The sequence below is a fragment of the Coptis chinensis genome, chromosome 1 (assembly GCF_015680905.1).
Source record: "Coptis chinensis isolate HL-2020 chromosome 1, ASM1568090v1, whole genome shotgun sequence".
In the NCBI taxonomy this organism is placed as follows: Eukaryota; Viridiplantae; Streptophyta; class Magnoliopsida; order Ranunculales; family Ranunculaceae; genus Coptis; species Coptis chinensis.
In genome coordinates, this window is record NC_141456.1 from 86,733,413 (window position 1) to 86,795,533 (window position 62,121).

The 62,121-nt window shown below is 39.2% G+C and overlaps 2 protein-coding genes and 2 long non-coding RNA genes across 5 annotated transcripts; 3 read left to right on the top strand and 1 right to left on the bottom strand.

Annotated features, from left to right (window-relative positions):
* The first annotated feature begins 1,637 nt into the window (after positions 1–1,637).
* On the top strand, positions 1,638–3,183 carry LOC147525636 (protein MODIFYING WALL LIGNIN-1-like). Its single transcript, XM_086557079.1, has 3 exons — positions 1,638–1,894; positions 1,989–2,188; positions 2,443–3,183. Exons 1-3 carry the CDS (start codon positions 1,790–1,792, stop codon positions 2,642–2,644), a joined length of 507 nt encoding a protein of 168 aa, XP_086413205.1. The 5' UTR covers positions 1,638–1,789; the 3' UTR covers positions 2,645–3,183.
* A 2,199-nt stretch (positions 3,184–5,382) lies between these two features.
* On the bottom strand, positions 5,383–7,495 carry LOC147525637 (uncharacterized). Its single transcript, XM_086557086.1, has one exon. It carries the CDS (start codon positions 7,398–7,400, stop codon positions 5,745–5,747), a length of 1,656 nt encoding a protein of 551 aa, XP_086413212.1. The 5' UTR covers positions 7,401–7,495; the 3' UTR covers positions 5,383–5,744.
* Positions 7,496–22,374: 14,879 nt separating this feature from the next.
* Positions 22,375–57,321, top strand: LOC147525638 (uncharacterized). Of its 2 annotated transcripts, XR_015192887.1 has the most exons (4): positions 22,375–22,511; positions 56,946–57,031; positions 57,113–57,150; positions 57,258–57,321. It is a non-coding gene; the product is annotated as an uncharacterized LOC147525638 (long non-coding RNA). The 2 variants fall into 2 exon arrangements; XR_015192885.1 differs by lacking the exon at positions 57,258–57,321 and having other exon boundaries at positions 57,113–57,229.
* A 587-nt stretch (positions 57,322–57,908) lies between these two features.
* LOC147525639 (uncharacterized) lies at positions 57,909–59,104 on the top strand. Its single transcript, XR_015192892.1, has 2 exons — positions 57,909–57,980; positions 58,911–59,104. It is a non-coding gene; the product is annotated as an uncharacterized LOC147525639 (long non-coding RNA).
* The last annotated feature ends 3,017 nt before the right edge of the window (positions 59,105–62,121 follow it).

Here is a 62,121-nt window from a genome sequence, read left to right on the forward strand (position 1 = left end):
TTGCTTATGAGCTGTTTTTCTTTAGAGATTCTACCTTTTTGATTGTATGTTGGATTTTGAGTTAATAAGTTGAGACGTTCTCGTTTATCTTTATTTCAGTGTGACGTTCTTCGACATATCAAGATGATTGTAATTTGGAGATTATTCATTTTGGATTTATGTAAGTATTCTTATTTCAATATTTGTTTTTTGCTGTAATTAAATGCATGTTTTTCATAAAGGTATGATCTCGGTTCACGCCTCGGGATTTATAGGATTTGGATGACATGGAAATAGAATAAATATATATTTGTTGTTGATTCAGATTCTACGAAAAATCAGGGTGTGACAAACATTCTCAATGTTGCAAATATTGTATCAAGTCATACCCGGCAGTTTTGTCCACTTATTGCAAGCATCTCTTCTTGTGCCGAACCAATAAAATCACCCTTGCTGAGGCATGGTAACCCACGGTCCACCATCAAGTGCGCCGTGTTTATTATCCCATTCATACGAAATCGCGCATGCAGCAAGATAACCCTTCACGTACAAGCTAACAGAACGAATCTACGTTTTACTTTTCATCTCCAGATCATAGGCCATGAAAGTCAACCTCAAAGCTCCACTTACTCACCGAACCAAATTTACAACACAAAAATCTCCTCATTTTCGTTCTTATTGGAACCGTTATAGCCATTATCTTCTTCACATTCCTAACAATTAGCACTTAATACCCAACTCATATTTTCCATCTTAAAAATACCAAATGAGCTCATCAAGTCGACTACAATGGGATCAGAACTCAGTGAATTTGGGTGCCAATGGGTGTGAAAAGTAAAGGGAAGAAGTGTTTTCTTGGAAGTCACGTAGTTGATTGGTTAATTGCGCAAGGGGATAGTGTGACTGCTGTCGATAATTTCCTTACTAGAAGGAAAACAAATGTTATGGTATGCATCATTTGGGGAATCTAAGATTTGAACGTAATAGACATGATGTTGTTGAACCTTTGTTTTTGGAAGTTGATTAGACCTATCATCTAATTAGGGGTGATGAAATCTGGCGAAATGGATAATTAACTTTCGAAAGCGGTAAAACTAAACTGTCTATTAAAATTTGTTCTCTAGCAGTAACAGTCATCCGCCCATCATATAGACCACCAAAGATAGATCGTAACACTAAAGACATACGAATACCATACACTTGAGGTTGACGACGCTACTTCCGATCATTGATTAGACAGCAATAATGCACGTCATCTAGCATTTTCAGGCCTCTCTCCTGCATTAACTCCAAACTCGTTGTAGACATCAATATACATAAGTAAATCGTGAATTTTTCAGCATAAAGAATCCAATCAAATTCTAGCACCATGAGACTTTCTTTCAATGATGCACTTTTGAAGAAAAGCCAATGGAAAACTAAGAGTGCGAGTGGGTAACTTTTTTGTTGAGCCTAACTACAATCCATATTGGACGTGAAAGCCACTTTTAATAGTTTTGGCACTTTACTTCGTTGTTTAATAAATATATATGTATTTCTCTAGCATCCACCTTTGTAGTAGTTGACCTGTTCCTTTCCACTGGTGTCAAGATGATCCCCAGCTACACTCCTCCCTTTCCTCTAAATCATCCAAATATTTCCTTTCAAGCAATGGAAAACTTAGTTAGAAAGTTTCAATACCCTCAAGCAAAGAAACGCCAAGGACAGATCAACGTCTCTTTCCTTCCCTTCAGTAAATTTGAAGCATCAACCTCTGTTTATTCCACTTGAAGGTCCTATTCAACCACTGCATAATTTAACGAAAACTAAAATGGAGAAACACCCGCTAAGGATGGTGTTACTATGTTTTCTCATCCTGTGCCTTGGCCTGATCGCGTCTTCGGCATGTATTGCCTCCGAACTCAAGAGACCAAAGGTAAGGTTGGTCTTCATGGTGCGTCATAGCATAGCCTATTTAGAATTTACTTCATAACTAACCAAGAAACGATATATATCCCTGATATTTGCAGGATAAGGATGTAAAATTTGATGGAAAACTATGTCATCTGCCTCAGAACCCCGCATTTATATTGGGAGTCTGCGCTTGTGTCTGTCTTTTAACTGCTCAGATCATTGGAAACACAGTGATTGCCATGCCATTTTGCTCTAGAGGAAACAAAATCTTTGATTGGAAACAAAGGGTACCTAGATGTCTTCTGCTTCTATCTTGGTAGGTTACTAATCCATTTTCAAGTGCATAAAATTAACACCGCTACCCGTCAAAAGATCACATTGGTCACTATGAAACTGCCACAAAGTCACCTAACAAGTGAAACTTCTTAAACAGGGCATAACCCCATACTAATGACAGTCTCATACTTCTTTAGTCATTTCTCTACAGTCTACACGTTACTTCTGCAATAATATAAGTATATTATACAACAACGAAATCATGTGAAACCTAAACTAATTCAATTTTGATAGGATCAGCTTTGGCACTGCAGCTACATTATTAAGTGTGGCTACAAGTATGAACCAAATGCAACCTTATGGCAAAGGATGGTTGGATGGAGAATGCTACATAGTGAGAGATGGTGTTTACATTGTTGCTGCTGCTTTAATTTTCACCACAGTGATGTTCATACTGGGATCAATCATGGCTACCAGAACAAGGATTTCCAAATAACATAATGTAGAGGAGACAAAGGCTGTGCAGCTTACTCTTAACAAAAGAAGAGGTACAGGGATTAAGGGAGTTGGAACAGGAAAGAAAAAGCAGGTCAGAAACTCACTCAACATACTTTTCCATATTTTTGTCTGGACTCACCTTCAGCAAGGTATTAGAGGAATTGTTATGCAGTCTGTAATCGATCTCCAAGAGCCGCCCTTTTGCTCACAAGAAAAGAAAAAAGAAAAGCAGAAAGTATTGTGCAGTACACTTGAGTAAAAAAAAGGATGCACAAACCGGGACTAACCTGCAAAGTTATAGAAGAATAATTGGATGGTGACATTCGATATGTTCTTCCAGACCACGGTCAGCTAGCAGCGCAAAATTCTCAGTTTACTAACATCCTTCATATCAAACCAATGAAGAAAACTGACTATTTTTCGCTTTTATGAATATATCTGAACAAAGGGAGTTTTTGAGAGGAAGGGGGAGATGGCTGCACCTTTTTTATCAGGATGGTGGACCTTCATATATATATAACTGATGACTTATTGGCACTATTTTTGTTACCTATTGCAGTTACAACCAAATTAAGATTTTAGAAAAAGTTTTAAAACCTAATGTAAATCCTTAAGTGTTTTGGCCTTTAAGCTACAAAACAACATAAATGAGAATAAGCATCTATTCAAATCATATCCTTGTCTCTGTAAGGTAAAAATACCATCTCTTACATTTACGGCACCCTACCATGTTCTCTGCATTTAGCGCAAATCTTCTTCTGCTACAGTGTGTAATTCAATGACACTTTATACCAGTGTTCTAAGAGACGCTAAGTGGTAGTCGGACGATGGGAGACCACCTAGCACCTACGGCTTCTAGACGGGCTAGGCGGGTTTATTTGTTTATTTATTTATTTTTTATATAAAAATATATACATGTAGGTATAGTGTAATAGTTTAAATGTGGATATATATGAAAAATGAAAAATGAAACTTTACAGACTTCTTAAATGCATGTTAGTGAAATGTGAATAAAGCATGTCTCATGATTCAAACAAATAGGAATAAGAGTTTCCAAACCAAACACGTTTCATAATTGACATAGATAAAAAGATGGAAATATCAAATATTCCACTATTTCTCTAACTCTTCTTGTCCATATCTCTCCAAATTGGGCTTGTAACTTAAATTTTTAAGTCTGCCTTTTGTTTTGGACAGACCTCTTAAATGAAAAAATAAAAATAAAAATAAAAAATGAGCAAGTCCAGCCCCACCGAGGCTGATTAATCAGCCCGCCTGGGCCTGTCTAATCAGACCACCGATTTGCTCACCAATTATAGGCCTAAAGAGTTTGGCTAGGCACGCCAAGCACCTAGAAGGCCGCCTAAGCCGTTTTTTAGAAAATTGCTTTGTACTCTTCTTTTACCATCCCCTAATCTTTGCCTCTGTAAAATTTGTACGGTTGTACCTATATGCAGAGAACACGGTTGTACCTATTTTAGAAGACGTCTTGGATTCAGTGTTCTCTAAATAGCTCAGAATTAAATCTTGGCCAAGTTGTGATTGAGACAAACAAAGTTATGCTCTGTATAATAGAAAATTACAAAATTATAACTTTACTTCTTAATTAACTAATGGGGATGGTTATATGAACTCCACCTTATAGTCTAGGAAACACGGATACGGACACGCGACACGGATACGACACGACACGGATACGCGGACACATCATTTTTCAAAAATATAGGACACGGATACGTCACGGACACGTTTGAATAAAATATATATAAATATTATATAATTGAGCATTTTTCACCAAATTCAAATTAAAATGACAATTCTACTTCATAAAATGACCAATTCAAACACATTAAGCAACAACTTACATGTACAAGTATATAACACTGCAAGCAACTTACATGTATAAGGTTTTAAAAGGAAGTTCCCTTTTTTCGCAGATTAAAATTAGTTAGTCAGGTACCACTTAATCACTTCATCTTTCTTCTCTTGCGTCTCTTCTTATCTTGGATTTTATTTCACTTGTTTTTTTTTTGAAGTTCCAAATTTTTTTTGTGAGATTACTATTCTGGCGTGTCCCCCACATGTCGGAAATTAAAAAAAATAATTATAAAATCGGATACTCCAAATCGCATATCCGATACGTATCAGACGCGTATCGGGGCGTATCCGTGGCGGACACGTATCGGACACCAATACTTCACCCTTACAGACGTATCGGTGCTTCATAGCTTATAGTGACTCCAAAGTTACTCCACTCTTAAAAGTAGACTAACAAGATGGATTGAGGGCTAATTTTTTGTGGAGATATACATCACATGATGAAGAACACCCTCACAAAAAATCAGCTCAATTGAATATACTTAACCTTGTTAAACATTGTACCGATATTAAAAAAATATGGGCTGTTGGATAAATTTATAACATTATAAACGGTTTTTTATGAGGTTGTACATCTTCAAATGAATTTATTTTTTGTGAGGATGATCTCTATTGTGTGGAGAACATCTCCACAAAAATCAGCTCCTAATTCATTGTATTTAGTGGTGGAGTCACTTTGGAGTCAATTTAAGAAGAGTTCATATAACCATCCCTTTAACTAATATAAAGCACTTGGCGTAATTGCTAAACAGAAAATTACAGCACAACTACTTTAAGAACTTTAAAGTTGGATATAGGAGATCATGGCAAGTAAATATCAAAACCTCGAATTTCAGAGAAATAAGATGTCTGTGTTCAGAAACAAAAGAATCCGCGTCTTTCATCTAATCATTCTCAGAAGGTAGGCTGAACAATGTACATATACTAAATAATGCTAAATACAAAAATTATAAAGACAGCAAGAGGCACAAAGAAGAATATATCATGGCATAACTGTTTAAGCCACGAAGAAAAAGTCATCTGATCATTAGTAGCTATTTTCTTAGTTCAACCGTAGCATTTTCGCTTTTCTTTTCTTCTCTTTACAGGAAAAAGTGTGGTTGTGTCAAAATATAGACAAAAAGGAAATCCACAAGTGCCCCAAACCAAAAAGTAACAAAAGAGGTCAATACCTATTCACTGGACAAGCTTCAAATGTTAACGCGTGCGTGCGATCCTGCTCATTTGTCCATGTTGGTAACTGGCCAGTCAAAAAACTTGCAACCTTGTAGTGAGGGTGGCAAATATGTCTGCGACAATGAAGAAGAAGGGTGGTGGGGAGGATAAATGTAGCCCTTCCCATAGTCAAAGTCCTTCATTAGCTTTGTTGGTGCATTCCTCAGATGAAGAGGCACGCCCTCGTTCTGTCCGATGGATTCCTTCACTGCCTTCTGTGCTGCTTGGAGAGCCTCGTACACAGCAATGGACTTGGGAGCTAACGCCAAGTACACAACGCATTGAGCTAAATTCACATTGCACTCTGGCATACCCAAAAAATGGCAAGCCTGATAGCAAGCCACAGCTTGACAGAGTGCGTTTGGATCACCCAATCCTACATCTTCACTAGCAAACCTAACAAGCCTTCGAGCAATGTAAAGGGGGTGCTCCCCTCCTTCCAACATTCTCGCCAGCCAGTAAATAGAAGCATTAGCATCACTTCCTCGCAATGATTTGTGGAGTGCACTAATGAGGTTATAGTGCTCTTCTCCAGCTCGATCGTAGGCAAGATGTTTACATTGGAGAGCTTCCTTAGCATCATCAAGTGTGACAACAGCGGCCAATGAACCAACCCCATTTTCCCCACTTCCCAAACCGTTAAAAGGCACAAGACTACTATTATCAAAAGTTACATCTTCAGTCTGAAAAGATACCAAAGTTCCTTTATCCTTGGAACTCAATTCACGAGCTGCAGCAGTAGTTGCAGCAATCTCCAAAGCATTTAAAGCTACTCTAGCATCCCCGTCAGAATTCAACGACAAAAAATCAAAAACATCGTCCTCCACCACCACACCAAACATCCCAACACTCTTCCTCAATCCTTTCTCCCCGTCATCAACCGCTCGCCTAAGCAACCTCCCAATAATTTCAGGCTCCAAAGAGTTAAGTTTAAGCACTCTACAGCGCGATAATAACGGAGTAATCAAATGAAACGATGGGTTCTCAGTAGTTGCACCAATAAACACAATAGTCCCATCTTCAATAACAGGTAAAAAAGAATCTTGTTGGGACTTATTAAACCTATGAACTTCATCAACAAATAAAACAGTCTGTCTATTGTTATTTATTTTCTTTTTTGCTTCTTCAACTACGTCTCTAACATCCTTAACACCAGCAGTTACAGCAGATAAAGATACAAATTTATACGTGGATGAACTGACAATAGCTTTTGCAATGGAAGTCTTACCAGTACCAGGTGGACCCCAGAGAACAATTGAAGGCAGTCTATTACAATCTAAAGACGATCGAAGAATGGCATTCTTACCCAAAATGTGGTCTTGTCCTATTATTTCATCGGCGTTTCTAGGACGCATTCTCTCCGATAACGGCTCATGATGAGGAGGGTTTTGTTGTACTTTGGTGCGTTTGGGGTTTGGGAAAAGGTCTAGTTTTAGTTCTGGGTTTGTGTTGATTGTAGGAGAGAGGGGTTTTCGTTGGGTTTGTGGGGAGAAGAAACGGTTTAGTTTGGGTTGGAAAGATGAGTTTGGGTTTGGAGAGTTGGGTTTTTGATCAAGAATCCATTCGGTGGCTTTGATGGTTGAGTTCCCACCTGTAGCAGCTAATGCTTGTGTTGCTAGTTCTTGAGAGAAACCCATGCTCATTAATTGCTCCAGTTCCATTTCTTTTTCTCATGCAGCAGTCAGTCAGTAGAGGGTTTAGAATAAGTGACAGTGAGATGTGGAGACGTGGAGTTCCAGTTTCTGTGAACTGCTATATACTGACGCTCTTGATATTATTACACCACTAAAATCTGGTTGGGTGCCTCTAAAGTTTTTGCGCTGTTTTTTTTTCTTTTTCAATAAAGAGTTTCTAGGGAGAGGGTTTGGAGCCGTTCGAGTGACCCGAGGCAACTTCTCCCAACACCTATTCCAAAGTACCGATATATATTTCGATAACCAAGTCATATACCGGGATTGTTTTTTGTTTGGGCTTTACCTGTGTTTTGGCCTTTTGGGGTTTTGTTTTAATTTTGCATACTATTTACTTGGTTTGGTCTATAAATTTGTGAAAGCCAACGTCCATTTCTACAACTGAAGCCCATAGTGAATAGAAGCCCATTATTATAAATCAGTAATTGGTCTTAAAAAGTTAAAATTTAAAAGTGCGTTAATTTTGAAGCCCAATTTGTTATCAATTGTGGCGTCCTGAATGTAGTTGGTTAGATACAAAAGCCCAAATCCTAGTTTTTGTTGATAATTGCAAAAGCCTTTTGGTCTCATTGTTTATTTTTTAAAAGCCCAATTTATTTCTAGAACACACTACGTGTCTTTTATGTTGACACTTCACACATGTTATGATAAGCTCAATTGACTTGATGAAATGTTTTCTTATTGCTTCATTTTGTGTAATTCTATGATTGAGATCGGTTAGTTCCACATATTAGCATAATATATTGTTGATTTCAATCTGTTTCCAGCTGATTTTTCCAAATTTCTAAACCGAAAGATATAACACTTCATCAATGATATCAACGTTAAGACAAACTTATTTACTATGAAGTCGTTTAAGATTTATTCCAGTTAAGTAATCAATTACATTAGTTATTCTTTGTTATATTTTCTATTATTGAATTGTTGTATATATTTTGTTTTTAAAATATTGCTTTTCGTATTTTTCTTTTACAGTAGCCAAATATTATTTGATTTAATCGGATTGTATAATTTTCTTAAACAGATGACTCAATTCGACACACTGATCCAATTGTTTGTTATCTGTTAAATAGTTTTTTATGTCAGCCATATTCATGACCACTGAGATCACATGTAAGAGGAGCCCAAGAGGACAACACTTAGAGGAAAAAAGGAAAGGAGAGAGGAGTGGGCCTTGTATGGTATTGGGCCTAATGGATGGGCCCAAGATCATAGGATCTAAGGACTTTGACCTAAAGAGAGGCGGCGATAGGGAAGAAAAGGGAAAAAAGAGGGGAGAGAAAGAGGAGGAGAACTAGGGCACAACTTGATCCTCCGAGAAGGGCTCAGGGGTACGTAGGCAACCCAAATGGGTCTAGCTAATGAGTTCAAATGGTGAGTATGTCTCATCTTCGAGAAGAGACCGAGGTGTGGAGACATAGAAGGTTAAAGGGTATGAATTGGGTTCATACAATGGTGCCGTCTGTGGAGAGTGAACAAGATAAAAAGTTGATGTTCTCTGCCATTTCGTGCTGGTAAAGGAAAAGAGCCCAAACCTCTTATTTCCAATAATGTGCCAATTTACTCCTTCCATGGCTTTCTCTTCTAGATCTAGTTTCAAATACCTTCACCATATCACTATTTACTCGTCACTTAAAATGGAGAAAACCCATTTCGATTTTGTCTCAAAAAAACAAGAGAGAAAAACTCATTTCTCAAATCGACAGTGGATTTCTATCAAACGAGGTCGGTTTTGAATGGGTTAAGGTTTTTGGTGGAGGATAGAAGGATTGTTTAGTCTGGTGATTTGCCTGTTTTTTCTCTTCTCGATGATGATATGGATCGCGAGTTGCAAAGGCAGGAGGCTGAAATGGATCATTTTTATTAAAGTTCAGGGTGAACAGTTGAGGCAATAAATCCTCTTATATTCGACATTCTTTTATCAGAGACACTCGATTTGGTGTCGAGGAAGGTACCAAACTTCGTGGTCGGGTGCTCGCTTTTTGCCTCGCATTCGCTTACTCGCTGGATTCGGTCGCGGTTCGGCTTCGTTACCGAGTCTCACATTTGGACTCCTTTTGTTTTAGTGATGAAAGTGCTTGTATGAGAACATCAGCTGATCGAGCATCTAAATCCAAAGCGTAACCAGGCCGAGTATATCACTGATTCTTCAATTGTTATATTTGGAGAATAAGTATCAATAGCGTTTGACGAAATGCATGGGAGAAGCTGAATTGTATAAAGGAGACAGCCAACCATTGTGTCTATATTCTCGTAACTGCTCTCAATCAATTGTAGGATGATGGTACAGGTTATAAATGTTGGATGCAAAGAAAATGGCCAAAACTAGTGGTTTTATTTGTCTTTTGTCTCACAAATTTGCTCGTGTTAAGGTATGTGCTTACAAGAAAATTTTGGCTGTGTTGATTAAGTGCAAAAAGTTGATTGATATAGGCAAAGTAACCATGATTTCAACCAACAATGAACACCTTGTTTTGATTAATGCTTATTTATCTGCTCATCAAGAAAAAGTAAGCTTTTGATCATTACAATCTTTTTATCTGAGTAGATTTTTAGCTAAGCGATATGATGTCCTATTAGTTGGTCTATGACATGTAAAACTACTATACAGCAAAATGGATATTCATAAATGTGATTATGTTTTTTTACATAAACAAGTTTCCATCATAAATGTGATTATGTTTTTTTACCTAAATGGGTTTCTAGTCGTGTCTTCATACAACTGTGATTGCTAAACTAGTACTGAGAACAAATCATATATCAAGGGATCATGTAAATTCATTATATGAAATGCTTGTGCTCATATCTTCAAGGAATGAAACATATACATGCATGATGTCCGAACTCAACTTGGGGGCAAATTGAGCTGCCCCCAACATCTCCAAGGCAGCGGGGGGGATGAGCCCTTCGCGGACGATGAGGTCCGAATTCAACTTGGGGGCAAACTGAGCTGCCCCCAATATCTCCAAGGCAGTGGGGGTGGGGATGATCCCTTCGCGGATGATGATGTAAGAGTTCAACTTGGGGGCAAACTAAGCTGCCCCCAACATCTCCAAGGCAGCAGGGGGATGAGCCCTTCGCGGGCCCTCGTATCTTAATAAAAATCAAACATGGAGCAGACTGAGCTGTTCCCGAATGTGCAATACGGAAGAGAGCGGAGGAGCTCGAGAAGACCCTTGGCGGATATGTCGCGGAGCTATCCGAATGAGTGCAGGGGGGGATGAGCCCTCCACGGACCCTCGTGTCTGTATCAAATAGGGGGCAAGCTGAGCTGTTCCCGGATGTGCATTACAGAGGAGAGCGGAGGGGTTTGAGAAGACCTAAAATCAATTTGGATGGTATGACCAAGTGTTTGAGTAGAGTGGTGGCTGCATAGGTGATGGGTTGTTTATTTCGGTTTATTAATCATCCCATTTCATATTCTAAAGGTGTGGCATGTACAGGAGTTTATAGATCATTGTTTATGGCTTTTATAGCTAGGGTTTTAGTTTGTACATGGCTATTGTTAAATTTTATTCTTGGCATTGAATACGCATGGGACCTAGTATATTTTGAGTTTGGTAGCCTCGTGTATTAGTATGATATGGAAGAACTACTTATGGCTTGATCCCTGAAAGGGAAACGGCTGTGCCGGGTGGCTTCCCTACGTAGATACCCACCCCGTAGAGTTCTATGTTTATGATGGTTGATTGTTGTTTTACTTCCCAACTATATGTATATGTTAGAGTGTGCTTGGTGTGATATGGGGGATATATTTAATATTGGACCTTTACGTATGTCATTTGGTTACAAATAGGCAGATGCGGGAATTGCACTAAGAGTGAGTTGTATTGTAAGTTAAATATTTATTGCTAGGGGTGTCATTATTCCAAGTTATATTTGCATCCACCCGGTTGCCATATTAGAGATATATTTATTTGTTTAGTTCGCTTACTTGATATTAGTTCGGTACTCTAGTGATCTGGCATTCATCAATCCTTTGTTGATGGGTGTATTTGGAACATGTAGGGTTAGGCGGTTTGGTTGAGGTTGTTCTGGTAACGTGGAGATGTACGTATGCTAGTTGCATTATATAAGTCTATATTAGGGTTTTTGGAGGGTTGTTTGTATATTTATAATTTTGACTTATTCGAGGATTGGTTATTTAACTTAACTGGCATTGGTCGAGATGGTTAAGTAGCTAGTTCTACGAATAAGTATATCTTTAATAGTTGAGTTTACAACTGAGATATGAGGTTTTATATGTGGTTTGGCTGTATCCTTATTAAATTTTCAGGTTATGACAGGTTATTATGTTTATGAAATGTTGGAAATACAGAGGAGACGCTGCCGAAATGTTTCCAGAAAGGTCACATCTTAAGTATATTTGTTTGAGTTTTGAGGCGCTACAGGTCAAGGTATTCTCAGGTATGCTGTCTTCATCGACAGACCCGAGAGGGGGCATATGTGTTAGCCATATTCATGACCACTGAGATCACATGTAGGAGGAGCCCAAAAGGACAACACTTAGAGAAAAAAGGAAAGGAGAGAGGGGTGGGCCTTGTATGGTATTGGGCCCAATGGATGGTCCCAAGATCATAGGATCCAAGGACTTTGACCTAAAGAGAGGAGGTAGTAGGGAAGAAAAGGGAAAAAAGAGGGGGAGAGAAAGGGGAGGAGAACTACGAAACAACTTGATCCTTCGAGAAGGGCTTGGGGGTACGTAGGCAACCCAAATGTGTCTAGCTGATGAGTTCAAATGGTGAGTATGTCTCATCTTCGAGAAGAGACTGAGGTGTGGAGACATAGAAGGCCGGTTAAAGTGTATGAATTGGGTTCATACATTTTTGTTAATGATTTTTCCTTTTTTTATGTTCTTTAGTGGTATCTTTCCATTTGATGTTAGTCTTTGTCACTGTTCTATTTGTGTCTTTGTTATGTGATGCTAATGGTGACTCTTTTTTTCTCCGCAATTGCTTTTGAAAGTTTTATTTTGTCTGTGGTCATTGCTCTCTCACTTAATTACTCGGCCTAAAATGAGGTATACTTTACGCTTTGAATTAAGTTATGGTCTAACCTTTCGATTTTCCGAAGTCGCATTTTTTTTTGCTTGGCTATATTTTTGCAGTTTTGATTTGATTTTCTGTTTCTGTTTCTTTGTTATTTTTTTAGAGGACTCACTGTTGTATAATATCTTGGGTTGGGCTACGTGAAAGATTGAGAGCATCTTGCGTCATGTCTATAATATGCTCTGTTATATTTTTGTTGGAGATATTCTCGTTGAATATTCCATTGGCTTGGATGCATGAAGAAATTGAACCTAGGCTTAAAGGAGGTAGTAATGACTCTATGGTATCCTAATAACCTAGCTATTATGTCTATTTTTTAATCCAAAGTGCATTTTTCCATTCTTAGATGATTATTTATGAGCCAGTTGGAAGTATTGATAAGAATGAGCTTTCTTCAAATGTTGACATCACATTTTAAGGGAAAGAAGGCGCTCAAATTTACGATAAGTTTTGCATTTTTTTTGGAGATATTATTTGTTTACATTGGCTTGGGTTGCATGAAGAAATTGTACCTAGGTTTGTTAATGGAAATAAGGTAATAATGAACCTTGACTTTTAATATGACAAATGTAACATAGATAGTTAGTGCGTCTATGTACTTTATCAGTTATCATTCAAAATCAAGGCAATAAGTAGTCATATAGTTACTAATCGAAGGTTCTAAAACTTCTAAACGAATGAAAATGCATGAACATTCCTCATAAAACTTGGCACAATTTATAATCCAATGGTAACTCCTAAAAAAACTGATAATTCCATGTAACTCTATTATATTCATCATCACTAATGTTGATTAGGTCAGAATCTTCACCAGTTATCACGTCCATTTGTTTGCCTTCATCATCACTTATGTTGATTGTTTCAACATGAGCAATTGATGTTCGCAATTCTCTATTTTCTGTTTCAACATTAGCAAGTGTTGTTCGCAATTCCCTATTTTCTTGTCCAATGTGCATGATATTAACATGTAGGCCTTGATTTATTTCATGAAATTGTTCATTGGCTTCTTCAAGTTGTTTGATTTCCTTTGTAGCTTCTTCATGAATCTGATGTGGATGATTGATTTCGCTCCTTGCTTATTTAAGTTCTATGAAGTTGAAATCTTTGACTTCGAATTTGTACCATTCATGTAGTGACGTGAGAGGGGCTTGTGCAGCTTCATTTTCGGCTTTATTTTGTGTTTCTTGAAGAGTTCCATAGGATGTTTGTAGGGTTGAATCTTCATCTTCATCATATTCGTCACATTCTTCTTTTAATATTCCTTTAAGAATATGAACATCTATTGTTACAGTGGATCCAAATTTGTCACCCTTCACTTTTGTTGTGTCAATTGGTGGTTTATAAATATTTATTTCCATGAGGATTTGATTCAATATTGCTTTCCTTGAAATATGAAAGATTGTATTGTGATCCATATTGCTACATACAAAATTTAAGAAAATTAGTATGTTATCTTATGAATTAAGATGATAAATCATGCTCACGTAATTGTTTGTAGGTTTAATGATGATTGATACCAATCTATGTGATAGTGGTGTAGTTCAATTCAAATAAGTGATATTATATTTTAAAATTCATATTTTTATTTGACAGATGAACAAAAATTTCAGAGTACTAAATATATGCATGTGATAAATAGATTTAGAACAGAGCAATAATCATGAATTCATAGAATAATAAATTTATATGTAACTTTGAAAGTGCATTAGTAGTGTACCTTGGTGTTGAAGATGGGAGATGTAAGTATGTAGGTTGTTTGTGTTACTGATTGATTCTCTAGTATTTATAAGTTAAACTCTTTTGTTTATTTAGAATCTTGTTACTTTGAGTGTTTTATACGGTATAAAGTTATTGTTTTAGTGTGTTTCTTTATTGGTTATATATCTATAGAATAAATTTATCCAAATCATAAGTCTGCAGTGTTTGTTATTTAGAAACATTCTACTTATAGCGTTTTATTTTTTTGGGCGTGTGTTATTGATTGTGATTTTTTTTTTTTGGTTTATCCAAATAATAAATTTAGGTGGTTGGGTCTAAACCATATAATTGCTACTTATCCTTTCGTACTTCTGCCCAATGATGTAATATTTGATTAGGCTATTTATTAATTGTTATTAGAAAAACTATGAGTCTCGAGTTTTACTGCTATTACTGGTGTTTTGGTTGTAAGAGCTATTACGGCTACTAAACCACATGCATTTTTTTTTATGTGTGACTTTAAGTGTTTGTTGTTGTTGTTGGTTTTTGAGGATTTGTGAAAAAAAAACACGTGTTTATATGTTTAACGTAGAAAAAACATTGGAGTTGGAAGTTACCAAAACAAACATTAAAGTTTAGGTGATCCAACAATCATCTTAGGTGCTGATTTGCCTTATTCATAGATTTTGTTCCCCCAATTCTTACTCTTAAGCATTAGGTTGTAAGGAACAACCCATCCATTGTCGATTTCAATAGGGTTTTTATCACCTACCATGGCAGTTTGCTTGTTGTTGCTCTTTGATATCCAACAAAACTTTTTTCATCAAATGCTGTCTCACTAGAAAACTCCTTTAGATACTGTCCAAGTCAGCATACACAATTTAAAAAGCTAATGTACAAAATCTCAAACACAGTAATAAATTGTAGCCTAACTTATTATCCATTCAAAATGAATGCCTAATTTTGTTCATCATGTATGAACAACACACACACAGTAATAAATTGTAGCATAACTTATTATCCAACCAAAATGAATTCCTAACATAACTTATGATCCAATGATAACTAATTCCTAATTTTGTCCACTCAGTTATTAAGTTATGCTCCTTCTTTGAGTAGAAACTATCTTCATTCCAAGTGGTTGTCCTGTTGAAAAATAATATAGAAAAAGTAAATAGATTTCCATTTGTTTTATTTTGAAAGATTAAATTTATAGAAAGTAATAAATTGTTACCTTGAGATCTAAAGTCTTGTAGACTTTTTTGGATAAGGGGGTTCCTTCTGGAGGTTCTGTCATATATTTTTTTCGGTTTTCTATTGTTAGTTTTTCGATAGTAGCTACCTCTAAGTTTGTTTCCTGCATTAATAGAGAAATGGTCCAACTGTGTTAGAAATTTTTATAGTTATTTTTTTAATTAATTGACGTTAGATATGCTGCTTAGTACCTTATCTGTAAGATCTATTGTATTTGACTTGATATCACTATTTTTTTTTTGGTGTTGAAATTTCCATAGATTCCTGCTTTGATACCTGCAGTTGTGTCGAAAACGAAAATTGTTATGTAATAATCATATGTATAAATTATGAATTGACATTTAATGTAGATACATACCTCTTCATCATTGCTCACATGACATGCATACAAAAGAACAAATGTTTTCATGTTATAATTGTTGTTGTTATTGGATTCTTTCATTCGAAAATCGAATTCTTTTCCAACAATGCTTTTCAATATCTTCTTAACAACTTCCTTTCCATTTTTCTAAAATAATTCAAAAAAGAAATGATTAGTGGTTTTCTTAAAGAATTGTAATATATTGTTTTAATTAAAGATGTTTTTACCTGTTTTTCAATTTTATAGAGTTCATCCTCCAAATGTTTGATCATGAATTTTCCTATATTTCCAAATGCAATTGTGGTTGTGTAACTTTCATCATCTGTGATCTCGAGTTTTAATTTGTACATTTTTTTCAAAAGCGAAAGAAAATATTAGCATTTAATTGATCAGAATATATATGTTTTATAATTTTCATACATAATCATACCTTCTAGAATGTTTTGGATATTTTTCACATCTATCACACCAAAGCCTATAGTTGATTTCTTCAAGCTTACTAACGCAATTTTCGCAAGCTTTATAATACCATGGCAATATGTCATCATTTAAAATTTTAGAAACCTTTGCTCTGCACAGGAACAACTTTTCCTGTTTATGAAAAATCAAAATAAATTATATTAACAATATTGTATGATAAAAATTATTTAGCGAAGGATGATAAGTAGTTGTTGTTACCTTTACAGGGTTATCTTGATTTATGATGTCAGTTAAGCTCTGTATCTCGTCCCCTGTTTTTATTTGTTCTAAATCGTTTCCTTCTTCTTCCTGTGCTTCTTCTTTTATTTGTTGCGCTCTGCATGTTTGGAAATTGTTATTACTTTTAGAAAAAGAAAATCAAATAAATTGTATACAATTAATATGAAATTTTGTTATCTTTCCATGATTGATTCAACTTCAGGTATTTGCAAGTTTATATATATTTTTGTTCCAAATGTTGATTGGAGAAAATATCTTGCGATTTTGGTAAAGTTAACCATCATGAATGCAAGAAAATAATATTTTGAAAACAAAGAAGAAGATGATTACCTTTCCAGTTTTGTACTGAAGTTGATGTTACTATTAGCACATAATTTTTGTCCGGTGAATAAATGAAGTCAGTTGGAATCTGAACCATTGTACTACCCTACAATGTGATTCTAAGTATAGTGTTTCTGCATTGAATAGTATGAAGAGTAAGAATCTGTGTAAATAAAAATAAAATTGAACTTCTAAAACATAATATATATAATATATTTGTTATACGTTGTGTCTGCCATGATTATATCTCGTCTTTTCCTTGTATTGCCTCCTCTTATGGTTGATGTTTCAACTGCTTTGACCTTCAGTAGTAGTCCTACGACATCTGCAGTGTATATAAAGTTATTTTCGTAGTTGTTTTGGTTAAAAAAAATCTATAGGATTAATGTAATGTATTACTTGTAAGGATCATGTTTTCTTTGTTTGAGTCAATATCATCTAAAGAAGTGAATGAAAATAGGTTTTGAGGAATCTGCACATCGTGATTGGTGACAACTTTGATTATAGTAGTGTCATTCAACTCGAGTTTTTAATTGTGTGGTGCAACACGGTATTTAGGTGAATTGTCATCAATGTCAAAATTTTCAATATGTAATATTGTATCTGGTTGCATACGCTTTTCAAACGTCTTTGTTAATTTCATCCCATATTTAGCTTGAATTTTGTTGCCCTGTATAATACATACAATATCAATTTTTTTATGAACAACAATTAAATAATAAATAGTCAATCTTGTACTAATTAAACACAAACCTATTTGTCCATATGAAGTACTTCTCTGTGTTTGATAGCTAGGTTTTTAGGATAAAGATCATCCCACTTTCGCACGACCCTAACTTTTAATTTCCAAGTAGTTTTTGAATGGCTGATGGTGTTCAACATATGGTACTGAATTGCCATGTTTGTAACCTTATCAAAAATTGTATAAAAGATTAGAATATTGTAGTGAAGGTATAAATAATTTATTCTCTACAGATTTACATAACCATTGCATATGTTGTTGAATCAATAAGCTTTTTTGTCTAAAAAATATATAAAATATATGAATTGAATATTACCTTGATGGAGGCCAAGATGTTGTATTGAGTTGAGATTTTTGTTTTCTTTGCTCGATTATGAGATTAATAGATATATTAATAACTATGGAAAACATATAGAATTAGAAGCTTAGATAAATTTTTTGTTCAGGTTTTTGTTTATGTCGGGCAAAAGTTAACTCGACACTCCCGATGTGATGGTGCTTCCGAAAGCTCGAAAGAGATAGGGATTGGGGTTTTTGAGGAAGAGAGACTGCACCTGTGTTCTGGCTGCCTATGTACCCAGTGAGGAATCTGGGATCAAGTCTCTTAAGACGTAGTTCAGGAGGCTGTAAAAGCCTCCGTATATATAGCAATTTTCTGCCTTGGCTGACAAGAAAGTGATTCTCAGAGATTGCCTTCCTTGATGAATCCTAGTATGATCCTATCTAAAATAGGATCATTCCCCGAGATTTCATTCTATCCTTGTGCAAGATCTTATCGGATTGCACTAGGATTTCTCACTTCCGCGGATTTGGTTACTGGATCAAAATCATCCGAACGGATTGGATCCATGAACTTGGGCCACCCGGATGGGCCCTGGACCTATTGTGAGCTTTGACAGATTAGAAGACCGGATGATCCAAAAGTGTTTATTTGGATAGCCACTGGACTGGTCTGCCACTGGTCCCACACCCAGTCCATGGTCCGCGTACACTTTGGATAGGAAATATAATGTAGGGTACACACATTGTTTTGGAGGCTGCAGAAGCCTCCGTATATATAGCAATCTCCTGCCTTTGCGGCCAAGAAAGTGATTCTCGGAGATTGCCTTCCTTCATCAATCCTAGTATGATCCTACTTTTCAAATAGGATTATTAGTCCCCAAGATTTCATTCTATCCCTGTGCAAGATCTTCTTGGATTGCATTAGGATCTCTTGCTTCTGCGGATCGTATTAGTGGATCCGAGTGATCAGGACAGATTGGGTCTATGAACTTGGGCAGTCTGGATGGGCAACTGGATTCGAGTGATTAGCACAGATTGGGTCCATGAACTTGGGCAGTCTGGATGGGCCCTGGACGGGTCCATGAACTTGGGCAGTCCGGATGGGCCCTGGACCTGTTGTAAACTTTGATAGATTAAAGAACTAGATGATCCACAACATTTTTAATAGCTACCAGGCTGGTCCGCTACTGGGCCCATACCTGTTCCCTGGTCCGAATACATTTTGGATTGGAAATATGATGTAGGGTACATACATTGCCCCCTCTTCAACAGATGAGCAAACGAAGATGAAGATGATTTGTTGAAGAATTAAAGTATCGAAAAAACCAAAATGAATTAAGAAAGAACGTGTAATGGAGATAGGAGAAAAAGTTTGGAAAGCTTGAACAATTTAATGGGTAAAATGAGTGGCCAAGCCAAGAAAGAGGCTAACCCAGCAAGCAAACTGCTGACCCGGGAAGAAAAAATGGTGACCTGGCTTGAATATGGAGGAAATTCGTCAGACCCAGATATAAGTAAGCCTGAATCGGCCTGCCAATTGTTGGAACCGGCATGTATACCGACTGAACCGGTTGGGAAACGCTAGACCCGGTAAGAAAAACGCCTGGACAAGCTTGAAAATGCCTGAACCGACTGGAAAAAGAATGAATTGGCTGAAAAAAATGCCTAAACCGGTTGGAAACCGCCTGAACCGGTTTGGAGAATGCCTGAACCGGCCTTTGCCGGTGTCGGTGCAGGTGCAGGTGCCAGTTGCATAGGGTCAGCATAATGATTAATTACTAGCATTAGACCTTATTTTTGGATGGGCCGTTGGATGGGCCTAAGAATTGTTTTTTGTTTGGATCAAGAGTTTCTGTTTTTCTAAGCAGATGCTGGATCTTTAGATGGTGAGAAGCAGCACCTCATTAGATGGTACCTGAATGATGTGTGCAGCAGTGCCTTATTAAATGGTGAGAAGCTCAAGCTCTAGCAGGCATTCCCCAAACAGTCTTGCGCTAGTAAAGGAATTCGAAACTTGCAAGGGATGTCTCGCATTTTATACACATTTGCTCCTATATCCAGTTGGTATACCTTTTCTTCACCTGACGCAGAAGACGAGGAAGAACCAGATACCCCTAGAAATGATTGAGGGAAAGGAGTGTAGGTGGAAGAAACACCACCCCATACTGTTCCTGCTTTAGGATAATCTGCCACTAATTCTAGTGAGTGATTCTGGGGTTTGTGTATCATTTCATTAATTAGCTTGTTTGACATCGGGAGAGATAATAATTCTGTTGATAAGTAGGGTGACATCGCAAGTGGGGGTTGGAATTTACTGGATTTCTCTGTAGCCATAAAGGGTGGGACACATCGTGTTACATAATCAACAACTAGAGGCAACCCGAGTACGAGGAATTTATCCCTTGTACGTTTAAAGGTAAAATGATCCTTTAAATGAATTGAAATGAAAATCATGTATGGTTGTCAAATAACCGAATTTACCATTCACTACACCATAATAGGATATTTGCAACACGCACCTTTTTTGCTTTGCAACGGTTATTTACCGTTAGTAAATTGCCAACGCTATATAAGCGTTAGCAATGTTGTAAAGCGTTACTTTATTTTGTTGAATTTCTAGAATTAATTGCTAACGCTTGAAAATCGTTTGAGAAACGTTACAAATCCAAAAAACCAAAACAACATCGAAATTTCGAAAAGAGGGAAACAGAAAAGAAATCGCGAAACCTCTCTTTCTCTCTCACAGCAGCCGCTAGGTTAGGGTTTTCTTATCCTTGTTCCTCTTTCTCTCCTTTAACCCCTCCTCTTCCCCGAACAATCACTTCCTACCTTCTTCTTCCTTTTCAAATTCCCAACAAATGGATTGTGTTGAAACCAATCCATCCCGCTTCTTAAAAAAAAAAAAAAATCTTGACAGAGCTCCGAAGCTAATAATAATAAATCAATCTCGAGCTTTGAACTGCAGCCTTGTTTTAGTTCTTTGGTATGTGCCTCTTTTCTCTCTCTCTCATCTAACAACATTTTTGCTGTTGACTTGTTGTTGTTATGGATTAGATCGTTCTATTCCAGCCATCAAATTGTCTCACGATAGACGGGCGCCTTGGTTCGGAAGTGAGGTAGGAGCTGCTCCACTCCATGCATTATTATTTATTTTTCTTTGACATTTCATGTCTCTTGTACTAAAGGAAACAACCCTATTGAGACAGGCCACACGAGATGAAAAAAAATCGCAAAAGCTATCCCTTCCTAGAAACATGGGTTCTGAGTTTTCATGTATGATAAAAGAGGCCAAAGTCCTTGGCATGGCATTGGGTATCCCGTGTTTAGATAGGTAATCCTTACTTGCACTTCCCTAGTTCTATTTTTCAACAAAGAAGCACTTAATAAAGAGAATGACATTTATTATGAAAAATTATAGTGATATACATCATCTTTTGTGGTGATGTTCTTTAATTGTATGGGCACAATGTAATTTGTTCATTTGGAGTTGAAATGAGTGTTAAACTGGTTTCAAAATCTAAAAAGAAACTTGGTGTGAACAAACGTGGATTAGGAAGTGTATCGAGCATTTGAAATTTTGAATATGTAAAGCCATTACACGGAGACATTTTTGTTAGTTGCTTTGAAGTCCGTAATGATTGCTTTGTTTTGTTTTCAACTTTGGGGGAGAACTTTACGAAGCTTCATCATCCAATAATCGTTGGAGATATATTAAGCCCATCTTATTATCTTTCCTTTTCATTTCATTCGTTTTCCTCACTTTCTTCGTTTGGGATCGACAGTCTCTCATCGAGAGAACACGAGGTAACACTTTATTCTTCTTCTTCCTTCTTCCTTATTATTATTATATTTTTAACTAATTAATTAATTAACATGATTATTGATTGGCAGGCGCGTGAGATGACCAAATTATCTCAAGACTTGCTTCGATTAGCGAATCATTTGCAAGAATTTAAATCTGGTTCGGTGAAACTATGATTCACTTAATGTTGTTAAGGATGATCCAATTGACGCTTCAACGGAGAGGGAAAGTCAAAGAAGCTATGCTTCATGTATGGACTTGTTATGAAAACTATGCTTGGGGCGGGATGAACTTCGTGTTTGTTTTTGTTTATTTCCGCCACTTAGACTACTTTTTCATCACATCTTCTAACACGTTCAATCTTCTTGTTTGCAGCCGCAGACGAAGAATGTTGTTAATAGCTTTGGTGGCCTTGGAGCAACTTTGATGGACTCTCTTGATACACTATACATTATGGGGTTAGATGAGCAGTTCCAAAGGGCTAGAGAGTGAGTTCCACCTTTCTATTTTAGAGCTCAAAATTAGCAAGGGAATGATCTCATCTTGTTTATCTTTATTTTATGTTTCGCAGGTGGGTAACAAACTCATTGGATTTCAACAAAAATTATGACGCTAGCGTATTCGAGACAACCATAAGGTTGCATTATAAGGTTTAATCTTATTTTTATTTTACTACTCTCTCCTGTCATGGAGAACCCCTGAGATGGATTGTGGATTGAGTGAGAGAATAGATATCTTCATTTGTATTTCTCTATGTATTTTGCTTATCTATCTGAAACTTGCTCATCAAATTTTAGGGTTGTAGGGTGGCCTTCTTAGTACATATGATCTCTCTCACAACATGGTGACGTCGAACTTTCCGCTCTTGGAATGGGTAACTTTTCTCTTCCCTATGATAGATTGTATAAGTCTATGTGTTTTGCAAATGTACGTGATGAACACCTCATTGATAATACAAAGTTGTATTACTTATGAATTGGTTGAGGCTAACTTTGGCAATTTAAGCTCTTTCTTCATGAGGGTGTGTTTGGTTTAGGTTTCTTCAAAGAGGTTTTTTTCGTTGATAATTTGTAGACCGTTGTGTAATTGGGATGGGCTATCTATTAAGATGATTGCATGAGCTTGAGTGGGACCAGTAGTTTCTCTCTACTTTTTCCTTAAAACTTTGTAATCTATGTAATCCTTATCTACGTATATTAATGATGTACAATAAATTTTTACCAATAAAAAAGGCCTTCTATTGTTTTAGAAGTCACATGCTAGTCACACGAGTTCTGAAAAGGACTAGGAGCATAACAATGGATTAATACCTGAATATAACAAAATAAATATTGCCAAAAGTAAACTACTGGTGTTCCCTGAAATAAACTGATTAGTGGATCTATCTTGATGTGCTTGCATCTGTGTGCCTATATGCATAAGGCTGGCTGTCGAGGTACTCTTTGAAATTTAAGGGCAGGTATACATTTAGGCACATTTTGTCATGCATAATTTTCTAGAAAGGTGATTGGGTTTTTCCTGGTGATTGGCCCATTTGATAAAAACACAAATTTACAAACGTTTATCGGCTTTCAGTTACTTATTTTTTAAGTCCGAGGTCCACAATCCAAAGTCCGAGGTCCACAGTCCAAGTCCAAAGTCCAAAGTCCAACGTCCGTATAGTCGTACGTTTTAGTCAAGTTACCTTACTCACGTGGGATTGGTAGGATAGGTCGAGTAAGGGATCGTCCAAACCTTAGGGCTCGGATGGGTTCACAACTGGAATTACAACTTTAAGTGAGTAGGATTTTAGGTTTCTTTTTAGTTGGTTTTAATTAAATTAACGGTAATGTAAATTACTACGGTGATTAAATATAGGTAAACAAAATGTAGAGAAACAGGGAGAGAGTTAATCATGCTCATGCAAGAATCATTTTTCAACAGTTTTATTACCAAATCACTACATCTCTAGTTCGCCTCGCTTTTCGAGACGACGCCGAAATATTGATCCCTAGTGCATGCCCACATCTCTAGGTCGCATTTCACTAGCATAAGGAGTTTTAATAATACCGCATCTCTCGGTATCTTATCTCCGCCTCCGCACAAGTTCACATCACCGGGCCGAATTGGAGAGTCATCGACACCGCAGAGTCGCGAATATTTTTAGTCGCTACGAAGACCGTTTCGAGCATCGGCACTCTAACTTTGTACGCCTCGATCATTTTGGGACCGGATGTTAATTCTATGCCTAATTCCTAAGTAGTGATTCTAGAATATTAACGAGTCAATCCGGATTTTCACACGAAGCGAGATAACCACTCCCCGAGGGGGAATTAGCTCATCATCATAGCAAGAATAATAAAAAACTTGATGTATACATTAAGTAAATAAATGCAGGACAGAAATTAAACAAGAAAAAAGAAATGACATTATTAAGGGTAAAATAACTTCTCATTATTAAGGCTGGAAATAAAAATGGCGGAAGGTAAGATCAAAGAAAAACTAAACGTAGCTAAAGCATTAATATCTTTGAAGACCTCATAATGAAGGCGACCCCTTCATATATATAGCTGATACAAGAGTGACCCGTGAATATTTAAGGTTTTGTTTTTATGCTAATTGAATGGTTCGAAACCAAACTTTGTTTTCAACCGTTTTAAGTTTTGTCCTTTTGCCATTTTAAGGTTTTGTTTTAGCTTATGTTAATTCAAACCACCGGTTTGAATTGTAATGCGATAATCTTCTCTCTTGCCCAGGTGGTATCAATTTGAAACCATCATTTGCCACCTGCCTATGCTGACTCATCATGCCTTCGGGCCCTTGAGTGTGTCCACTTAGTGTGTCCATGGGCGGCGCCGAAATTGGCGTTTTACTACTTTGTCCTTCCTCAAGTTAGAAGTTCGCCGCCGGTCGCTATGGCAGCTTCACTAGCCAACGTCGGCACCTAGATTTATCCGATTTGAGCTTCGGAAGTTTCCTGCCTCTTTGTATGTGGGCCCGTCTTGTCCTGGTTCTGTTCTTTTGGAAACTTCGGCTCTAGTCAGGCTTTGTTGGGCTTTACGGGGATTGAGCGGGAATTCCAATATTCCCGTATTCTTGTACTTGGCAGCTTCACTAGCCAACGTCGGCACCTAGATTTATCCGATTTGAGCATCGGAAGTTTCCTGCTTCTTTATATGTGGGCCCGTTCTGCACTGGTTCTGTTCTTTTGGGAACTTCGGCTCTAGTCAGGCTTTGTTGGGTTTCACGGGGATTGAGTGTGAATTCCCAATATTTCCGTATTCTTGTACTTGGCAGCTTCACTAGCCAACGTCGGCACCTAGATTTATCCGATTTGAGCATCGGAAATTTGCTGCTTCTTCATATGTGGGCCCGTTCCGCACTGGTTCTGTTCTTTTGGAAACTTCGGCTTCACGGGGTCGAGTGGGAAACTCCAAATGTTCCCGTATTTCTGTACTTTGATGCATGTTTTATCACTATCTTCATTTTAATTGCGAAACCTGCAAAAGTACGAAAATATAATTATTACATGATTATTAAACACATAATCGACCAAAATGCTATGTCCCTCGGGGTTTAATATTACAGTTTTAGGTGCTTATCACACCACCCCAAACAAAGACTTTGCTTGTCCCTCAAGCAAAGAAGAGACATTAAAAGCGATAAGTGATCAAAAATGTGTTATCCTAAGCTAAATCTCATTTCAGAGAGTGCGGTTGCATTGACCGTATGCAACAAGGCCTTGAACCACTAGGAATTCCCTAGTGGGCGAGTTATAGCCTCGTGAGAGTTTTCCAGAAAGATACTCACAAACTTCATTTATACTACAACGACTTCAAGAAACAAAGGCTTGTTTCCTTAATTAATCTCGGTATCTAGTCATCTCTAGCGCGGGGAAACAAGGATTTTATTCTTTCGAAATTCAAGTTAATATACATACAATAATCGAAACATCTACGTATGAGCATGCATGCAGTGATCTAATAATGAAATGTACGAGTAGGGCCGTTTCTGGATCCTTTGGATAGCGTCCTTAAGTAGGTTCTCACAGGTATGTGTCGAAACACAATTTCTCTCTTATTTTTCCACTCAAGCTTTGCTATCTCCAGTGTGCAGTGGGCACACGTTTCCTCACATACTCAGTGACAGTCAGAGGAGCCGAGGTCGAGAAGTCACAACTAGTACTTATTATCACACTATCCTATTCCTAATTGAGCTAGAGGTCTTTATTAGGTGTTATGGGGCTTAGGTGGTAGTGTAAAAGAAACTGGAATGGAAAATTCAAAAAATGATAAGTATGAGAGAATAAGGTCTTCGAGATATTTATACTAGAGAAATCCTTTTTTCTTTCTTGCTTCTAATATGGTTTCCACACTTGGATTTTTCAAGCTTTTGTATTCCCTTTTGATTTGATCTTTGGGGGGAATTCTAACCTTGATATTTCTTTTGATTTTTTGGAAACATATTTCTATTTTCTTTTTCTTTTTTCTTCCGCACGTAACTCCGATTTTGATTTGTGACAAGGTTTTTCTCTTCATTTTTCGCACTTCATCCTATTTCTCATACTCATCATCTAGGTAGGCTTATTTAATTGTGGTTACTAGATGGGTAATGATTTTTTTTTTTTGAAGTAGAAAGGATTAATGAAAGGTCCGGGGCTTAATTACTAAGCGGTAAAATTTTTTTTTTACAAAAGCGAATTTTTGGCTATATCGATCCAAAGAAGGCCTAAATTCTCGCCTAGGATTTGGGTAGTGATCAAGTAAGTAGGCGTGTGAACTTCTCTATTCGAAGAACTACTCCTCCTCTGTGTCATTACTCATATATCATACATTTTGAGGCTTTTGGTTAGATTCTTACAGATATGGAAACTTACTTGTCTAACCGTGGGTCCCGAAACTTAATCTTTGTGTACATTTAATGATAGTCGATGCATGAATGCTCATGAAAAGATGTAAAACTATTGCATAATATTAAATTAAGTTTCTAAGAACAAGTCCTAATTTTGATGCTAGGGTGAGATTTCTAAATATTTTTCATCATAGAAGGAGAAACGAGAATTTGTCACTAAATCGTTTATTTAGACATTAAGTAACTATGTACAACTATGCATGCCTAGTTTTTGCAAAAGGTTCTCACCACCCCAAAACAAATGGGACACTTGTGGTCCTCAAAGTGTTAAGAGGAAGAAAGAGTATACCCGAGAGGCTTTTGAGCAAAAATAAAGTGACATCTTCCACGAAATTTATTGTAACACACTATATATTATACATCATAAAAGTAGAAGCACATCTTGTTAGGTCACTTATTTATTTCACATCAAAACATAAAACAAATATGTACAAGCATCAACTCACATTGCCCCAACCTTGAACTGGGGATAGTCCTTCCTTTGCCTCGTCCCTAGAAATGCCATTCCTTCAAGATCCCGCCAATCTATCATAGCTTTCCAGACTTCACTCCACTTCCTTTTCTTTGCATTGTCTAGATGAGCTATCATTTTTTCATCATTAGGGAAAGAACGAACTTTCTTAAGATACCTTGCAGGGCGTGTCCATGTCCGAAATCGCAAGGAACGAATTATCTTGTTTGTTGGACACATAGAGTCGACCTTTACCCAGTCCTGAAAGGTGGCTGCAAACTCAGGGAAGTATGTCCTCACTATCCTGCATGTTGTAACTGGCAGGGTGATGTAATCTTGCCGAAAAGACCGAGCCTTCTTAAGATTCTCAATTACTAGTTCTGTAATGTCGAAGGTGGTACGTTGCTGGGCCAATGCATGGAATGTCTTACACGCTTCCTTTGATGCCGTGGAAAAATGCCAATCTCCCATGATGTTCAGAAGAATAAATAGCATGGCAGTTCCCACATTCATGGTCATACTGGCTAGTGGAATAGTGTATTCTGGCCATCGGCCAGCTTCGGCACGTTCTTTGACGTGGGCAAGGCCATCGCCATAGCGGGCAGCAAAATCTTCCCTAGAGTAGTCATTAAGGTCATTCTCTATCATGTATTGGATGGGGAGATCCGGGCTGAAGAGGAGGAAGGTCTAGAGCCATAGCCACCGCTGGCTCATAAAAGCGCGGTCGGGTGTTACCAATACGTAGTGTAAACCCATTCAACGGAAACCCCGGACACCGGTAGATCTTCCATGTTATTATAAAAGTAAGCTGCCAAACCTGGGGAGTATGTCTGCTCCGGGTGTAGAATGAGAGAGTTCCATCCAACTTGAGTGATGTAGTCTCTGAAAAGATGTCCATATGCCGGAGAATTTAGTAAGGAATGGAAAGATTGTTCTGGAATCATCTTTGGAGCTTCCATTCTGTGAAAAAAATGTGACCTGTTTAGACAAGGATAAACAAATATTAGAGCATGATGAAAATAATTAAGTAGAAACAAATTACCATACGAAAATTAAAAACTAAAAAGAAAATGATAAATAATATAAAATTGCAAAATTTAAATGGTTTTATTGGCCCAAGTAACGGCGAGGATCCTTATGTGGGAGGAATCCGTTTATAAGATTCTCTATGCCGTCAATCCGTGCAACAGCCTGTTGCAACATTTTGCTTTCTCAATCGGTAAATCTCGCGGGTTCTCCATTATTAGAGTGTGATTTGCCAAGAATTGGTTGTGGTCATGCAAGAATTGTGCTTGTTCCTCTTCTTTTATTGTCCGCAGTCCCCGAAATTCAAGAAGGCTGGTGATAATAATGTTCTGACGTTTGAATAATGTCATCAGTCCTTGTTGAATTAAGCGAAGCCCTTCCATGGGATTAAATACGTTGCATAAGGCATTTTCAGTAAAGATGTTGTCGGTGGAACAATCTTCGTTGGTTCCTACACCGACATGGTTTTTTGCAACGTCGGGGTTCCAGAATCCGTTCCTACATACTGAGTGAATGGTAAGAATGTTCGCTGTTCGAAGAGGTGTATGAGGAGAAGTACTAGAAAAACCCCAATGTATCATGATAAGTGTCACAATGGTTGGTAAAGGGGCTGCCTTTTTCCGCACGCGTGCGATCGCATTCCAGAGAAATTTTATAATGCAAAAATCATTGCAGTTAGTCTGCAACACCCAGAGTAAATGGAGGAGTGGTTTGGTTATTTCGGAAGTCTTAGATGTGCCTAGGACATTATGAGCTACCCATTGGATCACAGATAATTGGTTCTTTTGTAAAGATCTCTGATAAACAATACGGTTTTTCCGGTTGTATTCGCCGTGAAGGATAGTTGCAAACATCAGATGCCGGATATTATCGAAAGGTGAATCCTGAAGGTGAACTCCTTGGTTTGTAATAGGAATTTGAAGTACCTCAGAGATGATTTCCATAGTCAATTCATGCTCGCATCCGTTAGCACGGACAAAGAATTGTCCGTTTTGGAAATAACCGCTTTTATAGAATAACAAGACCAATTCTCTGGAATAAAATGTTTGCTTATGGTGTAACAGAGGGTACCATCCTCGACGTAATATTTCAGTGTCAAAAAAAGGATGAAAAAGACCATTTTGAAAATTTTTCATAAAATTTTGCTCAGGCACGAAACTTCGAGTGAGGGCCATTAAAGATGGAGTGGTGAAAAATTATTTTGGAAAAAGGGAAGTTAAATATTTTGAGGTGTCTATCCTTGGTATAAATAGCCACCCATCCGAAAATGTAAAAGATACGTTTCGAGGTGTCACAGGGTAGTTATACCACGTGTATCTTCTAAGATATGCGCAAAAGTGGATGAAGTGTGGATGAGAAGAATGGGGCATGTGACAAGGAGTGCCCCTTTGTTTTTTTTTTTTTTTTTTTTTTTTTTTTTTTTTTTTTTTTTAAGTAGAAGGACAAGGAAAATGTAGATATACTATCACAATAGGATGTAAGAACGTACAATGGTATGGAAACACAACATAATGATACGATGACTTAACTACAAACCTAAATATTAGATAGAATAATATGCCACATTAACAACATGACTATAACAAAACAACCTAGCATGAAAACTTGAGTAGCATATTCAAGCTGCTGCTGCTCAAACTTTTCTAGTGCATCCATGAATCTTGAACTTGGAGTGATCTAAAAACGTTTTTTAGAATAAGAAGTGTAGAGGGAAGAATAAGAAATGAGTGAATATGGAGGAAGAGGTGAACTTATTTATAGAAAGAAAATTGCCGTTTTCTGACCGTTTTTTAGTTGTGGTTCATGACCGTTTTTTTTTTTTTGATGCGTTTTCATTATCGGTTTCTGAACGTGTTAGTGACGTTAAAATTTGTTGTTTAAGTATGACATATGAAATATATATATATATATATATATATATATATATATATATATATATATATATATATATATATATATATATATATATATATAATTTATTATTAGCAATATATGTTCCTACCTATATACTATAATATTAGGTATAGCTAATATAAAACTATCATCTACTATTAAGCTAGAAAGTGAAAAACACGTAAATAAAATGTCCGATATAATATTATACAAGACCGGAAAAAAAATAAATCTAGCTAATTGATGATCCTCGGTCTTGTCAGGCGAGAATCCTCGAGGGCCGCAGAAGAAGAACCGGGGAGTCCCGCGACGCCGTGCGATCTGAGCTCCGTGGAGGCTAACTGCTCCCCGGATATCACCAAGAGTATCCATCACCGAGAGCTGGAAATCGATGCCGCTCGCCATGAACATTCACTGAAACCGGTTACGCGAGTAAGCATATCTTCCTGAAATGCGCCATGGAGGCTCTCATTTCCTGGCTGGAATTCACCCATGCTGTCTGTCATCGACTCGTGGCGAGTGGTCATATCGGTCCTTAACTCGCCCAAGGTACGTCTCATCGATACCTGGCGAGTGTACATGTCTCTCAGACCACTGTTCACTGCACGTAGGGCCTCTATGGGTTGGGTGATCTTACTCATGGCAGTCTCATCAAAGTATGGTGGGTGAGAGGATCCTACGCTAGCGTGCTCGGCAGCCCTAGGTGCTGTGGGTTCCCAAGGATCTTGTATGCATTTCTTAAAGACTAGCATATTCTCATATTGTGGTATAGGGAGTAGTGGGGTGGCAGACAGAAATCCCAGATTAATCATGACTTGCGTTACTAGAACGGCAAGGGGGGCTGACCTAAGAGTGGCATGTGTGATAATATCAAAAAGAAAGGTAACGATGCAGAAGTTACCCTTTCGCTCCTGAAGGATCCAGAGAAGGTGGAGGAAGGTCTTGTTGATGTCGGAAGGCTTCGAGGTGCCAATGACGTTCAGTCCCAGCCATTGAGTCACTGCTAGCTGGTTACGTCGCACCGAGCGCTGATACGCGCATTTCCCGTCGATGTTGTACTCTCCCTCGATAAGCGTGTCGAGCATTAGGTCGTAAGTCCGTGGGTACACCTGGACCGCTGAAGTCGATCCGTGGTCGACCCGATGGAATGCCCGTGATCCCGAGAGCAACACCGTGTGACTTCGTGGCGCGACACCCTCGACGGTGATCCAAAAATGGTCGCCATTAAAGCTTCCATTGTCGTAGAATTTCATCACCAAATCCTTAGAATAAAGCCCTCCATTGGCATATAACAAACTCTCCCATCCTCTAGAGTGAATTTCGTGATCAAAGAATGGAGCAAACATCCCGTTTTCAAACAAATTTCCAAAAATTTTTTTCCACACAAATCCGTCTGTTTCCAGCCATTGCTGATCTAAGAGGGAGGATGGCTATGGATTATTGATGAGGGGGAGAATTGGGATGATCTGACGGAAGGAAATTTTGATCGGAGCTGTGAGGGTCTCGCGCGAGACCTGGTTTTAGTGTGGGCCTGTCTCGTGCGAGACTGATTCGAGAGGGGGCAAGATCCGGTTTTTTAGGAAGACGAAACGTGGATTTGTGACGCGTGTGATCGGGTATTTTGGGTTTAAATGGACCGAGAAATCGATATTTGGGCTGGGCCAAAAATTTTCTCGAAGCCCAAATCAAGCCTAAAGCCTGATTTAAACCTAAAAATCTAAATGCGTACCCACGACTCGTTTGGACTCCGAATTGGACGAATGAGATATCGAAACGATCGGCAACGAAAAAAATTCTATCCAATTATATGAGTCATTCTTGAAAGCCACAATTTTTTTTTTTTTTTTTTTTTTTTTTTTTTTTTTAAGAAGGAAAGTGTAAGGGTTTTATTTACATACAAGGGAGATATACATGAAAAACACTGGATGTCTAGGGGAGTCACTATCTTAAATCATAGACAACTGTCATGTCGGCTCTGGAGCGAACCCAATCCAACCCGGATCGGGCTTCACCTCTATGTATTATGGGGTTAGGGGCGGGATCGGTACCATCCCGACCGACCCGTCTTGCCACACGGTCTAATAAAATTGCCCTTTTTACATACGGCTATCCTCAAACCGCCCCAAGGTACTCAAAGTAACCAATTCTAGGGTTGGTCTGGTGGAATCCATTGCCCGTTTGTGTTCTAAGTATGCAACATCCGAGGTTTGACACGAATCCCCTTTGTGCAAAACTTAATGCAAAGGAAAAGGTAACAAAATAAACATATGTACAAGGTGAGTCTTTTAACGCCGATCCTCAAGACGAATCGAAGTCTTTTAACGCCGATTCTCAAGACGAATCCCATCCCGCTGGGAGAAACGGCGCCGCGACGAAGATTATCCCCGCGCGGTGGTGTTAGACAAAAGTATACCTTAAACGGCTAGTATCGGATAGGAAGTCCGGGCCTAGATGTAAGGGTGTTTGGCAATGCATACACCAGCCCATCCTTCAGCGCCGTCGTTTACGAGCAAAAAAGAACTACGACCATTTCCTATTCGCGGATGAGTGAGACTTACACCAAATAATTAGCTGAAGTTCATAAGTAGAAAAGGGAAGAGAAGGAAGGAGTTGAAATTTTAGGTACCCATCGTTTACGAAAAGCACGCTTGCTCGTGTTACGTATACATTTATAATTCGCTCAGTAAAGAGTTTTCGGGACTAAGGTTCCGCGCTTGCAACCACACACTTCAAAGAACTTTGGAGATCATAAGATAGAAGATGGCCCGCTACCAAAATGGCGCACCCTTTATAGAAACAAGATCGAAAGTATGCCAAACGAAACATCTAGTCGATTAAACAGGATTCAAGAAGAGTCCGCTCAACATCCGGTGAGCGTAATTGTGGTAATGTTTTAGGCGTTGTCCATTGACTTGAAATTATTGTTATCTTTTGGATTAAGCAAAGAGATTGCCCCATAATGTTTCACACAATTGACACAATGAAAGGACCCGCACCATCGTGTTTTCAATTTACCGGAAAGATGTGTAACTGGAGTTGTACTAAAGAAAACTTTTGGCCAATTTTAAAATCCTTACGCAAAATGTGCTTGTCGCACTCTTTTTCATATTAGCCTTGTAGGATTTCGAGATCATAAGCATCACTCCGAATCTCCTCCAAATTTCATTTAATTGCGGTTTTAAACTTCACCGCCTCGATGATATTGTAATTGAGGCTTTTGATGGCCCAAAAGGCACGATGCTCAAGTTCAACCGGCAGATGACAAGGTTTCCCAAAACAATGCGGTAAGGAGACATCCCTATAGGTGTCTTAAATGTTGTTCGGTATGCCCACAAGGCATCCGATAAGCCGGAGAGACCATCCTTTCTTGATGGGTTGACAGTTTTTCCGTAATAGACTTTATCTCTCCGCATGGAGACTTCCACTTGGCCACTCGTTTGTGGGTGGTATGGAGTAGCAACCTTGTGAGTAACTCCATATTTCTTCATTAAAACCCAAAAATTTTGTTACAAAATGTGTACCCCCATCATCGATGATAGCTTTGGGAACACCAAAACGAGAAAATGTTTTCTTTACAAATCTCACGACAGTCTTATGGTCATTCGAGCGACATCGCGAAAGTGCCTCAATCCATTTGGACACATAGTCTACAAATACTAAAATGTATAGAAAACCTTGAGAAATAGGGAAGGGTCCCATAAAATCAATGCCCCAAACATCAAAAAATTTCCACAATCAATATAGGATTTAGGGGCATCATATTTCGCTTGGTAATTCGACCTAAGTGTTGACAACGAATGCAAGCTACGCAATGTTCGTGGTGCATCGCGAAAAAGGGTAGGCCAGTAAAAAACCACATTGTAACACCTTGGCAAATGAGTTTTCTTTCCACTCAAATGACCTCCAAAGATTGTTCATGGCAAAGGATAATACGTCGGTGTGTTCCCACGGAATGCAAATGACGAATTAGTTGGTCGAACAATACTTAAAGAGGTAGGGTTCATCCCGAAATAATATTTTACAATGGATAAGAACTTTTATGATCGGGACGTGACCAAAAGGAGGGGACTTCCTCAAGAATCCAGGTAGTTAACGATATCCGCATTACCATGGAGATGAGAAAATAGAGTACAAGTTCGTCTTTGTGAAGGAGTCACCGATAGCTTCAAATCACTATCGATGTCACCAACCGGTCTTGATAAATGGTCGGCTACGACATTTTCGGGTCCTTTCTTGTCTTTGAATTCCGTGGTGAATTCTTGTAAGAGAAGGATCCAGCGTAACAATCGTTGTTTTAAGGCCTTTTTCGCGAAAGTAAGTACCGAATCATGGCATGGTCATATATATACTATGGTCGATGTTCCAACTAGGTAGGGGCTAAACTTATCCAAAGCATAGACAACAGCTAGGAACTCTTTCTCGGTTGTGGTATAATTACGCTGAGTGTCGTTAAGAGTTTTACTAAGCGTAATAAATGACAACGGGGTTTGTCGTCGCGTCGCTATTGCCTAGCACGGCACCAATAGCAAAGTCGCTTAGCGCCACACATCGATTCAATGGTTGAGACCAATCGGGGGTGAATAATAGGAGCGTAGTCGAGCGTTTTAGTGTATCAAAAGCTTGTTTGCAATTGAAATTGAAGTCGAATATCGCATCCTTAAGCAGGAGATTGGTTGGTCGGGTCGAGCAACTTTAGAGAAATCCCGAATGAATCTCCCAGAAAACCCAGTGGCCTAAAAGGCACGGATATCCCGAAACGCGGCGGGAAGGGTAGCGCAAAGAAATTTTAACAATTTTAGCTTTATCAACCTCTATCCCGCCTTTTGAAACAATATGACCTAGAACAAGTCCTTTGGTAACCATGAAATGACACTTCTCCCAATTGAGTACCAGATTTTTTCTCCTCGCAACGCTAAGACTTTGGAAAGGTTGGATAAATAGTCGTTAAAGGAATTTCCGTAAATGGAAAAGTCGCCCATGAAGACTTCCATATAACGCTCCACCATATCACTAAAAATGTGAAGCATGCAGCGTTGGAAAGTGCCCGGGCATTACAAAGACCAAAAGGCATTCGTCTCAGAAGCAAAGGTTCCAAAGGGACACGCGAAAGTTGTCTTTTCTTGATCGGGCGGGATCGATGACAATTTGGAAGTATCCGAATAGCCATCAAGAAAACAAGAGTAAGCATGACCGCTAAAACGTTCTAGCATCCGGGTCAATGAATGGGAGAGGAAAATGATCTTTACGGGTTCGGCATTAAGTTTCGCGATAGTCAATGCAAATTCTCCATTTCAAAGGAATGCGAGTGGAGATGCATTCACCATTTTCATTTTGCACAACTTGAATGCCGGACTTTTGGGAACAACGTGGGATGGGACTAACCCACCACTATCCGGAGATAGGGTATATGATACCCGCGATCAAGTAAACGTAGAACTTCCTCTCTCACTACTTCCTTCATAGCGGGATTAAGGCGGCGCTTGTGGTTCTCGTGATGTCTTTGTGCCGCCATCAAGATGTATACGATCGTGCATATGCTAGGGTCTATTCCCTTGATATCATCTAAGGACCATCCGATAGCGGAGCGGTGTTCACGAATGACATGAATCAAACGCGGTCTCTTCGCCTCAGTGGTCAAGTGAGCGAAATTATTATAGGGTGACTACCATCGAATCGAGATGTACGCGACTTTCAAATCGGGGGTAGAGGTTTTAAATCGAGTTGGAGGATTGGGGATCAAGGATTCGTGAGGGATCATCTCTTCAATGGAAAAGAGCGAATCCGTCCTTCTAAATTAGTTTGCACCAAGCATTAGGGTCAAATAGTGGTACCCGACTCTAATAATGCATGGACATCCCTTATGTAATGAAGTCATCGCCAAACTCCGGATTATCAAAAGAAAGAAATTGGTGTATCTCGCCCTGGGAAAAGAGTTTGCGAAATAATCATGCTCCGCACTATCAACCAAGCTAATCTAATCTCGCCTCCATTATAGGATCGGAAACTGTTTCATTAATTTGAACACGCTGAGTTCGGCTGAAAGGTTCCCGAAAGACAATGTCATTGAACCGTCCCGACAATTTATAAGAGCGTTGGCAGTTGCAAGGAAAGGACGTCCCAAGATGATAGGGATGGAGTCACAGGCTACTTCAGTATCTAGAATAACAAAATCAACCGGATAGTAAAAATCTTGACCTTTACTATAACGCTCTCTACTATGCCTTTTGGGTACTTGATGGAGCCGATCCGCGAGTTGCAGAGTCATATTGGTAGGTTTCAATTCATGAAGACCTAACCGCTTAAATAAGTAGTAGGGGAAGTAGGTTAACACCGCACCTAGGTCTAAAAGCGCCAATAGCGGTATACTTGTCGCCCAACGCATGGTACAGGGTTAATTCGACTGGTCTTTGTACTTTTACCACACCATTGGTAGTGGTAATCGAGGGAAACCGCCGCTGAGGAACGCTTTGTTGAGGTACATTTCGTACGCCGTTTGGTGGTGCACATGTCCTTCAAAAACTTGGCATGCTTGGGGCAAATGCTTTAGCGATCTAGGAAAGGTAAGTTTATGGTCAAATTTTTGAAGGTTTCACCGGATCTCATCAAAATGTTCGGCATGTTTGTTCTTTACCAAACGGGCGCAGGAACGGAGCTTTTGACGAATCGCATAAGGATCAATGGTATCTTTTCCTAGGGACGAGGTGTAGATTTTGATGGTACAACTTCGTCCGCTATAGGTTGCGAGGTATGAGTTGGAAGGACGTTAGTCGGGCTTCCGGCCGATTCCTCGTCCGCATAATGATATTATTGTCGATGGTTCGCCGTAATGAAGAGTGGTAATGGCATTTACCTCACCCGGCTTGGATTACTAGGTCCCCGTGCATTGTTGAAGTTCAAAGGCGGTGTTTGTAGCTTGGGTTTGAACCGCTTCGCCAGGGAACACGCCGACTGACTTTTATCCCGAGCTAACAACAACAAGAGACCGCTGGATAGAAGCTAGGGATTTGATTCTGTGATTCATGTATGTCGTGAAAGTTTCACCCGCTTTATCGGCCGCTGATTGTACTAAGGGAGCAAAGCAGGAACTAGTTCTCGGTTATTATTCACGGGTTGATTTTGGTAGCCATATCCTTGGTTAGCGGAACAAGGTTCAAGGTTGTTTTGGTATCCCATATTTGCGTTGTTGGGAAAATTACTTTGCCCTTGCTGAAATTGTGGAGGATTTCCTTTGACGATAGGAATTGTAGTTCGCGGGTGGTCGTGACAGAACGCTTGTTGCCACCGAAGGAGCTTGTTGTTGACCCGAAGGTGCCCAAGCTAAATTCGGATGTTGTCGCCAAGGTGCATTAGGGATGTTGAAAGCACAAACCTCTTCAGCAGGTTGGGGAGGACACTCGTGATACCAAAGGACAATAAGAATCGGCGCTTTCGGGACTTAAGCAAAGAGGGTAATGGGAAGCGTTGGCGCCATGACCGTTTGGGTTTTTGTTCATTTACTTGTACCGAAAAGAGCATCGACCTTTTGTTTAAGGATTCGATTAAAGTTTTTAATTCGGATCGGTTTTGACCTCTAACATAGACGAAACTTTGGTAGGAGTGTCTTTAGAAGATTTAGAAGAATCGCTGTTTCCCCAAACGGGTGCTTCGTGAGGCCTGTTTCTCAAGAAAAGTGTATGCTTCAAGAAATTTGTCCATGAAACAACCGCCGCTCATGATATCTAATGTTTCCTTTTGATGGTCGAGAGACCATTAAAGAATGAACGGACTAATACAACGGTGTCGAAGTTGATGATGGGGACATTCGAGAAGTAGATCAAGAAATCTGCTCCACGCCCAAAAAGGATTCCCGGGGTGCCGGGCGAAAGAATTGAATCTTTTGAAGCATTTCTGTAGTTTTCTTCGAAAGTATAAAACTTTATCATGAATGCTTGAACAAGTTTGGCCCATGTGTCAATGGATTGGCGGCGCTTGTCCGGCGAGCCAAAATGAAGCTTTATCGCCTAAGGTGAAGGGAAACAACCTAAGCAAGACTTGTTCGTTGGTAACGGGCCGGATGGCTAAAAGTGGTGACTACTTGTTGCATCCGACGAAGATGATTGTATGGTTTTTCATGGTCTAAAACCATGGTAAAACAGGTAACAAACCGAAAATGTTTGGCGGAATACGAAAATCACCTACAATCGCGATCGAGTTTAATGCAGAAGGTGTCCTTCCCTCGTAAGGCAAAGATAAAAATCGAAAGGGGTTTCTCGACCGTGAGATTTTCTTCACCCATAATTAAAGGGGATAATGGAAACGGAGATGTTTGACGAGGTTGATTTTACTTGAGGAGGAACTATGCCTAGGAGATAACATAAAACAAATTGTTTCTTGTATTTTCGACGATGATATGTAAGTTCTAATTCCTTATGTTTACTGCACCGTAGTCTCATACAAATATGAATTTTAATTTAGTGCTCATAAGGAAACTAATAATGACCGGAGTTTTTAGAAGTTAGGAAGGAGGAAGTTGAAGCACGCCTTCCCCGAAATGCCGCTAACTCCGAAAGCAGGGAAGCTAGGATAACGCGTGAATATTCCAAAGACCACGTTACCCGAGAATCGAGGGAGGTTGTTCGTGCTAGCACGCTCCTTAATTAGGCAACCTCAATTTTTTTCAAGTTTCCTAGGCAATCGATGGAATAGGATGATGATTTATGATGGTGTATTATGCGGGGTGTTATTAAGATGATTTAGATGAAATTTTAATTACTATGATTTTTTAATTTTTAATTTTTTAATTTTTTTTTATTTTTTTTAATTTTTTAATTTTTTTTTTTTATTTTAATTTACGGATTAGTGTATTATGGAGACTTGATTACTTAAATATGCAATTAAAAAACGATAGATGCCAAAATAGAAACTAACTAACATATACTAGTTTACGCAAAAAGTCTACCCATGCAAATCTATATTACCTATACGCGGCAACTATGTGTAAGTTATAATGCGAGTTAGGGGAATGTCAAGAACTAACTCATGCAATTGAATACCGCTGTATGTGAATTGATGTAACATACACATACAAAAATATTCTAAGCAAGTGGTTTGGTGCTACGATATATCAAAATATATACGAATCATATTAATTGTGTTACGTGAATATGTGATTTACGAACCACCTTTACATGCACAGAGTTCTCATTCCAACATACAAATATACGAGGTAAAACAAAGTTATAGCAAATAATATCCTCGACAAAGTTTGAGGAGTTTAAGAGTTTGAAACCTCAAGGCCCCGCGATTCCTCGATAGCGATCGACTACTCCCAAGTTTATGCTTACTAGAAAAAAAAACAGGACCAAAGAGCCCAAAAGAGTAATCGAAAAGGAAAGTGGCTCAGACTGAAAACCGGAGTGTTGATACTCCAGTGTTAGTTTCACAAGCGGCTTACTAATTCAGTCTCGTCCGAGACTTTTTGTCCGCTTAGTACTTCAAATTCCTACCTGAGTACTTAGACTGTGCTAAATGAAAATAAACAAAACTTGGCTCACGCTTATTTGTTAGTAGAAAAAATTACGTAAAGAGTTAGTATTGTAAATGTAAAATGAAAATTAAAAAGATGATGAGGTAAGGGAGGGTTTTATGGATGTATTCCAGCTTATTACGCTAAATCCAGAGTCCTTCGGCGTGTGGGCGCATTTGATAAAAACACAAATTTACAAACGCTTATCGGCTTTCGCCATTTATTTCTTAAGTCCGAGGTCCATACCCAAAGTCCGGAGGTCCACAAATAAAGTCCAAAGTCCAAAAGTCCAACGTCCGTATAGTCGTGCGCTTTAGTCAAGTTACCTTTACTCACGTGGGATTGGTAGATATAGGTCGAGTAGGGATCGCCCAAACCTTAGTGGCTCGGATAGGTTCACAACCGAATTACAACTTTAAGCGAGTAGGATTTTAGGTTTCTTTTAGTTGGTTTTAATTAAATTAACGGTGTAAATGTAAATTACTACGGTGATTAAATATAGGTAAACAAAATGTAGAGAAACAGGAGAGAGTTAATCATGCCTCATGCAAGAATCATTTTTCAACAGCTTTTATTACCAAATCACTACATCTCTAGTTCGTCTTCGCTTCGAGACGACGCCGAGTATCGATCCCTAGTGCATGCCCACATCTCTAGGTCGCATTTCACTAGCATAAGGAGTTTTAATAATACCGCGATCTCCGTATATTATCTCCCGCCTCGCACAAGTTCACATCACCGACGGTGGAGAGTCGTCGACACTGTAGAACAGACATTTTTGTCGCTACAGACCGCTCCGAGCATCAAGATCTAACTTTGTACGTCTACCATTTTGGGACCGGATGTTAATTCTATGCCTAATTCCTAAGTAGTGATTCTAGAATATTAACGAGTCAATCCGATTTTCACACGAAAGCAAAGATAAATCTCCCCTCGGTGGGGGGGGAATTAGCTCATCATCATAGCAGAATAATAAAACTTGGTCCGATACATTAAGTAAATAAATGCAGACGTAAATTAAACAAGAAAAGAAATGATCATATTAAGGGTAAAATAACTTCTACCAGATTAAGTCACACCAAATAAAAATGGCTAAGGTAAGTAATCAAAAAAAAAACTAAACGTGAGCTAAAGCATTAATATGTCAAGACTTTCATAATGAAGGCTACCCCTTCATATATATAGCTGATACAAGAGGACCCGCGAATATTTAAGGTTTTGTTTTTATGCTAATTGAATGGTTCAAAACCAAACTTTGTTTTCAACCTATTTTAAGTTTTGTCCTCTTTTAACATTTTAAGGTTTTGTTTTTAGCTTATGTTAATTCAAACCACCCGGTTGAATTGGCACGTCTTCTCTCTCTTGCCGTGGTATCAATTTGAAACCATCATTTGCCACCCGCTTATGCGTCACTCATCATGCCTTCCACCCGCAGAGTGTCCACTTAGTGGTCCAAAATGCGCCAAATTGGCGCTTTTACTACTTTTGTCCTTGGCTAGAAGTTCGCCGCCCGTCGCTATGGCAGCCTTCACTAGCCAACGCCTAAGACCTAGATTTATCCGATTTGAGCTTCGGAAGTTTCGCCTTTTGTATGGGGCCCGCCTTTGTAATCGGGTTCGCTTTTTTTTCGAAACTTCGCCTAGTCGCCTTTGTCGGGCTTTACGGGGATCGAGCGGGAATTCCAATATTCCCAGATTCTTGTACTTGGCGCTTCACTAGCCAACGCCAAGACCTAGATTTATCCGATTTGGAGCATCGGAAGTTTCCGCTTTATATGCAGGGCCCGCTCGCGACCGGTTCGTTTCTTTGGGAACTTCGCTCTAGTCGCTTTAAAATGATAAGTATATGAGAGAATAAGGTCTTGAGATATTTATACTAGAAAATCCTTTTTTCTTTCTTGCTTCTAATATGGTTTCCACACTTGGATTTTTCAAGCTTTTGTATTCCCTTTTGATTTGATCTTTGGGGAATTCTAACCTTGATATTTCTTTTGATTTTTTGGAAACATATTTCTATTTTCTTTTCTTTTCTTAAAGTACAATAACTCCGATTTTGATTTGTGACAAGGTTTTTCTCTTCATTTTTCTCAAGACTTCATCCTATTTCTCATACTCATCATCTAGGTAGGCTTATTTAATTGTGGTTACTAGATGGGTAATGATTTTTTGGTGAAGTAGAAAGGATTAATGAAAGGTTCATTAGGGCTTACTAGCGGTAAATTTTTTTTTCTACAGTCGCGATTTTTGGCTATATCGATCCAAAGAGGCCTAAATTCTCGCCTAGGATTTGGGTAGTGATCAAGTAAGTAGACGTGTGAACTTCTCTATTCGAAGAACTACTCCTCCGTGTCATTACTCATATATCATACATTTTGAGGCTTTTGGTTAGATTCTTACAGGATATGGAAACTTACTTGTCTAACCGTGGGTCCCAGAAACTTAAATAACGTGTACATTTAATGATAGTCAGTGCATGAATGCTCATGAAAAGATGTAAAAACTATTGCATACGTATTAAATTAAGTTTCTAAGAACAAGTCCTAATTTTGATGCTAGGGTGAGATTTCTTAATATTTTTCATCATAGAAGGAGAAACGAGAATTTGTCACTAAATACGTTTATTTAGACATTAAGTAACTATGTACAACTATGCATGCCTAGTTTTTGCAAAAGGTTCTCACCACCCCCAAACAGTCGGACACTGTGTCCTCAAAGTGTTAAGAGGAAGAAAGAGTATACCTGAGAGGCTTTGAGCAAAAATAAAGCTGACATCTTCCACAGAAATTTATTGTAACACACTATATATTATACATCATAAAAGTAGAAGCACACTGTTAGGTCACTTATTTATTTCACATCAAAACATAAAACAAATATGTACAAGCATCAACTCACATTGCCCCAACCTTGAACTGGGGGATAGTCCTTCCTTGCCTCGGCCCCTCAGAAAATGCCATTCCTTCTCGCATCCCGCCAATCTATCATAGCTTTCCAGACTTCACTCCACTTCCTTTTCTTTGCATTGTCTAGATGAGCTATCATTTTTTCATCATTAGGGAAAGAACGAACTTTCTTAAGATACCTTGCAGGGCGTGTCCATGTCCGAAATCGCAAGGAACGAATTATCTTGTTTGTTGGACACATAAAGTAACCTTTACCCAATCTGAAAGGTGGTGGCTGCAAACTTCGGGAAGTATGTCCTCACTATCCCGCATGCTTTATGCGGCGGGGGTGATGTAATCTTGCCGAAAAGACCCGAGCCTTCTTAAGATTCTCAATTACTAGTTCTCAGAATGTCGGGTGTGGTACGTTCTTTGGGCCAATGCATGGAATGTCTTACACGCTTCCTTTGATGCCGTGGAAAAATGCCAATCTCCCATGATGTTCGGAAGAATAAATAGCATGGCGGTTCCCACATTCATGGTCATCTTACCGCTAGTGGAATAGTGTATTCCGCCATCGGCCGCCTTCCGGCACGTTCTTTGACGTGGGCAAGGCCATCGCCATAGCGGGCAGCAAAATCTTCCATAGAGTAGTCATTAAGGTCATTCTCTATCATGTATTGGATGGGGAGATCCTGGCTGAAGAGGAGGAAGGTCTAGAGCCATAGCCACCGTTGGCTCATAAAGGCGGTCGGTGTTACCAATACGTAGTGTAAACCCATTCAACGGAAACCCCCGGACACCGGTAGATCTTCCATGTTATTATAAAAGTAAGCCGCCAAACCTCGGGGAGTATGTCCGCTCCGGTGTAGAATGAGAGAGTTCCATCCAACTCTTGAGTGATGTAGTCTCTCAAAAAGATGTCCATATGCCGGAGAATTTAGTAAGGAATGGAAAGATTGTTGGAATCATCTTTGGAGCTTCCATTCTGTGAAAAAATGTGACTGTTTAGACAAGGATAAACAAATATTAGAGCATGATGAAAATAATTAAGTAGAAACAAATTACCATACCTAAAATTAAAAACTAAAAGAAAATGATAAATAATATAAAATTGCAAAATTTAAATGGTTTTATTGGCCCAAGTAACGGCGAGGATCCTTATGTGGGAGGAATCCGTTTATAAGATTCTCTGTGCCGTCAATCCGCAAGTAAATGTTCTGTTGTAACATTTTGCTTTCTGTCACGGTAAATCTCGTGGTTCTCCATTATTAGAGTGTGATTTGCCAAGAATTGGTTGTGGGCGTGCAAGAATTGTGCTTGTTCCTCTTCTTTTATTGTCCATGAGGTCCCAAATTCAAGAAGGCTGGTGATAATAATGTTCGACGTTTGAATAATGTCATCCACCCTTGTTGAATTAAGCGAAGCCCTTCCATGGGATTAAATACGTTGCATAAGGCATTTTCAAGAAAGATGTTGTCGGTGGAACAATCTTCGTTGGTTCCTACACCGACATGGTTTTTGCAACGTCGGGGTTCCAGAACCCGTTCCTACATACTGAGTGAATGGTAAGAATGTTCGCTGTCCGAAGAGGTGTATGAGGAGAAGTACTAGAAAAACCCCAATGTATCATGATAAGTGTCACAATGGTTGGTAAAGGGGCTGCCTTTTTCCCGCACGTCGCGACATCGCATTCGGAGAAATTTTATAATGCAAAATCATTGCGGTTAGTCTGCAACACCCGTGAGTAAATGGAGGAGTGGTTTGGTTATTTCGAAGTCTTAGATGTGCCTAGGACATTATGAGCTACCCATTGGATCACAGATAATTGGTTCTTTTGTAAAGATCTCCGATAAACAATACGGTTTTCGGTTGTATTCGCCGTGAAGGATAGTTGCAAACATCGATGCGGATATTATCGAAAAGGTGAATCCGAAGGTGAACTCCTTGGTTTGTAATAGAATTTGAAGTACCTCCGAGATGATTTCCATAGTCAATTCATGCTCGCATCCGTTAGCACGACAAAGAATTGTCCGTTTTGGAAATAACCGCTTTTATAGAATAACAAGACCAATTCTCTGAATAAAATGTTTGCTTATGGTGTAACAGGTACCATCCTCGGCGTAATATTTCAGGTGTCAAAAAAGGATGAAAAAGACCATTTTGAAAATTTTTCCATAAAATTTTGCTCGGCACCTAAACTTCGAGTGAGGGCCATTAAAGATGGAGTGGTGAAAAATTATTTTGGAAAAAGGAAGTTAAATATTTTGAGGTGTCTATCCTTGGTATAAATAGCCACCCATCCGAAAATGTAAAAGATATCGTTTCGAGGTGTCACAGGGGTAGTTATACCGTGTATCTTCTAAGATATGCGCAAAAGTGGATGAAGTGTGGATGAGAAGAATGGGGCATGTGACAAGGAGTGCCCTTTGTTTTTGTTTTTTTTTTTTTTTTTTTTTTTTTTTTTCCGTAAGTAGAAGGACAAGGAAAATGTAGATATACTATCACAATAGGATGTAAGAACGTACAATGGTATGGAAACACAACATAATGATACGATGACTTAACTACAAACCTAAATATTAGATAGAATAATATGCCACATTAACAACATGACTATAACAAAACAACCTAGCATGAAAACTTGAGTAGCATATTCAAGCTGCTGCTGCTCAAACTTTTCTAGTGCATCCATGAATCTTGAACTTGGAGTGATCTAAAAACGTTTTTTAGAATAAGAAGTGTAGAGGGAAGAATAAGAAATGAGTGAATATGGAGGAAGAGGTGAACTTATTTATAGAAAGAAAAATTGCCGTTTTCTAGATCGTTTTTAGTTGTGGTTCATGACCGTTTTTTTTTTTTTTTTAATTTTCATTTCATTACTCGTTTTAACAAACGTGTTAGTGACGTTAAAATTTGTTGTTTAAGTATGACATATGAAATATATATATATATATATATATATATATATATATATATATATATATATATATATATATATATATATATATAATTTATTATTAGCAATATATGTTCCTACCTATATACTATAATATTAGGTATAGCTAATATAAAACTATCATCTACTATTAAGCTAGAAAGTGAAAACACGTAAATAAAATGTCTGATATAATATTATACAAGACCGGAAAAAATAAATCTAGCTACTGATGATCCTCTGGTGCTGTAGCAGAATCCTCGGGGGCTGCAGAAGAAGAACCAGGAGTCCTGCGACGTCGTGCGAAGACGACGAGCTCCGTGGAGGCTAACTGCTCCCCGGATATCACCAAGAGTATCCATCACCGAGCTCTGAAATCGATCTTTGCTCGCCATGAACATTCAATAAACCGGTTCCGGATTACGGTAAGCATCTTGTCTGAAAATGCGTCATGGAGGCTCTCATTTCCTGCTGGAATTCACCCATGCTGTCTGTCATCGACTCGTGGCGAGTGGTCATATCGGTCCTTAACTCGCCCAAGGTACGTCTCATCGATACCTGGCGAGTGTACATGTCTCTCAGACCAATTTGTTCACTGCCGCGTAGGGCCTCTATGGGTTGGGTGATCTTACTCATGGCAGTCTCATCAAAGTATGGTGGGTGAGAGGATCCTACGCTAGCGTGCTCGGCAGCCCTAGGTGCTGTGGGTTCCCAAGGATCTTGTATGCATTTCTTAAAGACTAGCATATTCTCATATTGTGGTATAGGGAGTAGTGGGGTGTGACGAAATCCCGGATTAATCATGACTTGCGTTACTAGAGCGGCAAGGGGCTGACCTAAGAGTGGCATGTGTGATAATATCAAAAAGAAAGGTAACGATCGAAGTTACCCTTTCGCTCTGAAGGATCGGAGAAGGTGGAGGAAGGTCTTGTTGATGTCGGAAGGCTTGAGGTGCCAATGGCGTTCAGTCCCGACCATTGAGTCACTGCTAGCTGGTTCGTTGCCGCCGCGGAAGGCCGATCTGGCGCATTTCCGTCGATGTTGTACTCTCCCTCGATAAAGCGTGTCGAGCATTAGGTCGTAAGTCCGTGGGTACCGCGACTCTTCTTTGAAGTCGATCCGTGGTCGACCCGATGGAATGCCCGTGATCCCGGAGAGCAACACCGGTGTGACTTCGTTGGCGCACACCCTCGACGGTGATCCAAAAATGGTCGCCATTAAAGCTTCCATTGTCGTAGAATTTCATCACCAAATCCTTAGAATAAAGCCCTCCATTGGCATATAACAAACTCTCCCATCCTCTAGAGTGAATTTCGTGATCAAAGAATGGAGCAAACATCCCGTTTTCAAACAAATTTCCAAAAAAAATTTCCACACAAATCCGTCTGTTTCCAGCCATTGCTGATCTAAGAGGGAGGATGGCTATGGATTATTGATGAGGGGGAGAATTGGGATGATCTGACGGAAGGAAATTTTGATCGGAGCTGTGAGGGTCTCGCGCGAGACCTGGTTTTAGTGTGGGCCTGTCTCGTGCGAGACTGATTCGAGAGGGGGCAAGATCCGGTTTTTTAGGAAGACGAAACGTGGATTTGTGACGCATGTGATCGGGTATTTTGGGTTTAAATGGACCGAGAAATCGATATTTGGGCTGGGCCAAAAATTTTCTCGAAGCCCAAATCAAGCCTAAAGCCTGATTTAAACCTAAAAATCTAAATGCGTACCCACGACTCGTTTGGACTCCGAATTGGACGAATGAGATATCGAAACGATCGGCACGAAAAATTCTATCCAATTATATGAGTCATTCTTGAAAGCCACAATTTTTTTTTTTTTTTTTTTTAGGAAAGTGTAAGGGTTTTATTTACATACAAGGGAGATATACATGAAAAACACTGGATGTCTAGGGGAGTCACTATCTTAAATCATAGACAACTGTCATGTCGGCTCTGGAGCGAACCCAATCCAGCCAGACTGTGGCTTCACCTCTATGTATTATGGGGTTAGGGGCAGGACGGTACCATCCTGGACCCGTCTTGCCACGGCTGATCTAATAAAATTGCCCTTTTTACATACGGCTATCCTCAAACCGCCCCAAGGTACTCAAAGTAACCAATTCTAGGGTTGGTCTGGTGGAATCCATTGCCCGTTTGTGTTCCAAGTATGCAACATCTGAGGTTTGACACGAATCCCTTGTGCAAAACTTAATGCAAAGGGAAAAGGTAACAAAATAAACATATGTACAAGGTGAGTCTTTTAACGTCAGATCCTCAAGACGAATCGAGTCTTTTAACGTCAGATTCTCAAGACGAATCCCATCCGTGGGAGAAAGCGGTAGCGGCGAAGATTATCCTGCGCGGTGGTGTTAGACAAAAGTATACCTTAAACTGGCTAGTATCGGATAGGAAGTCCGGCCTGGAAACGAGAAGGGTGTTTGGCAATGCATACACCAGCCCGTCCTTCGCGCCGCGTCGTTTACGAGCAAAAGAACTACGACCATTTCCTATTAAGTGATGAGTGAGACTTACACCAAATAATTAGCTGAAGTTAGCGAGGTAGAGAGTAGAAAAGGGAAGAGAAAGGAAGGAGTTGAAATTTTAGGTACCCATCGTTTACCCGAAAAGCACGTTTGCTTTCGTGTTCTGAGAATACATTTATACTCCGTTACGTAAAAGAGTTTTAAAATGGACTAAGGTTCCGGCTTGCAACCACACACTTCAAAAGAACTTTGGAGATCATAAGATAGAAGATGGCCCGGCTACCAAAATGGCGTACCCTTTATAGAAACAAGATCGAGTATGCCAAAACGAAACATCTAGTCGATGTAAAAAGGATTACGAAGAAGAGTCGTTCAACATCCGGTGGCGTAATTATGTGGTAATGTTTTAGGCGTTGTCCATTGACTTGAAATTATTTGTTATCTTTTGGATTAAGCAAAGAGATTGCCCCATAATGTTTCACGGTGACACAATGAAAGGACCGGACCATCGTGTTTTCAATTTACCGGGAAAGATGTGTAATCACGAGTTATGCAATAAAACTTTTTGGCCAATTTTAAAATCCTTACGCCAAAATGTGCTTGTCGTGCACTCTTTTCATATTAGCCTTGTAGGATTTTGAGAGATCATAAGCATCACTCGAATCTCCTCCGGCTCATTTAATTGCGGTTTTTAAACTTCTCTCACCTGATGATATTGTAATTGAGGCTTTTGATGATGCCCAAAAGGCCGCGATGCTCAAGTTCAACCGCGGCGGATGACAAGGTTTTCAAAAACAATGCGGTAAGGAGACATCCCTATAGGTGTCTTAAATGCTTGTTCGGTATGCCCACAAGGCATCCGATAAGCGGAGAGACCGATCCTTTCTTGATGGGTTGACAGCCGTTTTTCGGAATAGACTTTATCTCTGTTGGAGACTTCCACTTGGCCACTCGTTTGTGGGTGGTATGGAGTAGCAACCTTGTGAGTAACTCCATATTTCTTCATTAAAACCCAAAATTTTTGTTACAAAATGTGTACCCCATCATCGATGATAGCTTTGGGAACACCAAAGCGAGAAAATGTTTTCTTTTACAAATCTCACGGCGGTCTTATGGTCATTCGAGCGACATCGCGAGTGCCTCAATCCATTTGGACACATAGTCTACAGCGACTAAAATGTATAGAAAACCTTGAGAAATAGGGAAGGGTCCCATAAAATCAATGCCCCAAACATAAAAATTTCCACAATCAATATAGGATTTAGGGGCATCATATTTCGTTTGGTAATTCGACCTAAGTGTTGACAACGAATGCAAAAGCTACGCAATGTTAGGTGTGCATCGCGAAAAAGGGTAGGCCAATAAAAACCACATTGTAACACCTTGGCGGCGAAGTTTTCTTTCCACTGAAATGACCTCCGCAAGATTGTTCATGGCAAAGGATAATACGTCGGTGTGTTCCCGGTCGGGAATGCAGCGGCGAATTAGTTGGTCGAACAATACTTAAAGAGGTAGGGTTCATCCCGAATAATATTTTTACGATGGATAAGAACTTTTATGATCGGGGCGTGACCAAAAGGAGGGGACTTCCTCGGTAACTAGGTAGTTAACGATATCCGGCGTACCATGGAGATGAGAAAATAGAGTACAAGTATTTGTGCGGGAAGGAGTCACCGATAGCTTCAAATCACTATCGATGTCACCAACCGGTCTTGATAAATGGTCGGCTCGACATTTTTTCGGTTCCTTTCTTGTCTTTGAATTCCGGGGTGAATTCTTGTAAGAGAAGGATCCAGTAACACAATCGTTGTTTTCGCGTCCTTTTTCGCGAGTAAGTACCGAATTGCGGCATGGTCGATATATACTATGGTCGATGTTCCAACTAGGTAGGGGCTAAAACTTATCCAAGCATAGACAACAGCTAGGAACTCTTTCTCGGTTGTGGTATAATTACGTTGAGTGTCGTTAAAGTTTTACTAAGCGTAATAAATGACAACGGGTTTGTCGTCGGCGTCGTTGGCCTAGCACGGCACCAATAGCAAAGTCGCTAAGCGTCACACATCGATTCGAATGGTTGAGACCAATCGGGGGGTTGAATAATAGGAGGCGGTAGTCGAGGCGGTTTTAGTGTATCAAAAGCTTGTTTGCAATTGAAATTGAAGTCGAATCTGCATCCTTAAGCGGGGAGATTGGTTAAAGGTCGAGCAACTTTAGAGAAATCTGAATGAATCTCTGTAAAACCAGTGGGCCTAAAAGGCACGGATATCGGCGTGCGTGGGAAGGGTAGCGAAGAAATTTTAACAATTTTAGCTTTATCAACCTCTATCCCGTCTTTTGAAACAATATGACCTAGAACAAGTCCTTTGGTAACCATGAAATGACACTTCTCCCAATTGAGTACCAGATTTTTCTCCTCGCAACGCGTTAAGACTTTGGAAAGGTTGGATAAACAGTCGTTAAAGGAATTTCCGTAAATGGAAAAGTCGTCCATGAAGACTTCCATATAACGTTCCACCATATCACTAAAAATGTGAAGCATGCAGCGTTGGAAAGTGCCTGGGGCATTACAAAGACCAAAAGGCATTCGTCTGTAAGCAAAGGTTCCAAAGGGACACGTGAAAGTTGTCTTTTCTTGATCGGCGGGATCGATGACAATTTGGAAGTATCCGGAATAGCCATCAAGAAAACAGTAGTAAGCATGACCGGCTAAACGTTCTAGCATCTGGTCAATGAATGGGAGAGGAAAATGATCTTTACGGGTTCTGGCATTAAGTTTGCGATAGTCAATGCAAATTCTCCATTTCAAAGGAATGCGAGTGGAGATGCATTCACCATTTTCATTTTGCACAACTTGGAATGCGGACTTTTTGGGAACAACGCGTGGGCGGGACTAACCCGTCACTATCGAGATAGGGTATATGATACCCGCATCAAGTAAACGTAGAACTTCCTCTCTCACTACTTCCTTCATAGCGGGATTAAGGCGGCGTTGTGGTTCTCGTGATGTCTTTGTGCCGTCATCAAGATGTATACGATGCGTGCATATGCTAGGGTCTATTCCCTTGATATCATCTAAGGACCATCCGATAGCGGAGCGGTGTTCACGAATGACATGAATCAAACGTGTCTCTTCGTCTGTGGTCAAGTGAGCAGAAATTATTATAGGGTGACTACCATCGGAATCGAGATGTACGTACTTCAAATCAGGGGGTAGAGGTTTTAAATCCGGAGTTGGAGGATTGGGGATCAAGGATTCGTGAGGGATCATCTCTTCAATGGAAAAGAGCGAATCCGGTCCTTCTGAATTAGTTTGCACTGAAGCATTAGGGTCAAATAGTGGTACTGACTCTAATAATGCATGGACATCCCTTATGTACGAGTCATCGTCAAACTCCGGATTATCAAAAGAAAGAAATTGGTGTATCTCGTCTGGGGGAAAAGAGTTTGCGAAATAATCATGCTCCAGACTATCAACCAAGCTAATCTCGCCCTCCATTATAGGATCGGGAAACTGTTTCATTAATTTGAACACGTTGAGTTAAATGAGAAAGGTTCGAAAAGACAATGTCATTGAACCGTCCTGACAATTTATAAGAGCGTTGGCAGTTGCAAGGAAAGGACGTCCCAAGATGATAGGGATGGAGTCACAGGCTACTTCAGTATCTAGAATGACAAAATCAACTGGATAGTAAAAATCTTGGACCTTTACTATAACGTTCTCTACTATGCCTTTTGGGTACTTGATGGAAGCGATCCGTGAGAGTTGTAGAGTCATATTGGTAGGTTTCAATTCATGAAGACCTAACCTGCTTAAATAAGTAGTAGGGAAGTAGGTTAACACCGGCACCTAGGTCTAAAAGCGCGATGGCGGTATACTTGTCGCCCGTGCATGGTACGGTTAATTCGACACGGGTCCTGTACTTTACCACACCATTGGTAGTGGTAATCGAGCGGAAACTTTCGATGAGGAACGCTTGTTGAGGTACATTAAATGCGTCGTTTGGTGGTGCACATGTCCTTCAAAAACTTGGCATGCTTGGGCAAATGCTTTAAGCGCATCTAGGAAAGGTAAGTTTATGGTCAAATTTTTGAAGGTTTCACGGATCTCATCAAAATGTTAGTCATGTTTGTTCTTTTTACCAAACGGGCGGGGAACGGAGCTTTTGGACGGAATCGCGTACAAGGATCAATGGTATCTTTTCCTAGGGGCGTAGGTGTAGATTTTGATGGTACAACTTAAATCCGTTATAGGTTCGCGAGGTATGAGTTGGAAGGGCGTTAGTCGTCGCTGGCTTCCGTCGATTCCTCGTCGGCATCGTATATTATTGTCGATGGTTCGGCCGGAATGAAGAGTGGTAATGGCATTTACCTCACCACGGCTTGGATTACTAGGTCTGGTGCATTGTTGAGTTCAAAGGCGGTGTTTGTAGGCTTAGGGTTTGGAACCTGCTTGGCGGGGAACCGCGCCTTTGACTTTATCCCGAGCTAACACTGAAGAGATTTGTTGGATAGAAGCTAGGATTTGATTCTATTGATTCATGTATGTCGGGGAAAGTTTCAGCCGTTTTATCGGGCTATGGATTGTACTAAGGGAGCGGCGGGAACTAGTTCTCGGTTATTATTCACGGGTTGATTTTGGTAGCCATATCCTTGGTTAAGCGGGAACAAGGTTCGCGGTTGTTTTGGTATCCCATATTTGCGTTGTTGGGAAAAATTACTTTGCCCTTGCTGAAATTGTGGAGGATTTCCTTGACGATAGGAATTGTAGTTCGGGTGGTCGTCTGAGAACGTTGTTGCCACCAAGGAGCTTGTTGTTGGGCGAGGGGTGCCCAAGCTAAATTCGGATGTTGTCGCCAAGGTGCATTAGGGATGTTGAAAGCACAAACCTCTTCAGCAGGTTGGGGAGGACACTTTCGTATACCAAAGGACAATAAGAATCGGTGCTTTCGGGACTTAAGCAAAGAGGGCATGGGGAAGCGTTGGCGGCCATGACTGTTTGGGTTTTTGTTCATTTACTTGTACGAAAGAGCATCGACCTTTTGTTTAAGGATTCGATTAAAGTTTTAATTCGGATCGGTTTTGACCTCGAACATAGACGTAACTTTGGTAGGAGTGTCTTTAGAAGATTTAGAAGAATCGGTGTTTCCCCAATGGGTGCCATGAGGCTGTTTCTCAAGAAAAGTGTATGCTTCATGGCGCCCTTGTCCATGAAAACAACCGCCGTTCATGATATCTAATGTTTCCTTTTGATGGTCGAGAGACCATTAAAGAATGAAACGGACTAATCAACGGTGTCGAGTTGATGATGGGGACATTAGAAGTAGATCGATAAATCTGCTCCACGCTTCGAAAAGGATTCACAGGGTCTTTGGCGAAAAATTGAATCTTTTGAAGCATTTCGTAGTTTTCTTACGAGTATAAAACTTTATCATGAATGCTTGAACAAGTTTGGCCCATGTGTCAATGGATTGGCGCTTGTCCGGGAGAGCCAAACCGAAGCTTTATCGGCTAAGGTGAAGGGAAACAACCTAAGCAAGACTTGTTCGTTGGTAGCGGTCGGATGGCGAAAAGTGGTGACTACTTGTTGCATCCGGCGAAGATGATTGTATGGTTTTTCATGGTCTAAACCATGGTAAAACAGGTAACAAACCCGAAAATGTTTGGCGGAATCTGAAAATCACCTACAATCGCGTCGAGTTTAATGCGAGAAGCGTGTCCTTCTGTAAAGGCGATATAAAAATCGAAAGGGTTTCTCATTTGTGAGATTTTCTTCACCATAATTAAAGGGGATAATGGAAATGGAGATGTTTGACGAGGTTGATTCACGGAGGAGGAACTATGCCTAGGAGATAACATAAACAGTTGTTTCTTGTATTTTTCGACGATGATATGTAAGTTCTAATTCCTTATGTTTACCGGACCGTAGTCTCATACAAATATGAATTTTAATTTAGTGCTCATAAGGAAACTTAATAATGACCGAGTTTTTAGAAGTTAGGAAGGAGGAAGTTGAAGCCGCGTCTTCACGAAGCGAATTGCTAACTTTCGGCGGGGAAGCTAGGATAGCGTGTGAATATTCCGGCAACCCACGTTACGAGAGAATTGAGGGAGGTTGTTAGTGCTATACGTTCCTTAATTAGGCAACCTCAATTTTTTCAAGTTTCCTAGGCAATGGAATAGGATGATGATTTATGATGGTGTATTATCTTGGGGGTGTTATTAAGATGATTTAGATGAAATTTTTAATTACTATGATTTTTTTTTTTTTAATTTTTAATTTTTTTAATTTTTTTTATTTTTTTAATTTTTAATTTTTTTTTTTTATTTTTTAATTTTAATTTCGATTAGTGTATTATGGAGACTTGATTACTGAAATATGCAATTAAAAACGATAGATGCCAAAATAGAAACTAACTAACATATACTAGTTTACGCAGAAAGTCTACCCATGCAAATCTATATTACCTATCGTGCAACTATGTGTAAGTTATCGTGAGAGTTAGGGAATGTCAAGAACGAACTCATGCAATTGAATACAGCGTATGTGAATTGATGTAACATACACATACAAAAATATTCTAAGCAAGTGGTTTGGTGCTACGATATATCAAAATATATACTGAATCATATTAATTGTGTTACGTGAATATGTGATGACGAACCACCTTTACATGCACAGAGTTCTCATTCCAACATACAAATATACGAGGTAAAACAGGTTATAGCAAATAATATCCTCGACAAAGTTTGAGGAGTTTAAGAGTTTGAAACCTGGCGTCCCGCGATTCCTCGTATAGCGATCGACTACTCCCAAGCTTATGCTTACTAGAAAAAACAGGACCAAAGAGCCCAAAAGAGTACTGAAAAGGAAAGTGGCCTGTACCTGAAAACCGGAGTGTTGATACTCCAGGTTAGTTTCGCGTGCTTACTAATTCAGTCTCGTCCGAGACTCTTTTGTCTGTTTAGTACTTCAAATTCCTACGAATTACTTAGACGTGCTAATGAAAATAAACAAAACTTGGCTCCGCGGTTATTTGTTAGTAGAAAAAATTACGGTAAAGAGTTAGTATTGTAACAGAAATGAAAATTAAAAAGATGATGAGGTAAGGGAGGGGTTTTTATGGATGTATTCCAGTTATTACGTTAAGTCCAGAGTCCTTCGGCGTGCAGCGGCGCCATTTGATAAAAACACAAATTTACAAACGTTTATCGGCTTTCAGTTACTTATTTCTTAAGTCCGAGGTCCACAGTCCAAAGTCCGAGGTCCACAGTCAAAGTCCAAAGTCCAAAGTCCAACGTCCGTATAGTCGTACGTTTTAGTCAAGTTACCTTACTCACGTGGGATTGGTAGGATAGGTCGAGTAAGGGATCGTCCAAACCTTAGGGCTCGGATAGGTTCACAACTGGAATTACAACTTTAAGTGAGTAGGATTTTAGGTTTCTTTTTAGTTGGTTTTAATTAAATTAACGGTAATGTAAATTACTACGGTGATTAAATATAGGTAAACAAAATGTAGAGAAACAGGGAGAGAGTTAATCATGCTCATGCAAGAATCATTTTTCAACGGTTTTATTACCAAATCACTACATCTAGTTCGTTAGTCTCGTTTAGACGGCGTCGAAAGTATTGATCCCTAGTGCATGCCCACATCTCTAGGTCGATTTCACTAGCATAAGGAGTTTTAATAATACCGCATCTCTCGGTATATTATCTCCGCTCTCGGCAAAGTTCACATCACCGTTTGGGCCAATTGAGAGGTGCGACACCGAAGAGTCGTCGCCGAGACATTTTGTCGTCGCCGAAGGAAGACCTTTTTCTGAGCATCGACACTCTAACTTTGTGCAGATCTCCGATCATTTTGGGACCGGATGTTAATTCTATGCCTAATTCCTAAGTAGTGATTCTAGAATATTAATGAGTCAATCGGATTTTCACCTGAAGGCGATAACCCTCCCGAGGGGAATTAGCTTCATCATCATAGCGGGAATAATAAAACTTGTTTATACATTAAGTAAATAAATGCGGACAGAAATTAAACAAGAAAAGAAATGAAGCTGTTATTAAGGGTAAAATAACTTCTTGTATTAAAAATTCTTTGAAATAAAAATGGCGGAAGGTAAGTCTTCAAGAAAAACTAAACGTAGCTAAAGCATTAATATGCTGAAGACCTCATAATGAAGGCGACCCCTTCATATATATAGCTGATACAAGAGAGTGACCCGTGAATATTTAAGGTTTTGTTTTTATGCTAATTGAATGGTTCAAACCAAACTTTGTTTTCAACTGTTTTAAGTTTTGTCCTTTTGCCATTTTAAGGTTTTGTTTTTAGCTTATGTTAATTCAAACCACCTAGTTTGAATTGGTACGTGTCTTCTCTCTTGCCAGGTGGTATCAATTTGAAACCATTATTTGCCACCGCCTATCTTGACTCATCCTTCGGGCCCAGGGAGTGTGTCCACTTAGTGTGTCCATGGCGGTCCAAGAAAATTGGCGTTTTACTACTTTTGTCCTTCAAGCGCGAGTTAAATTAAGCCGGTCGCTATGGCGCCTTCACTAGCCAACGCCGCGGCACCTAGATTTATCCGATTTGAGCTTGGAAGTTTCCTCGCCTCTTTGTATATGGGCCCGCCTTTGTAATCGGGTTACGTTCTTTTGGAAACTTCGCTCTAGTCGGGCTTTGTTGGGCTTTACGGAGATTGAGCGGGAATTCCAATATTCCCCGTATTCTTGTACTTGGCGGCTTCACTAGCCAACGCCGGCACCTAGATTTATCCGATTTGAGCATCGGAAGTTTCCTCTTCTTTATATGTGGGCCCGTTTCGCGACCGGTTCTCGTTCTTTTGGGAACTTCGGCTCTAGTCAGGCTTTGTTGGGCTTCACGGGGATTGAGTGTGAATTCCCAATATTCCCGTATTCTTGTACTTGGCAGCTTCACTAGCCAACGTCGGCACCTAGATTTATCCGATTTGAGCATCGGAAATTTGCTGCTTCTTCATATGTGGGCCCGTTCCGCACTGGTTCTGTTCTTTTGGAAACTTCGGCTTCACGGGGTCGAGTGGGAAACTCCAAATGTTCCCGTATTCCTGTACTTTGATGCATGTTTTATCACTATCTTCATTTTAATTGCGGAAACCTGCAAAAGTACGAAAATATAATTATTACATGATTATTAAACACATAATCGACCAAAATGCTATGTCCCTCGGGGTTTAATATTACAGTTTTAGGTGCTTATCAATGCCGCTAGTGCTTCTTTATCCAGTAGATCCGCAGAACCGGTAAAGCAATTTTCCCTGGAGATTCTGAATTGCAACAGCTCCTCCACATTTTCAGGTTCGCTTTTGATTGCCTTTCTCGTTTTTACTCAAGATTTGTTCTTGGTAATGTGTCTAATTCTTCTGCATGCTGATTCAGGCTACTTGGCACTGATTGTTCTGTCGCACTATTTAGAGGTATGTTTTCCAATATATCAGTTAATACTCACATGCAGATGTATGCCTGAAATAACTGCTTATGTGTTTTTTTTTTTTTGGTCGTTTTTTGTATTTTTGTCCCGTAGACGCAAGATTCGCATAGCTTTGGGATGAGGCTGCAAAAACCGCAAAGATACTTGAAGTTGTGCCGTAAATATGCAAGTTTTTCTTATATCCATAAATTCAATCGGATCCCGCTTTCATGTTAAATGCTCATTTCTTATATCTGATTTTGGAATATAGGATGACAATTTACCACTCTACCCGATATGGCTCACGCACTATATTTAGTGCTTTATGTTGAGTTGTATATTTATATTATATCTAAGCGGTTAAGTGCCATCCTTTCAAAACTCATTCTTAACGAAAGTAACACGCATAAACATAATATCACCTCGATTAATTTTATACGGTGTTAATAGCATGATGCTACAATTATGGCATAACCCATCTTTCCCCGATTCATATGCACACCATTTGTTGCTACCTAGGAAAGTAACTAAGTAAGCCAATAGTTGGCGATAACTCGTAACACAAAAGCTACCAGATACTAGACTTTTGGCACTGGAGTCAGGGCGGGCATGCCTTCTTGTTATATAAGAAGAACATGTGAACTGGCGATCCGATGTACGGAATAGGCATTAGTGTTGTATACATAGGAAACATTGCCGTCAAGGTAATTAATGAAATGTTATTGTTTGTTTATTGGTGTTGTTAAGCTAAAACTTTACTTGTTTGTTTGTAGGGGTGTGAAAGTGCACTTTCATGCATTCAGGCAAACAATGTTGTTTGATTTTGATTGCTTCAAGGTGCGCTTTTTATTTGCTTATTTTCGTGAATTTAGTATCTTATACTGTATCGATTTTTGCTTTATTAGCTAATTTGCTTGAATTTAGTATCTAGGTACTGTTTTGATTTTCCTTGGTTTAAAAGTGCGTTTTTTATTTTCTTGAAGTTCTTGGTTTAAAATAAATTATTGAAGGAACTTGTGTTCTTAGATTTAGGGGTTTTCTCTTGCTAATGGTGCGTTTTTTCGGTGATTTGGGTTTTTGTTTGGAATTCTAGTTTACAAGATGTTTGAAGAGATTAACACTTTGTTACAATAGGGCGTTGTCTAACTCCATACTTCAGTTTCTAAAGAATCATGGTGATGTTTAACAACTCACAATAAACATTGTGAGAATTATTAAAAAAAAAGACTAAATAAAAAATAAACAGTGAGAATGTTGTTTGGTTGCTTTTTGGCCTTTCTTACTTTGTTAGTAAACAAGATTGAAGTGACTGTACTAGTTGATTAATATTGATTGTAATCTGATAAAATCTTATTTTATTTTGAGAATTGGGGTTTACATTGGAAGTCCATTTTCACATTACATTTGAGGCTAGTGTTGGAATTGGTGTAGGTGCTAGCAAATTCGATCTGGTTTGTGAATTGGTATGTATTGGTCTATGGGTTTGGTTTCACAAGCAGTTCATGACGGTGGTTGCCATGTTTGGCCCACATTCCTTTAGTGGCATGTCTGTTCACTTAGAAAGCCCTTAGGCCTGCTTTCTCACAATTCAAGGAGCATAAAACTAAATTAACAAAAACCAAAAGCTTGCTACTTTTCTGGTTTCTTCTTGAACCATATGTTTCAATACTTTTTATGCACCGATTTTATGTAATCATTGTTTATATCGTTGCATGAATTTAATTAGTATGATATTCATTATTTGTTTTGTGATTTTTTTGGAATTAGATGGGCTTTGTGGAGCGGCACTAGGATTTATATGAGTGAAGCCATCATCACTAGTGCTTGTTATTGCATTTTGAAGATTCAGGATTGTTTGGAAAATCGTATAGAAATTTGTAACCCTTAGTAAATCTGAATTTGTAACCCTCAAAACTCTTTTAAAGTTATATATATGGTTTAATGAATATAGTATTTTTTTTTAGGCGTTTGCTTGTGTTTATTTTACTCGTCAAATGGTATGAAAAAACATTGGTAATTTTATTTGCTTCTATATGAAACTAGGAGGTGCAGGTTCAGGGTAGGAAAAAAATTAAAATAATTTTTTTTACTATATCAACACATTAGTAACGGTTGTAAACCGTTGCAAAGTAAAAAATAGTACCCATCTATAATCGTTACAAATCAAACTACGCAACGCTTTTTAACCGTTAGTAATTGTCATTTTGCAACGGTTAATAACCGTTGAAATTTTAGTTTGCAACGCTTTTAACCGTTAGTAATTGTCACTCTGCAACGGTTAATAACCGTTGAAATTTTGGTTTGCAACGCTTTTTAACCGTTGCAAATATTTCCAACACTTTACCTACGCCCTATTTGCAACGCTTAAAAAGCGTTGCGAAAATTATTAGCAACGGTTTTTTGCCGTTACAAATAGCCTGTTATGGTGTAGTGATTCCTGATCAGATGTAGATGAGATTAGTGCTCATGAAGGGTAATTGACTGAAGAGATGTGGAGTCATCTGAATGTACTGTGTAGCCTACCGCCAATGGCATATGATTTGTCATACCTAGATGAGGTGGTGTGGTGAATATATACGTGATAGAATGCCAACGCCGGTGGGTACCGGTCATGCTATTGGTGGGGTGCCGAGAGCTCCAGGAAGCGCAATCTTTAGCAGTAACCCTCCCCGTGGCGCATGATTACCTAACGTGGCAAGGGAGGCAACGCCAAAGGTGCATGGAAGGCCCCCCCGAAGACTGGCTACCCGTCACGTATCGTATGTGCCACCGGTTTACACGTGGGAGCACACCGAAAGTGTGAGTTCCAGGGTTGCATCCAGTAACCATTTGAATTCTGAAAATAATGTTGGAACTCCTCTTGGACATAACTTTACCACAGGTAACTCATAGGTGTGGGACCAGTGCATTTCTTCAAAACAATTTACTTTGCCACTCGAAAACAAAAGCTGACTCTAATTCTCTTTCCAGGAACAGTGCCTAGTCCGTCGCACAGGAGGAATCTTATTGTCAGTAGCTCAGAGGACGAGGAGGAACCAGATGTCCCCAGAAATGATCGAGGGAAGGGTGTGCAGTTGGGAAAAACACCACCCCATACTGTTACGACTTTTGGGTCAGTTGCCACTAGTTCCACTGATTCTGGGTTTCTTGTTAGGAGCGGTGGGCCTTTGAGAGTACCCTTATATATAGTGCCTATCAGTATTATGATACCGACCTTTGCTGTAGATAGGTCGCGTGGATCCGATGGTTGTTTGGTGTCACAATGTATATGATACAGGAACATAAGTATTAAATTCCACGTCATATGGATCCCGTGGCCGCCGCTCTGCCTATCGACAATTTCCAAATCCGGATCACGCGCCCCTAAAGCAGTCGCTTGTGCCACCATCTGAGGAGATTCTCAAAGCGATTGACACGCTAAAATGGGATTTAGACTAGGTAAACAAATGCACATGAACTTGAAAATTTATTAGTAAAGAAACGAGTCAATATGTTAATATTTATATTGAATGGAGCTACGGGTGTTAGCCACACGACAGTATGAGAGCCATAAGGAGGAGAATGCTCGCTTAACCAGAGATATTGCAGCGCGAGATGTGGAGCTTGATGCACTGAAGGAGGAGTTATCCCGTTATCGTAATAGTGCTTGTACTATTCTTGTCGTAGTTTAGATTTGGTGTTCATGTTGAACAGTGCTTGAACTCAGTCAATAAGTTGGATATGTCGAATGTGTGACCATCCTCATAAAATATTAGACGGTGGTCTACCGTTGCCGCAACTATATCAATGCAACTAAGCCACTTGATGAACAAGCGTAGTTACATTGCTAAGATTCTCCAGGAGATGATCCTTGTGGAGACCAAAGGACAATCAGAAGTGCCAACATTAGTTTGATTAATCTGAGTGTAGCTTAGATTTCGCCATCTAGGGTAGACGCTTGATGTAACCTAAACAATCGCACCCAGACCAAAAAAGATACAGTATCGTTCTTGGGTTTGCATTGTCAAACCATGATACCAGGCGTAGGCCTACTGCACTACGCAAGCTGAAACTGAAGTGCAGGATGGCCTTCGCCACACGGGTTTAATAAGTGTAAGAATAGAAATTGTTGAACGTTGGATGAAATTGTCACCGGCTAGTAGAGACATTAAGTAATCTGTTAGCAAATAATAATAGATCATATGAACTATATTTCATCAAAAATATTCCCCCAAGTAGGCTTTGGCACGTTAGAAAGTTTACAAACTAAACACTTCGAACCGCATGGTGTGGCGGGCATGAAGAAGAAAAATAAGTGAGTGACATGAATGTCAATGCTCGAATAAGACTTATTATGTAATGGGTATGTGAAAGTGGTGGCATAATAATATAGTCTAAGATTTATATTGTAGTAAATTGTGAGAAAATATTTAACAATTAAAAGTGGAATACTTATCTGAATGTCTGGAGGTAAAATTTGATTAGATATGGTAGTAGCTTTCCCGTGAGACAATACTATAAAAGTTTAACGTTTTGAAACAACTCCATAATCTGTTGGTTGAGCATTAGATCTTCTCTGCATGCCAATGTTTCCTTAGATGACAACAGGAACTTTCCACATTAGTCTTATAAAACTTCTGATGCTGCTGTTTTTGTTTTAATTTCGTAAGCATTGTCGCACATCACACTCTCGTGATTGTAATTGAACTTTATACTGGATTTTCTTTTGTATGATTCTGAACATCAAATCTGCCATACTGTAAGTTTGAATCAAATTGGCCTGGTAGAGAACAAGAACTTCTCGGTCGTTCCCCACAGACGGTGCCAAAGAATGTCGGGGGAAAAACTTAACCCGACACTCCTGATGTGACGGTGCTTTCGAAAGCTTGAAAGAGATGGGGATTGGGGTTTTTGAGGAAGAGAGACTGCACCAACGTTCTGGTTGCCTATGTACCCAGTGAGGAATGCAAAAGCCTCTGTATATATAGCAATCTCCTGC

Coding starts and splice junctions, on each gene's coding strand:
- LOC147525636 (XM_086557079.1), top strand. CDS start 1,790: ATGGAGAAACACCCGCTAAGGATGGTGTTACTATGTTTTCTCATCCTG. Junction 1,895..1,988: donor CCGAACTCAAGAGACCAAAG/GTAAGGTTGGTC, acceptor TGATATTTGCAG/GATAAGGATGTAAAATTTGA. Junction 2,189..2,442: donor TGTCTTCTGCTTCTATCTTG/GTAGGTTACTAA, acceptor CAATTTTGATAG/GATCAGCTTTGGCACTGCAG.
- LOC147525637 (XM_086557086.1), bottom strand. CDS start 7,400: ATGGAACTGGAGCAATTAATGAGCATGGGTTTCTCTCAAGAACTAGCA.